Source organism: Musa acuminata, chromosome BXJ1-9 (assembly GCF_036884655.1).
Source record: "Musa acuminata AAA Group cultivar baxijiao chromosome BXJ1-9, Cavendish_Baxijiao_AAA, whole genome shotgun sequence".
Lineage (NCBI taxonomy): Eukaryota > Viridiplantae > Streptophyta > Magnoliopsida > Zingiberales > Musaceae > Musa > Musa acuminata.
Window position 1 is genome coordinate 17,421,659 of NC_088335.1, and position 70,842 is coordinate 17,492,500.

The following is a 70,842-nucleotide window of genomic DNA, read 5'->3' on the forward strand; positions in this document are numbered from 1 at the left end:
ATTTCAAGAAGCAAGAGTTGCCTTCTTGAACATCTCTAAATTGTTAGCTTGCAAGTTCTAAAATGTTGTAACATTGCTAGCTTGCATGTTCTAAAAGTGCTATCTTGTATGCTGTAAAACTTGCATATCTAAAACTTGATAGCTTGAATGTTCTAAGCATGATGTAACATTTGCTAAATTTTCTGGCTTCAAAACTGCATGATGATAAAACTTGATATTATGTTTTTTGATGTAATAAGTTAAACTAATATTCCAAACACAAGAATAGTTGCACTTCTCCTTTTTGTTGATGACAAAAGGGGAGAAGTATGATATTATGCATAAGTTTATGCATAAGTTCATGATGACGTGTTGCAAGTATTCATGATGAATATTGCAATGACTTGAATTCAGTTTGAATTCAAAATTCCATCAATATGACATATTGATAGGGAGAGTTTGTTTAAACTCCGGGAGTTAAGTTTAACTTCGTCATCAAGTGGTTGTCATCATTAAAAAGGGGGAGATTGTTGAATCTCGTATTTTGATGATGAAACTACTTGCTATATGTTTATGATTTAATCTATGTTTTGAGTGACGTAGGATGCTTCGATCAGATGAGACAATTAAAGCAGGAAAATCATGTTGTGCCAGAAGATTGGACGTCGGGCCGATGGATCGGTCGACGTATCGATAGAAGGCTTCGGGCCGTGGACTCAGGCATCGGGCCAAGAAGAGCGGGTATTGTGCCAAGGATATCGGAGTTGCGGAGTCTACTGGTCGATTGGGCAATAGGCTGCAGGAGAGGACGATGCGCCGAAGAATCGGACGAAGCGTCGAGGGACCAATGACATGCCGGACAACTTGGTTAATTGCTTAGGATTAATTGTCTCGATCAAAGTTTTGTTTTAAGTGTACAGGATTAACTACGATGGAAGAAAGACATGCAGTAGGAGTTGCTTCGGAATCAAGACAATGATCACGTTGGGAGTTCGAGAGTTCGATGGAAGTTCGGATAATCGTCGAAGGTTCTACGGGAACAAATCCGAGAAGTCCATGAGCTTGCCAAAGAAGCTCGTCGGAACTCGCCAAGTGGATCGTCGCAAGTCCAGGAGTTTGCCGGAAGTCCGCAGGAGCATCACCGAGGGTTCATCGGATGATCGACGGAAGTTCGCCGGAAGCTCGCCAGAAAAGCAATTGACGCACCGGAGCAAGTTGCAGTAAATGTCTTAGGAAATATCATAGTTAGCACAATGATTAAGTTGGAAATGGGTGGTGATCCCATTAACTTAATCTTGGGGCAATTAGGTCCCTAAAAAACCCAAATTGGGCCGAATGGATCAACCCATTCGGACCCTGATTTCTGCCAGGCGATTGAACCGCCCCAGCCAGGTGGTGGCACCACCTGGGCTCAGTCTCCGAGCGAGACTGAGCAGTGCAACCGCCCTTGACAGGAGGTGGCGCCGCCTGGGCTCAGTCTCCAAGCTCTGGCTGAGCGGTGCAACCGCCTCAGTCAGGCGGTGGCACCACCTGAGCTCGGTCTTCGAGCTCTGGCAAGAGGTGCAACTGCCCCTAACAGGAGGTGGCACCACCCAGAGGCTCAGTCTTCGAGCTCTACCAGGCGATGCAACCGCCTCAGTTAGGCAGTGCAACCGCCAGATCCCGGAATTTCAGGAATTGACAATTTTGAGCTCCAAATTCAAACTGGGTTGGGGCCTATAAATACCCCACTCTTTCAGCACTGAAAGGGCACCCAGAAACCACCAAAATTCTAATTTTACTTTGTGATTTTTAGAGCTCAAAAGTGTTGTATGAGTTGAAAGTTCTTCGTCCTCTTTTCTTCCAAGTTCTAATCTGTTAAGAGAGGAAAGGAAATTCTATAAGGGTTGTCTCCTAAGCCCGTCAAAAGGAGTGAAACTGTAAAAGGGTGGTTGGCCTTCGCCTATTGAAGGAAAGCCTCTAGTTGACGTCGGTGACCTCGTCGGTGGAGTAGGTCAAGATTGACCGAACCACTATAAATCTCGGTTTGCATTTACTTTGAGCATCTTATCTTTACTGCAAACCTCCTCGAAAGCTTACTGCCTTCTACGCATATACGATCATGTTTCAAGCTCTGCATTTTTCGAATCGGCGTTTAGACGTAAATCAGTTTTATCGTACGAACATCATATTTTAGTTTGTGCTTATATTTTAACTTTCATCATAACTGCAAACTGCCTTCATAGATTTCCTTTAACTACATCTCGCTTGATTACAAGTTAAAGAGATTTACGAATCGGTTTTTCTACCGAAATCATTTTTATCGTACGAACACTTTTTTAATCATCGAAAGTTTTCCGCTGCACTAATTCACCCCCCCCCCCCCCCCCCCCCCCTCTTAGTGGTCTTGATCCTAACATATATAGATTGCATTAAACGAAAACAAACTAAACATTAAAAAAAATACCACAATAAGTAAAGAACTCCTTAAGATTATTCATACTGATATATACTTCATATTCCTTATTTTAGTGGAGAAAGGTATTTCATCGCATTTATAGATGACCTATCCAGATATGACTATGTTTATCTAATACATGAAAAGTCTCATGTCATTGACACTCTTGAAGTGTACATAAATGAGATGAGAGACAATTAGATAAAAAAGTTAAAATTATCATATTTGATAAGGGTGGTAAATTTTATGATAGATATGATGAATCTGGTCAAAATATTGGTCCTTTTGCTAGATTCCTAGAATAACAGGATATTTATGCTCAATATGTATTACCAAGTGTGCCATAGTAGAATGATGTTGCTGAAAGGCAAAATCGTACTCTTATGGATATGGTTAGGAGCATGATTAGTTATTCCTCTGTACCTGAGTCAATGTGGGGTGAAGCTCTTAGGACAGCTATATATATCTTGAATAGGATTCCTAGTAGTTAGTTCCATCGACTCCATTTGAGTTATGGATAGGTAGGAAGGATCCAAGAACTATTTTTGGATATTTATATATTTGGAGGTGTCTTACAAAAATAAAAGTATTCAATCTACATGAAAAGAAATTGGATCCAAGAACTATTTTTGGATATTTTATTAGTTATCTAGAGAATTTCAAGGGATATAGATTTTATTACCTTAATCAAAGTACGAGGATAGTAGAATCAAAATTCTTAGAAAATGATAAAATCAATTAGAGTGAAAAATCTCAAAGGATCAATTTTGATATTAAGGAGATTCAGGTTAATTCTATTGTATCATCTCCTATTAAAGAAATTAATTGATGAGAGTGAATAATAAAATAACATCGATGAACTCTCATATGACGTTAATGTTGTCGTTGATGATCTTGTAGAACAATCACAATTGGTAGCCTTGAGATCTTAAAGAAAAAGGAAACATACCATTTTTTATGATTATGTGGTATATCTACAAGAATCAGATTATGATATATGAATACAAAGAGACCCCTTATCGTTTTCACAAGCCATAGAAAGTAACGATTCTGAAAAATCATATGATGGAATAAAAGAAGAGTTAAAATCAATAGTCCAGAATGGTGTTTGGGAACTCATTGAATTGTTCAATAATCATAAAAAAAGTCAGTTGTAAATAGGTTTTTAAGATAAAACATGACTTAGTAAGCAATATCAAATGATATAAAGTTAGACTTATGGCCAAAGATTTTTCTCATAAAGAAGGCATCAACTACAATGAGACTTTTTCTTTAATTTCTAAAAAGGACTTATTGAGAATCATCATGGTATTAATAGCTTATTATGATCTTAAGTTATATCAAATAGATGTGAAAATAACATTATGAATGGGGATCTGGATGAGAAAATCTATTTGGAACAACCTGAAGGATTCATAGAAAAGGAAAAAGAAAGTTGAGCTTGTAAACTTAAGAACACTATTTATGGCCTTAAACGAGCTTCCAAACAATGATATATAAAATATCATGATACTATTACTTCCTTCGGATTTAAGAAAAATACTATTGATCAGTGCATATATCTAAAGGTAAGTGGGAGCAAGTTTGTTACATTGGTATTATATATTGATGATATTTTACTTGCCAGTACTGATCTTGGTTTGTTGCACAAAACCAAGATATTTCTTAACAAGAACTTTAATATAGTCGAAATGAATGAGGCAGTCTATGTTATTAGCATTGAGATATTTAGAGATAAATCTCAAGGATTATTAGGACTATCTTAAAAAGATATATTAATCATATCTTAGAGAGATTTAATATGTAACTTTACTCAGCTAATGATATACATATTACTAAAGGTGAAAAATTCAACTAAAATCAATGCCCAAAAAATGACTTAGAAAAGAATCAAATGAAGAATATTCCTTATGGATGAGCAGTTAGAAATCTATTATATGCTTAAACATGTACAAGATTATATCTTGTTAGGATCATGAATCGGCACTAAGAGGGGGGTGAATTAGGGCTTATGATAAATACGATGGTTTGAAAATTCTCATTCGATGAAAATCGATATTGGAAAGAGGTTAACTTGAAAGCATATTCATAAGCGTGGTGAGAGTAATAAGCAAGTAAATCAGTTTACAATATGAGAATGAAAAGCAGAACAGAAATGCAAACCGAGTACACCAGGTTTATAGTGGTTCGGTCATCGTAACCTACGTCCACTTCTGATTCCTCCTCCATTGAGGCCACTAGCATCCACTAACGGTCTTCCTTCAATAGGCGAAGATCAACTACCCTCTTACAACTCTTTTCTCATTTTCACAGGTTTAGGAGATAACCTTTACAACCACTCAACCCTCCTTTAAACAGAAATTACACTCTTAGAGAAGAGGAGGGGAACTCTTAAGATTATAACAGTGTTTTCCCCAATTTATGTTCTTAATTCATGTGTTTACTGAGCAAGGATGAGTGGGGTTTTAATAGGCCCCAAATGGATTTAAATTTGGTGCCAAAATGATTTCATCTCAAGTTTTCAGAGTATTGGCGATGGTACCACTACCTAAGAGACTTACAACTGGCGATACCATCGCCTATCAGTCTGACACTAAGCGGTACCATCGCCTAACACAGTCTTGAAGATTATGTCTAGGCGGTACCACCATCGGTCTGGGTGGTACCACCACCTAAACAACCTGGGAGGTCGAGTCCCAAGTGGTGCCACCCCTTAAGCCTATTGAGGGTTACTACATGGGCCTCATTTGACCCAAAATAGTCTCAACTCAGACCCAATAGACTTCTAATTGAGTTTGCATTATTTCACCCCAATACTGACTCAAATAGATCTAAACTAACTCGATCTAGATAAATTATTATAAAGCATGAATCATATATTGTCTAGCATATCATTGGTTCTTTCAGCGCTTCGTTTATTCCTTCGGTGCATCGTCCTCTCCTTTGGCGTATTGCATAATCAGTATGTTGACTCCTGCAACTTCCGATCTCCTTGGTGCAATGTCTGATTCTTTGGCCCGATGCCTGAACTTATGGCATGAAGTCCTTCTACCGGCACATCGACCGATCCTCCGGCCCAACGTTCGATTCTTTCTACTTTAATCAATTTATCTTTTCTGATCAAAGTTAGTCTTACATCACTCAAAACGCAGATTAGATCATAAACTCATCAATTGATTTTATCATCAAAATCCAAGATTCAACAATCTCTCCTTTTTTACTGATGACAACCAATTGATGATATAGTTTAAACTAAACTCCTCCTATAAATATATCATATTGAGATGAATCTTGAATTCAAGTCAAAGTAATTGTAATAATGAATATTTCATCATTGCGTGCATCATTATCATAAGTTAAAGTATTGCATGCATAATACCAAATCAGCATGTATATTTTTAAAATAGAAAATTATCATTACATACATGATTCCAAATCATCATGATATTAAAATATTAAAGTATATTATATTCTACCATATATGATCATTATCATATCTTCTCCTCCTTTGTCATCAACAAAAAGGAGAAATGCAACTAGCAAGTTTTTGAGATATAATTTCTAATCATTACATTTCAAATATAATTTCAGGTTTTTGAAACTTCATTGCATATATCATCATGCAAGCTAACAAGTTTTTCATATATAAAAGTTAGCAAAATTTTTATATTTTTTGAGATGTGCAAGAGAGTATATTTTTGCATCTTTTTGAAATGTGCAAGCTAGCAAAGTTTGCTACTCTTGTGAGATGGGCATGCTAGCAAGTTTGCTTTTCTTTATGATGCATAAGCTAGCAAGTTTTACTTCCTTTTACAATGTGTAATCTAGCAAATTTAGTAAGTTTTACATCATTTTTGAACATGCAAGCTAGCAAATTTTATAATATTTTAGAACATGCAAGCTAGCAAATTTTACATTATTTTAGAATATACAAGCTAGTAATTTTGCTTTTCTTTGAGATATGCAAACTAGCAATCTTTGCTTCGCTTTTGATATTTGGGAGCTATTAATTTTACCTCCCCTTTTGTTATTGTCAAAAAGAAGGAAAGAATATAATATTATAATTTTTTTCTCTTTACATTAATTTTTATATCATGACAAAAAGATAAATTTAAATCAAGAGTGATCAGGTATACAATTCATAAATACAAGGGAGTATTATACATAAAACTCAAGTACCTTAAGAAATCAAGTGACATATCATGGTTAATTTGGATAAATATTCTCTTTAATAAACAACAAAAGAATCATAGGAGAACAAATAATAAAAGATCTTGATTCATATAAAAATCCTAAGTTATAATTTTAAGAAATCAAAAGACAAATTATGATTCATTTAGATAATTCCCTTTAATAAAATGAAAGAATCATAGTGAACAATATAAAAATCTCAAGATCATGGTTTGTTTGCATAATTTTTCTCTTTAGTAAATGGTATAAAGAAGAAATCATAGAAGATAAAAAAAAATTTAATTCCCATAAAGATACCTCAAGTCAAGAAATCAAGAGAAAGTTCATGATTCGATTTGATAAATATTCTCTTTAGTAAATAGTAAAAAAAATAGGAGATCAAATAAAAGATCTTGATTCATAAAAAAAATCTCGAGTATTAATATCGAGAAATCAAGATCAAGTTCATGATTCAATTGAAAAAATCTCATTCAAATTCAAATCATCAAATCATCAAAATCATTTTCATAGTTTAAGATATTCATAAAATAATATAAATAGATTAAAATCATTTTCATAGTTTAAGATATTCATAAAATAATATAAATAGATTCATTAATATCTTATTGAAAACTCCATAAGATTTTAGGGACAGAGACATTTTCAAGAATAATGCATTCCCCTTTTTTATATGTTTCAATTTATGTAATTTAGTTCATACAAGCATGTCTTTGTCTTTTATGCCAAACAAAAATATGCATCATCGTTTAAAACCGAAAACAAGATTTATCACAAGAGTCATCAAGATCAATAAACCATAAATCACAAAAATCATTATTACTTTAAAATATTATACATCATTAAATCATCAAGTATGATTTTATTAAATATAAAGTATTTTTAATCAAAATCATTTTGTTTGTTGTAGTAATGTATTTTTCTTGTTAAGTGAATCTAACTCTTCATACTTAATGCAAGGAGTTAATATGCAATTGTCATGCTTAATTTTTTTTTTAAAAAATCCAAAATTACTAGAAAGCGAAGTATGATCCCTCGTTTATATTTCTAAAAACAACTTATGAAATATATTTTATATTTCTTACTAACTAATTTAAAAATAACTTATAAAATGCATCAAGTAATTTCATAGTAAGGTAAAGGGGTTTTGGTTGAGTTACTTACCTCATTGTCGAAAGTCACTAAAGCACAGATCGCCACCTGTCTTTGTTGGTTTGCTACTCATTTCATCCCATGTCACCTTGAGTGTTTTCTTCTTTTTTGTGCGAGCATCTTCTTCTTTAGTTGCAGACATTTGCTTTTGAAGTGCCCTAGCCGATTGCATTCATAGTAAGTTATTTTGTTCTTTTTAAGTTCATTTTTATTCTTTGATTCTTGTTTTATAAGTTTTTTAAATTTTATTGTGAGTAGTTCAAGGTCATCATTATCATTATCATCACTTGAGTTTTCTCTCAAGTGGTTTTCTATTGTTCGAAGTGTCAAATCCTTCCTATTCTTTGGAAAGTTATTCTCATATTTATTATATTTGATACAAGTCATTTCATAGGTCATTAAAGACCTAATAAGTTCTTCAAGAGAGAACTTGTTCAAGTCCTTTATCTCTTATATTATCGTCAATTTCATATCCTAACTTTTTGGAAGGGATCTTAGTATTTTGTTAACAAATTCAAAATTAGAAAAATTTTTACTAAGTGCTTTCAAATAATTAATAATATCCGTAAAATAGGTTTATATATCTTCAATGGTTTCGCTTGGTTCCATTCGAAATAATTCAAAACTATGCATCAAAAGATTAATTTTTGATTTTTTAACCCTAATTGTGCCTTCGTGTGTGTGATTTAAGTGTGTCAAATGTCATGTGTAGTTTTACAAGTCAAAATATGAGTAAACTCATTTTTATCCAAATCACAAAATAAAGCATTCATAGCTTTTACATTTAACGAAAATAATTTTTTCTTAAAATCATTCCATTCATTCATAGGTTTAGAGGGTTGTTGAAAATTATATTCGATAATATTCCATAAATCAAAGTTTAAATAAATCAAGAAAACTCTCATTCGTATTTTTCAATACGTGTAGTTCGTCCCATTAAACAATGATAGAGTGACCCTCTTAAAAGCCCGAAAAAGTTATCTCTCTTGGGTGTTAATCCAACAGAGAAAAACGTGGCTCTGATACCAACTATTAGGATCATGAATCGGTAGTAAGAGGGGAGGAGGAATTAGTGCTTGCGATAAAAACAATGATTTAAAAATTCTCATTCGATGAAAACTGATATCGGAAAGAGTTTAACTTGAAAGCACATTCGTAAACGTAGTGAGAGTAGTAAGCAAGTAAATTAGTTTGCAATATGAGAATTAAAAGCAGAACACAAATGCAAACCGAGTACACTAGGTTTATAGTGGTTCGATCGTCGTGACGTATGTCCACTTTTGATTCCTCCTCCGTTGAGGCCATCAACATCTACTAATGGTCTTCCTTCAATGGACGAAGACTAACTACCCTCTTACAATTTTTTTCTCCTTTTCACAGGTTTAGGATATAACCTTTACAACCACTCAACCCTCCCTTAAATAGAAATTACACTCTTAGAGAAGAGGAGGGGAACTCTCAAGATTATAACAATGTTTTCCCCATTTTATGTTCTCAATTCATGTGTTTACTAAGTAGGATGAGTGTGGTTTTTATAGACCCCAAATGGATTAAAATTTAGAGCTAAAACGATCTCATCCTATGTTTTTAGGGTACTGACAGTACCACCGCCTGACTGATTGACAACTGACGGTACCATCACTTATCAGTTTGACATTGGGTGGTACCACCGCCCAGTCTGACGCTAACAATGGGTAGTACCACCACTTGACATAATCTTGAAGACTGTGTTTGGGCAATACTGTCGCTTGATAGTGGAAGACTATGTTTGGGTGGTACCACCGTCGGTGTGGGCGATATCACTGCTTAGACAATTTGGGAGGCTGAGTCCTAAACGGTGCCACCACCTAAGCCTACTAAGGGTTGCTGCATGGGCTTAGCCCAAAACAACCCCAACTCAGGCCCAATGAGCCCCTAATTGAGTTAACATTGTTTCATCTCAATACCAACTTAATTAAATCTAAACTAACTCGATCTAGACAAAATATTACAAAGCATAAATCATATGTTGTCCGGCATGTCATTAGTTCTTCCAACGCATCGTTTTCTCCTTCGGCGTATTGCCCAATCGATATGTTGACTCCTACAACTTCCGATCTCCTTGGCACAATGTCTGATCCTTCGGCCTAATGCCCGAACTCATAGCATGAAGTCCTTCTGCCGGCACGTCGACTGATCCTCTAGCCTATGTCCAATCTTTTGATATGTTCACTCCTGCCTAACATCTGATTCTTTCTACTTTAATCGATTTGTCTTTTCTGATCGAAGTTAGTCTTGCGTCACTCAAAATGTATATTAGATCGTAAACTCATCAATTAATTTCATCATCAAAATCTAAGATTCAACATATATCAGTTTTGCAATTGCAATACTCAGAAGATCCATAGCAACCCATGAATGAAACATTGGAAAGCTGTAAATAAAGTAATGAGATATCTATAGGGGACAAAATATTATATGCTCACATACATGATATCAGATCAGCTTGAAGTGATGGGATATTCATATGCTGATTTTATAAATTGCCTCAACAGTAGGAAGTTCACTTCAGGATTTGTATTCCTATTAGCTAGTGGGGTAATTTCTTAAAAAATTACAAAGCAATCGCTTATTGCATCATCAACAATTGAAGCTGAATTTGTAATATGCTTTGAAGCCATAAATCAAGTTTTATGGTTGTGAAAATTAATCTCAGGACTTGGTATGGTCGACTCAATTACTAAGCCGTTGAAGATATTTTATGATAATACCGTAATAATTTTCTTCTCTAAGAATGACAAGTACTCTTTCCAAGTATATCAAGATAATGTACTTGGTGGCTAGAGAAAGAGTCTAGAAACAACAAGTATCAATTCAGAACCTGAGCATCACTATGATGATTATTGATCCATTTACTAAAGCTTTACAATGTAAAATATTTAAAGAACATGTTCTTAGAATGGGGCTTGTGAGCAAGTCATAAAAGATATTATAATACATATGGATGCTATTATTGATATTTCTTTTACATAATTAAAGTTGTTTGCTTCTGTTATCCTGTTTACATTTATGTTTATGCATATTATAGTTAAATATAATAATATAATTATTTTGACAAGATAAATTATAAGGGTTATTATGGACTATATTAAGAAAGATTAACAATATTTTGGTATATAGAAGGAAGTATGACATTGATGATATGCAACCGCTATGACTCGCATTGATAGTTGGACTTAATGTAGTATTATTATGTTTATTAGACTTATTGGCTTGTTTCTAAAATTCATGGTCATATATAAAATATTTTTCAAAATATTTGGAATCCAATTAGATAAAATTATTTTCAAACAAATTTTATTTTATTTATTTTGATTTTGAATATATTTTATATCTTATTAATTAATGGACCAAGTGAGAGAATATTAGATTTTGTGATCTTTTATAATTAGATAAGATATATAATCAAATTAATTAGATTATATTGGTCGATAGAAAAAAAAATTCATATTATAGTATGATTCCTTAGGAGATTATAGACGCAGAGGGATTATAGTTTTTCTTTCAATCCTTCCTAAACCATCAATCTAAGTGATATTATGAAATTATAGTAAGAATAGAAAATGAGAGTCTAGTTATCCTTATTAACAATGATTTTAGATTTAAAGATAATGCTTTTATAGATTTCATAAATTCTTTTCAAATGACATCAAAAATTATACATCGTAAAACAGATTTAATGTTATTTGATTTCAATCATAATATAAAAAATTATTTTTACAAGAAAAAGGATGAAAAGCAGGAGGAGCAAAAAAGCGAACCTCGACGACAATATCGTATTAACGACGAAGAAACTGATCTGTTCAATCGGTTTCTTCTGCCACAAACCATCCCCCCAAGGTTGGCTCCGTTTCCTCTTCCCTGTTTCGTTTTCTCATCCTTTTTACCTAACAGAACTGAAGACCGTCGTTGCAACCACCTCACGGCGCTACGATGAATGTACAATACCTGTTCTGTCACCCAATCTCGAGAACCACGATCATGGTGTCTCACAATTTTTTTCTAATTTACTAGTTTACAAAGGTTTCGGGGTGGAAAACTAGTGTGGAAAGCAGCGACGCGTCGGTGTTCCGAAGCATTCTATGCCTGGAGCAAACAGTGATTGCGACTGGGAGTCTCCGTCATCGTCAAGCTGTGCAACCCTTGGGATGCTCACCCAAGGGTTCAAGGGTGTCGGTTATCTCACCCGTGAACCTTACACTTGCTACACGTGTCGTGGTTTTATCTTTGTTGGATGATTCTAATTTTTTTAGTGCCTCTTATTTGTCGTATATTGTCTTTGATGCTACTAGCTTTTAGTGAAGTATTGCTCTGGAGATAAATAATAAATAATAATAAACTTATATATATATATATAAGCACAGTTAGGTACGTACCTCAAGAAGTCGTTGAGACATCCTCATAGTTGATATACTGTTAAATTAATAAAATAAATTTTTTTCTCACAAAAGATTAGTTGGAGAGTGGTATTTATCAATCAATATTTTCAATTCAATGGAGAATCAATATGGGATTAGATAGGGCCAATATCAATCAATATTTTTTTATTTATCATATTATTTATTTTTAGTAATATCGATCCATGTAGGTTGCATGGCATGCCGCGATGAAGTCCATGAATACCACAAGAACTCATTCACGAGGGCCGCTCATATCAACATTACAGAATATGCTAATCAGGATGAAGCACCAAAAAATGGGTGCAATTTTATGAAAGTTTATTCTTGACAGCTCGGCTTGTGAACCACAAAAGGATTTTTTTTTTTTTTTTTGGTTGCAATGAGACACATAGGAGTTGCCAAAGGAGAACAGATAAATTCTTGATCAAGATCCAGCAGGATTTACTCATGCTGACTCACCAACGAATACAACCTGGTATCGCGCAAGCACCAAGGCGGGACTTCAGAAAAAATAAGTACACATATGCAAAGTCATTGGAACAACAACTATCTATATATTCAGCTTGATGCATACCATTCGGTGGTTTCCGGTCCAATCACAATTCCAATTGAAGTTCCATCAGATCTGTAGGAATTATTTCCTTTTCCTCGCACTTTCATTCTAACTTTCTCTACAAAATCAGCAGATAATTGAGATAGTTATCTTCTGATATTTTATTTCCCAAGAGCTCTATATATATATATATATATATATATATATATATATATATATATATGTATATATATATATATATATATATATGTATATATATATTTATATATGTATATATATATATATATATGTATATATATATGTACATACATATATATATATATACATACATATATACATATATATATATATATATATATATATATATATATATATGTTCATTATAGCGTTGGACTTTGTAGGATGTCAGTCGCAGTTGTTCTAGAAATAAAATGTAAATAGACAAAAACTTTTAAAAGCAAAGGAAGATGCATTGAACTTACCAGTCTCTGCGTCAATTCCCAGATTAATTTCTCTCTTTGGCGTGCAAAGTATTTCAAGGACTGCAAAGGAAAAAATTATAGAAAGTAAGAAACAAAGTCATGAAATATTACAGGATACAGATGAAAACGAATCTATAAGTAAATGCTAGTTAGTACTCCTCGACGCTGTATCTCAATAGATCTTTGTAGTGCCTCTCTTTTCGACAGTAGGTTGTTCAATGGCTTTAGTGGACGAGCATAATTCTTCCCACGGTAGATAATTATTGCATGACTTGTCCTTAATTTCTCCACTGCAACCAGTATCCCACCACTCTCAACTTCAAGTAACCTTGCAGTACCAGTAATATGGTGAAATCCCTTCTGCTTGGTAAGCACTTTCACAACTTCTCTATGTTTCCAATGCTGGTGAATACTTCCGAAAACACCATCATAAATTCCACGCCTACCTGCAGATGCCAAGATCTTATTACTCTTGATCCAAAGTACCATCTTAAAAAGTACGGTCACATACCATAGAGAAATTGAAGACAGAAAACTTCTATCTATACCATTGCAGAATGAATTTGCCAGAGTGGGAAAGGGTGCAATTTTAATAAAAGATGATATTAAGTAAGTTGTGATGGTTCATACCCAGCAATATGATTTCGTTCATTTCCAAGCCAACTTTTCGAAAAGCTTGCCTCTCCTCTTCTGTCAATATTTCCAGGTCTGCAGTTTGCTCCGAAGGGCAACATGACAGACTAAGCTTGCTCAACAGTTCCTCTGATCTCTCTATCTTCTGCTTAAGCTGGTGCATATTCAAACAAAATGTTCATTAATATGTCAGTTAAGCTTCATTAATACAACAAACTTGATGTCAGAATTTGATCGTACAATGAGAAGCTTGTGCTCGTGCTCTCTTAGTTCCTTCTTCAACTTTTCCTTTTCAGCTTCAATTCGAATTTGGCCTCTATAACTCAGGTTGTTTAGGGAAATATGATTTGCCTGTATTTCCTGAAATTCCATATAAGTTCCAACAATGCTGAAGCTGGGCAGTATGTTATCCATAGCACGTAATGAGTTTGTGAACCCCGTTCGTGCTTTTTCTTCCTCAAGCTGTTGCTCATTGAGCTCTGCTTCTCTCTCATCAATCAGATTAGTCACTCCACCAGGGAGAAAATCTTTGCCTCTATACAGAATGATAAAGAACTTGTTTCTTAATATCAGAACACCACCCGTGAGACGCTGCATTTAGAGCTTCAGAATCAAGCACATGAAGCTTCAGAGTAACTATTATCTATCAAGATAGATCCCTAAACACCCTTATCAATTACCTTCAAATTGAAGGAAACAAGAAAGCAAATGAGTTCTAGATAGGAACCATTCGGTAACCTCAGTCATAAATCCCACTACTATATCCAATGCATGCTGAACTTTATGAGGGAAAAAGAAAAAGGCAATCAAGTTCCAGAACAACCATTTTCCTCATCTACATGTATTACAACCTAGCACTGAGTTTCTGATGCAGTTGTGTCTTTGATCAGATCTAGCTATCTGTAACAATTTCCTAGAATATTATGATAAGTTGAAGTTCCTGTTATAAAATTTTAGCACCAACCTTATTCACTTGAAGAGAAATGATACACAGAAAACAAAGTCCTTGAAGATTTAGAACTCTTTAACATATAGTAAACTGATGTGTTCAAGAAACAGGTTAGGAGCAACATTTAAAAGAGTGACCAAAGTTGGTAAGATATCCTAAAGAGAACATTGCCTGCTAACAGGGAAAAATGTGTCCCACAGTACCTTGTCCATTAATAAACTATAGATGATATATTCAATTTGGATAATTTATTATCACACCAATTGTAAGGTGTTGTGAAGAAAATTTCTCAGGCAGACACAAGAAAAGCCACTATTCTCATTATTGAAAAGGCCAAAAGTCTCACTTATACACGTTTTTTTCACTTGTTTTAAACAGTGAAATATCTTCTTTTGGTTTGAAAGCCACCTTATACCAGTATATGCATTGGGATTTTTCCAAGTTGTATTTATTAGAAATAAATAATGAAAATTGCAGTCTACCATCAAAACACTCAATCACATACTATAAAGCAAAATTTTACATTTTTCGAATTCCAGTTTCAAGCATGTATTTTTATTTTAGTTTTTATTTGATTGGTAAATATGTAATTACAACATTAATATGCTTGCCTTGAGCTCCAATGACATTTGCTCATTGTTGGTATTTTGAATTCCCACTTTGACTGCAATTTTGGCTATAAGGCTCTTCTCCCAAAGCTTTATAATTGAAGCAGCCAAGCCTTGAAGTTTTCTATTTCTACCTTCCAACAGAAGACAAGCACAATGTTACATTTAAAACTCTAATATCTCTGCATCTTTATGGATATATCTTTGTCACTAAACATGTATCTATACACATAAAGCCAGATATTGTCATATATTTACAAAAAAAACACTTGTCAGAAGAAAACAGCAACTAAGAGCAAAAATGATGGTAATAACATACATAATTAAAATCTAATATAAGGAAAAAGCTCACTGCATATGGCAGTAATTACCTAGAGCAAAATGAGTGGGCAAAGGGCGTGCAAGCTTCCGTAGATACATCAATTCATCATCCGTCAGCTTTGGTCTTACTCCAGGAGGGCACATTCTTAATGGAGGCCGAAAACCAGGAACGACTTCTGGAAGTAGGTCTGCATCTACAGGTAGTGGCTTTTGCCACCACCAGTCAACAAAACGGGGACCTAAACCATCCAACAATCTGTCAGCTTCTCTCTCATATAGAGATCCTTCAATTGAAATATCACCCATTTGAATTCCAGACTCCATATTCTGTACTTCCCCATCCATCTTTACAACTGATCCTGAAACAATAGCACTGTCCTCTTCAAATATGCCAGGGTTCACTTTATTGACAGCATTAGGCGAACTAGGAGCATTTCGAAACATTTCATATTTTTGTCCTCTATAGACAACAAGAAAATCTCTCTTGCACCAAACAACCAAGCCTCCAGTCTTTGTCTGCTAATTTGTGGAGAAAAAAAAGTTCAAAACATTCATAGCAGCCAATAAAAAAAGATAAACAAGATAGAAAATGCTATGCTTCACTTTGGTTGTCTAGATGACACATAACTAAAATGCAAAGAGACTATCTATATTTAACCCAAAAAGTTCATAAGCTGCATATTAGGAAACTTGATTGATAAAACAATCTTAAATAAATATTATCAGGAATGTAGATTAATAAAAAAGGTTGGAAGCATTCAGATTCTATCTTATTTGTGAGAAAGACATTCACCAGCAAACTCCAGCTTAACACTCTAACATATAAATTCTTGGAAAGAATGAATATGAAAATAGTGATAATGAAGGTGAAACACAAAGAAAAGAGAAATAAGATACAATGCTCAGAAAAGTGAAGACATTATTACTTGAAAATTGAATTATGCATGGATAACTTAGTGATCCAGTTAATTTGCACAATAACTTATGAAGACAAACCTTATCTACTTGATCCAAAATTCTTAAGCCCATCATAAATAAAAAATTACTACATCGACATATATAACATCCAGAATCCCATTACTTCCCATTGTGACTCCTTATTCAAATTCCTGACTTTCTCATCAGTGCATGATTGCATATAGCCCAAAAACATTCTCCAAGTCTAATGTGGAAATAATCCTATGAAGAATCATAATAACACGCGCAAGATAACTTGCATCTTGTCACATGACAGACCATGCAGAGAGCACAAAAAGGACCTCTAATACCATTTGCCGCAACCTTAATCATAAAGCCATAGCAAAAATGCTTTTAATAGTCAAGCTTATGTCATTAGTGGTCAGTCACTAATTACATAATGCAAATCTGACCTCTCATTATCTCCTGATATTAGACTATGGGACGTACCAAATGGTCAACCTAGTTAATAGGCCAGAAGGTTTGTAAAACACAGGACAAACTACAAAGTAGAGGAAATATGCAAATTATGAGGGACTAAGGTAACAAGAGTCGACACAGCACAAGCTTATTAGGAGTATACTCTTCTTATTAAAGAAGCAAGAGAATAAGCAATGCTAATGAATTTATACGTCCAAGAAAGGTCTTGCAAATTTAACAACAAACATGAAATGTTGAACTTTACTCCCAAATTCATAAAGAAATGAATAAACACACAAAAAAAGTAAGCGAATAAAGTAAAAAAGGAATATGACAACAGTAGATCTACCTAAAGGTTCATCAGATACTTATCACACGCAAGATTCAATACTTGACTACTAGAATGCTACTAAATAATCAAGAAACCTAAAATTACATAATAACAAGATTAAGAGTGTAAGATCAGATGTACAGCAATCTAAGTGACATCTACTAGCCAAAATTGAACAGACTTCATCAGTTTCACACAAAAGTCAGCTAAAACTGACAGCAAATTTCCAGTCAAAATAAACATAGGTAGAAGACGAACTTCCAAATAAAATATAGAAGATAAGTTATTAAAATTAATAGCTCACTCAATTATTAGCAAGTCTTCAGTCTTCTAGATTTTGAAAATTGAAATACAGAGGATCAAAACACTTTGATTCAGGGAGCTGAACTAATCTTAGGTCTTTAATAAGCCAAAACACATTCAAAGGAAATCCCAAAAATAATTAAGATAGTAGAAATAAATGCTTTTTATCAGGGTTTGAGGTCCAACAAAAGTTGACCATCAACACCCAATGGCTCCTGCTTTAGAAGTCAGTCCAAAATCGGTCTTCACTATTTCATGCTTTTCAGCCATAAATCTTGTAGAAAAACTTGGCTTATCATTTTCCTTGAATTTCAAAATATGGTGCAGGAAAATCAAATTTTCTTCTCTCTCAAGTTCCCTTGGCTTTGCAAATTAGAAATGTGAACCAAATCTTGTGCAATTTTCCTAGATTTTTCAAGGAACATAGTAGAAATGCTCCATTATTTTACTTAAAAGGACAGGAGAATCATTTCACGGTCAGCTTGGAAGTAGAACTGTCTGACCTCCTGATGAGTCAGATACCAAGAGAAATTCTTCAAATTTTCAACCTCTTTTCTTCTCATGTTTTCCAACCTAGAACGAAGTTCAATCCAATTTTCATCGTCTTTCTATTCTTGCCCTTTTTCTCTACCCACTTTCTCTCTTCCTCCATGGTTGTTGAAATTTCCTAGTGCTGTTAAGGGCCTTTTTGTTCTCACTTTTGCTTTCTTACTCAGCTGCTGAAGGTTTCATGGCTTCTCTTGTTGAAGATTGACTGCCACCCCCACTTAGAGGGGGAAAAAAGAAGAAAAAAACAAGTGAAATCCTTTTATTCTTCAGTCCTTGTATTTAATATCCTACACCTGATATCTGGGCTTTTAATCCTAATGATGTATCTTTTATCAAAGAAGATGAAGCTAATCCTAATGATGTATCTTTTATCAAAGAAGATGAAGCTAATCCAATTACTTGCTTCAATTTGCCCCTATAACTAAATTTCAAAAGAGTAACCTTTTGGGTCAATTGAAGGGCTGTTAGGTATCAGTACTCTGTAACTTTGGTATTTCCTTGGCAAAGTTCAATAGTTTATTCATAATCTATCTTCTGGCCTAAATTTGATTTCTTTATTATCCACTGGATAACATCCAAATAGACTATTTAACTTGTGTTAATTTTTTATTGAAAAGTATAGTTGAACTTCAGTTTGTTTTTCTATCAGCTGATACCTTGAAGTAAATAAAATAAAAACAACCATTATAATTATTCAGGGGAATCAAAAAGATAAAAATAGGCATCACAAAATTGTCTCTGTATTTCTCTCAACAAAACTTCCAATCTTTTGGGTGAATACAGGTCCTCTAAGATTCAAAGATAAGAACAGAACTTTGATTGGTGACCTTTCCTTCCCTATTTAAACTCCTGATCAACCTAGCCTTCAAATGTCCACAAATATTTTGCAAAATGCAATAAACAAATGAAAAAGACAACTAAACATGATAGAATTCACACCATGAATATTGGCTTTTACAGGCTTAACCAATGCTAGGCCTAAGCAAATCCAAAATATATACTAGATTGCGTATTTCATGTGCTTCTAATTTTTCAGTTGCATACTGTGAAGAATCTATACAAATGTAACTTACATGGGAGGGACAATGGGTAAAGACCAAAGGAATAGCAAATCACAAAACATAACCTACGTTGAGACATGGATTTCTAGATTGGATAATCTTGATTTCTAGATTGAGACATAGATGTCTCTGTTGAGACATCCGGGTTGGTTAGTGTATTGTTGCACGAGTGATAGGTCTTAGATTTGAGTTCATGTGTGAGCGTCATGTATGCTATTTAATATAATCTTCCAATTTTTCAAAAAAAAGATTGGGCAATGCCTGTCTCTAGTTTTGCTAGTATATTAGCAACACTAGTGGCCAGTCCATTCACTAGAAATTTACCAAAATTAGTTGGAAATTGATCCGTGCAACATCCTATCCAATAAGAAGATGTACATGTGGAAGAAGATACACAGTAGGGGAAAGTTCAACCAAATCCCATTCTCAATTGGCTAAATAAATTGGCCCCGGCAAGGGGAAGGAAAATACTACTCTCACTAGAAATTGTGACCAAGAGTCATGAGACATCTTCTTAAAACAACATATAAAATATGTCTTCATATTACACCAGCAATGATTTTATATTAACAAATATTTTTACATAACTTATTTTAAAAAAATTAAGAATGCTTACATGACACATTTTATTAGTATTTTCACATACATGGAATTTTTATTTTTTTCATAATTATGTTTAGGTTATTATTGTCACTTGTAATTTTAATTGATTGGGATTTATTGATCCAATATAGGCATTTTCACAAACTGAATTGGAGATCATAAGATATGACCAATTCTAAATTTGTGAATATTACTCCCAAAAACCTACCACAAAATACACCATCTAAGGTTTAGAGTATGGGCCACTCTATAATAAATCAAAGGCAATATAAGGCATCGAAATTATACATCAAGAAATGTTTGTATTCTGTGCCTTGAATGTATCTCATCTTTTCCTTTTAGTTCAAATCAAAATAGATCCCATGGAAACTGATGTGAGGCTCATATGTTATCAGTGTCTCCAGAAATTTTGCTATAAAATATTAACTAAAACTAAAGAAGGATTATCCTGAATGCCCGAGTAAGAAGTTTCCTTATGAAATTTGAGCTACAAAGATTATCATTAAGATTTGAGGTTAACGATTCAAAGGCCAAAGAGTTTCTATGCAACAAATTTCAAAGGCATCAAAGATCCAAAAGACAGGTAGAAAGCAGCAAAGCATGGCGGAAGTCTTTACACAGACACATTTTCTGATCATGGTGCATCATCGATGAAAATGAATGTTCATAGAGCTCAAGATACATTCTTTATTTCTTATTAGCTTATGCTTAATCTTATTGATAGTAGAAAGAAAATTATGAGACTCCATAGAGTTTTAAAAAAAAAAAGTCATTCAACGGCCATTCTGCACAAGCAAAAACAATCTTCAAACAAGTATTCACAATAGCTTTTCTTATTTGTCTATCTCAATGTTTAGTAATGTAGTCCCTTCCAAAGCATCCAGAGAAAATCTAAACAATCTTCACAAAAAGGGTTCTTTGGTGCAAATAAATACAAACTTGGAAGGCATCTACTTCAATATTTATGCTGCTTACACCAGCAACCATGCAGTTATCTCACTTGAAAGTGTTAAATACGAAATAAAACAAATAATTGCAACAGTTTCTTTTTGTTTTCTCTTCTCCATCGGTTGTCAGCTCTTCAAAGTGTTAAATGTGAACTAATCCTTCATGCCACAAATGTACCAAATGAGAAAATATAAAAAGAAAAAGTTATGAGAGCTGGATTGGAACATAATTGCACCAGTTACCTCAACGATCTCTCGAGCTCTGTCCATGTTGCGCCGCAGTGGCTCGACGATCCTAACCATCACGAGCTCATTCTCCTTCCAACCCCTCCGAATCTCCTCCACCACCCCCTGCGTCACGCCTGCTTTCTTGGCCTTCACCCACCTCGTCATCCGCCTCGCCTCGCCCCGCAGCCTGAACAGCAATTCAGGAGCAAGTACCGATTCCGCCGATGTGACCACCTTCACCTTCTTCTCCCTCCCAAACACCAGTTTCTCCTCCGCCGTGACCCACGGCGCCCTCTGGCCACGGCCACCTTTGGCCGGCCTGAGTGGGACACCGAATTCCGCCGCTTGCCCAGCATCGGCGAAGGCAACAGCGGGAGTCTCCTCATCTGGCTCGGCGGAGTGTACCTGGCGGAGGTTTTTGATGTTCCTGATAATCCCGAGCATGGCGTGGCGGCTCCGGCCACCCCGGACCTTGTCGGTGAGGGGTCGGTCGGCAGGGCCGGGACCCTTCTTCTTGTTCCTGGTGCTTCTGCTAGGGTTCGAAAGGTCGAGGACTTGGTCGGAAGGGAGGAGGAAGGGGGATGTCATCCAGGGGGCGGTGGGCATCTTGAGCGATTCAGCGTTGTCTGGGAGCAGCCATGGGGCCGCCGGAAGCGGCGGCGGAGGGGAGGGAATTTTCTTCTCGTGGGATGGGGTAGAGATGTGGTGGGGTGGCTGTAGTTGGAACGGGGGAAGCTTGACAGGAGGTCGCAGAGGATCGTTGGGACGGGGAAGGGAGCAGCGCAGAGAGCTCGACACGATGGAAGAGGAGAAGCAGGATGAGGAGAAGGGCAGGGCGGAAGGAGGAGGCATTAGCTGCGGAGAAATGGAGGAGCGAAGAGGTTGGAGTCGTCCTTGGGGATATGTCGGCGACGGTGGTGGTGGTGGTGGTGAGGACAACATAGCAAAACATTCGACACCGCTGAATCACCGTTGAAAACTTTTCGGGTGACGTAAGTCCCGAGATAGTGGATGCGAGGACAACGAATAGGATAAGCTGTGGAAAGTGACATCAGCCGTGGCCATGTCACGGGTGACTCGGTCGGGAAGAATGCAGCGTTCAATGCCTGTGACGGGCCCTCAAACAGCACCCATGTGAAATTTTCCACTAGAAGGTTAGCTTAGGGGAGTAGCCTTATTTTCATTCTTAATAGACTGAAGAATTAGTAGGATAACATTAGAGCTGGCTACTTTTATTGTCATAAAATTTTATCTTATTATCATAAAATTAATTTGAAAAAACTTATGATAAAAGTTCTTGAAATGTTGTCCAAACTTATCATAAAATTATCTTTCTTCTCTTTTGCATCAGTATATTATTTTCACATAATGTGAAAAAGAATTTTCACATTATATTATTTCACGATATGCTTATCACTATTAGTAAAAATGATAGGTCATGTACCCACCCATCTTTCTGGAATCTTAAACTTATTTAGAGATTTAATTGGGTCTAAGTTAATAAATCTAAAATTGAAATATTTTTTCCTAAGAATTGCTTTCTTCATCCCAAACATCACACTCGTAGTACATTGGGCTCAGACAAGAGTATTGGCCTGTTCTTTATATTGAGACTTTTGTCATTCATTATTTCTTATCTATCAAGCTTCAAGGTTCAATCATGGATAATATCCATAATCGTCCAAAAATGAAACAAAAGATTCCTATGTCAAGTTGATAAACCAATAGTTGTATTATGGAAAAGATCACCAGTAGAATTTCTAGGATCACCGAGAGCTAATCTTGGGATGACACCAAATAGCACAAAATAAAAAAAATTTAAACTCATAAGTTTGAGATGATATTATTATAGCGTAGGTAGTGAAGATCTTGGGATCGTAGACATTTGCGACACCGTAGGATTAACAAGGTTCTTTTCGTTTTGAATGGATATAATAAAAAATATATAAATATCTTAATTTATTAACTATGATTATACATTATATTGAATGAATTATATGTTGGGAAACCTAATATCCACATCTCATCTCCTCCGGTTGCGGAGTAGAAAATAAAAATAAAATTAGATTTCTTAAAATTAAGTACTTGACGATTGATGCATGAGAAAAATTTTATATATATATATATATATATATATATATATATATATATATATATATATATATATATATATATATATATATATATATATATATATATATATATATATATATATATGAGAAGTGTTACGTAGAGAAATCATATATCTCTAAAATTTTCAGATTCGATAGATGATGAATGAGAACTCGCGTACTCCTCTCTAGTGAAGATCTACATGGTAGACATGACGATGACACTCAAATCGTTACGAGATCTCACTCTCCATGGGCAACACAACGCTACTAGAGTAAGGAGGAGGAGAGGAGTCTGAGGAGAATATTAGAGGCAATCACCAAAAGCTCTAGCTATGAACATTGAGGTTCCTCCTATTTATAGAGATGCATACAACTTAACACTTAATGGATCTTGTCCTTATTAGGTATTAGATCTATATTCAATTACCTAATCTAATTGAATCTTATCTATAGGATCCAAAATAAGAATGTCATGGATATCTCATATTCATACCTCTACTCATTGCAATATCTACCATATGTGTGTGACTCTCTATGCCCGATACCGAACTGGCCGTGAGTCACTCTTGTTAGAACTCCTTATGACTTAGAACTCCTTTTGATATAGTGAATTATTATCTTTATAATAAGTCACTTGACTCATCGACTATGGACATATCATGCCACTACGCTAGAGCCCCTAAACATACAAGGGATCTAATCGATCAAACATGTCTATCTGTAGTTACCGTGTATCTATAGTCTTTTATCCATCTAATATCCCAAAGATCATATATCGAGTATAGTAACGTCAAGCCCATACGAAATCTTGTCCGAGTCTCGCTCTACTTGGATTCTCTCAGAGAACTTCTTCTCTCTTAATCCGAATGACCATGGCTAGAGATTTTATCTGAACGAGCACACACGAGATACTCCTCTTATGATGCTGAGAGTGGATGATTCTTTGTTGACACTCAATTGCCTTCGTAAGGTTGGCTATCATTCCCGATAACTCGTTATACTAGATTTGAAACTTTCAAACATATAAATATGGCATCAAAGAATAAAATACTAACATTCTTGGTGTCTAAAGTTTAATTATTAAATGCACGACTATGATTACGGAATCGTTATCTAACGTACGGTATCATTAACCATTCAGCATTCTGTAAGCGGATCAATCAATGAACTCATTCTCCAATAAGCACATGCAATACATCTTTAATGTCCCCACACGAGTGCTATGAGATCAATTGGCTCCATCATATGAACGAGCATACAACGTACCGATCTATCCGATTATCTCGATGTCCATCTCGAATAACCTATGATCGGAACGATTTAAGATTTCTGTTTAAAGATGAATCGATCTCATTAGAATATTTTTTTTTAATAAATATAATAAAAAATATATTAATATTTTAATTTACTAAGTATGATTATACATATCTTTAGATCATTTCTCGCATTAGGGATTCTAAGACTTGAAAAACGTCGTGCCGAAAGAAAGAATGATACAAGTAACAATATCAATGTTTGGAACGATCCTTAGATGAATAATATACTTATTAATAAATAATTATTTTTAATAAAATATTTAATTTAATTTATCATGATTTTCGGGCTTGAAGATAAAGAGTCGTTTATCAACCTTTGCAAGGTGAGCATCATGGCGATAGCGAGGGATGGTCTCATATCATTCAACCTAAGGTTAAACAAAAGTTCAAACATTTATTGTGAAAATTGTTGTGGAAGTGGTGATTACATTCTTTGAATGATTCTTGGAACTGTGGGATATCATCAGCAAGGATCTTAATGCGACTTTCGGTGTCTTTGGACGACTAGGGTAATGGAGCTTGGCTGGAACAAGTATCTCAATGTTGCAAATTGTTGCTATATCCGATTCGCTATAGTTTATTTGGAAGAACAGGGGCAAGAACCTTCGTCGCAATCGCTTCCTCCCCGCAACATCCAGATTTAAAGCCTTAATTAATGTTTTCTTTTATCATTAACAACGATGAACCTTTTCTTTATTATTTACTCCCGAAGCAGACAAGGGGAGAGTTGCTCCAAAGACTCGACACGAGTAAGAGTGATGTGCGATGCGTCGGAGAGAGCCAAACCAGAAGTTTCTGTTACATATGGGTGTGTTGTGTTGGCCAATGCATTATCCAGATTTTGACGGAAATTTATTTATATAGCTCTTTGGAAGGAGACCAAGGTACTAAAATGATCTCATGTTCTTAGGGTTTCAAATTTCGTTGTCCACAAGCTGGCTAATATTCTTAGTGGTGGGATGTTGCCACCGATTTTTGTAGCTGGGCTAATCTTCTGAACGCATGATCTGTAATTCTCTTTCAGAAGACCCAAAAAAAAAGGTCTTGGCACGTCGACTTCCGGCCGCGGTATGGCCGGCGACGAGGAAGCGAAGCCGGAGACGCGTTGGTTTCGACGGTGCTCTCCCCAGGTGCAGCTCGACAAGCTCAGGGTATTCCCTAACTCTGTTGCTCCTTGCGTCGTGTTAATTTCTCTAATTCGTGCCAAGAATCATCCCATGACATCTCCTCGTGAAGACTTGTGTGAAATTGGAAGGATCTACTTGCTAGGCGGATCTCAAGATAGCCCTATGTTTTTAGTTCCGTCAAGACTTCAATTTTGTTCTCTGATTAGCACATGTAGTAGGAATTGCACAAGTAGCGTTTGCAACTCAAAGCACAGGCAAAGGAGAGAACAAAATTGAAAGGTACCTTTATGTTCTTTGTTGTTCCGCTGTCACAATCTGTTGATTCATGCTTTCTAAGTTCCTTCAGGGAGCACACAGATGAGTGTAAAGACATGTGAGGAGACACCTGATGTGGAGAATACAGATACTTCGGTCACTACTGTTGGAGGCAGTTCAAGTTCTCCGACATCAAAAGAAAAAAAGAAAAAGGCTTGCTTGACATGTTCTCCTATAATTTTAGAATTTCGGATTAACTCTTTCCTTCTCTTGCATTACACATTCCACCTTCTACAAAGCACATTATAGTGTAGGGTATTGCTGTTTCACTTGTTATTGCTGTTTACTTGCATTTGTATGTGGCCCAATGCCCATAAGTTTTCATTCCTTATTTGAGATGTAGGGTATTTCTCCAGTTGTCTTGTTTTATGTATTAAAGATTCCTAATTTTTTTTACAAATCTGTAATTAGACATATCTTTTTTTTTGTCTAAATGTAAAATATATTGTAAAACAGTTTAGAAGAAATCATATCTGGCAGCTCCCTTTTTAACAATGTTATGAAAACGTTGTTCCTCATAGAAATTTACAATATGATTCAAACTGCCAACTATAAATTCGACACCTTATCCTGTGGTAATTCTTTTGCGAGTCATAATGTTCTTTTTACACCTTTTATGAGGTTAAGCCTTGGTGCCATTAGGTTGAGCCAGAGTTTAAGTCAAAAGAAATAACACTTTACCTTGTTGGGTAAGATTGCATATGTTGAGCCTCAAATGACATATTGATGGAAGCCATATATAGTGGATGATTCTACTTTTAGTATTTCTTATATGATTTTTAGTTAATTTTTGGTAACCTTTGACCAGTCATGGTTTTCTCTATGACATGACAAAAGCATGATGTGGTATATGTTTTTCCCCCTTTCAAAATTTTAACTAAAAGGTAACCTTTTTATCTGTAACTTTCATAGAATCCTAAAAGAATTCTACTCTTTCTTTCTCATGCCCGAGAAAGAAAAAGTTGTCCTCTATCATCGATCCTTGTAGCACTATAATAATCATCGTGTGCTTTATACTACCTCAATAATATATTTTTAATCTCTTCTCTAATTAAATTATGCCACTCAATGTATTATTTTCGTATACTATATGACATATTATTTTTGCATTTATATCTTACTCATGTGATAAAAAGTTCTCTTTCCTTAAAGATTAATAGGTACTTAGAGTCTCTTGAAGTACTTCTTTCCAAGTTGTCATTTTGAGTACCAGAATCGTTTCGGTGATCTAGTTGGACCGACATTGTAACACTCCAATTAGTCCTACATTGAAAGTGGGCAAGATTAAGATTACTTTATAAGGGCCTGATTAGTGTATTATTATCAACTTTAGTTTGAGCATATTGACCAATGATTTGGGTCAAACGAAGTTGATAGACTAGTTAGTCCATCAGGCCCGGGTCATGACATTTAGTATCAGAGCTAACTTAGTATTTAAGCATGGTGAGAGGGCTCGCACTATGTTTGATTTGATCTAAATGATGTTGGGCCTTGACAAGGACATCAAGCCCTTGAGTGGGTAAAATTGTAATACCCCGATTAGTCCCACATCAGAAGTGGAGAAGACTAAGATTGGTTTATAAGATTTGGGTTAAATGAAATTAATGGACTAGCTAGTCTAGAGGAGGAAGAAGTTTTAGAGAGGAAGGTAGTGAAGGAACAAAAAAGGAAGAAGGAAGAACAGGAAAAAAGAAGCGAAGACAAGAAGAGGAGGAGAAGAGAAGGGCATGTATTGGAGAGATAAACGATAATGGGCGGACAAAGATGACAACGAATATAGCAACATCGTGAGAAATGAGTGCAAGCCCTAATCGTGGACGTGTCACACTTATATTTTAGGTTTATTTGTTTCTATAAAGATTTAGACTGAACCACTCGAAAATGGAAATGGTCGCCCATTTTGTACTGTTTCGGGTGATTTGACGGTCCTTGCTTTTTTTCTTTATTTTATACATCCTTGTGCTAATGCGTACTTACGGGGGGCGACATCCAACGATGGCATCATTGACAACGACGACAACGAAGATGGCAATGTCATGAGAAATGGGTGCAAGCCCTAATCGTGGGTGTGTTGCACTTATTTTAGGTTTATTTGTTTTTATAAAGATTTAGATTGAACCATCCGAAAACGGAAACGACCGGTGCGTACCGGAGGAGGAAGAAGAAGAAGTTTTAGAGAGGAAGGCAGTGGAGGAACAAAGGAGGAAGAAGGAAGAAGAGGAAAAAAGAAGCAGAGGCAAGAACAAGAGAAGAGAAGGACGTGTATCAGAGAGATAAACAACAACGTATGGGCGAGCGACATCCAATGGTGGCATCACTGACAACGACGACAACGAAGATAGCAACGTCGTGAGAAACGGGTGCAAGCCCTAATCATGGACGTGTCGCACCTATATTTTAGGTTTATTTATTTTTATAAAGATTTAGACTGAACCACCTGAAAATGGAAACGGCCGGTATGTACTGCCCATTTTGTACTGTTTCGGGTGATTTGACGGTCCTTGCTTTTTTCTTTATTTTATACATCCATGTGCTAATGCGTACTTACTATTTAGACATCATAAAACCCCTTGTTATCATTTGAATATTGGGTAACTGGGCATTCCTCAAAGGTGACGGCACAAAAAATGGAGGCTTGTGCATGAATCACACTATTGGACTATTTGTAAAGAGCTTATGCAAGGTCTAAGTGTCTACTGCAAGCAACCTTGTGTATTAAGTAGTAACAGTTTTGTGTGTGACTGTAGCAGAACTTGATGGGAACTTAGTCAAGATGTAATTCATGGGTTTTAGTTGCTGAAACTAAGTAGCTGTGATTCAGAACTGTGGATACATTTGGAAGAACCTAATTATGTGGCCAACTAACTGCAGATAAGTTGGCAAACAAATTTGAGGGTTATTTGTAGTTAGACCATAATTTGGACGATAGATTCAGAAAACACTTGGTTATATATCCGAAATCAGAGGATATGTGGACAGAAAAGACAACTAAATCTCTTCCATTCTTTTTCATAGGTGTTTTCTATATTTTGTTGAATTGTAAGAAAGAAGGAACAGAGCAACATGAGAGATACAAGAATAGAAGCTCAATGAAGCAAAGAGTTAACTTGGGAACAGTCTGACATTTATGAAATTTTAACCTCAATTTTGTGTTCTTCTAACATAGTAGATCTTTATCTTAAAAGGGGCAGCCCAATGTACAATATTCCATCAATTTAAGGTTTGTGAACGTGTAGTGTACATAACTTTGTACCAATAAGCATGGTATACAATTTCGAATGGTACCGCCTTGTAACGGACAAACTTCTAAACAAGATGTTGGATGTAATGCTTATGTCTGTCCGTTGTCTTTTGGCATGTTCATGCCTTGTACAGAATGTAAAGGGGCGGCCGAAGGCTTAATAGTCCCATTTTAGTTGGGTTGGTGGCCTCTTTAGGCTTGTAAATAAAGGTTGTGTCGTGTGGACACGTTCGAGAGCTTTTCGGTCTGTAATGGATCATTTTACCCTTTGTTGTGCAACTATTCAGAGCTTGTAAAGTCTGTTTGTAATTTGCATTGTCTATGAAGTGTTTTTCGGACATGTTTGCTTGTGGATCCCGATTGAGGCGTTCTCTTTAACCCGTTCTCTCTTTTGTTGGTCCTAAGGGACAATGGGAGGCTTCGGGGAGGCTGACCTTTGCGGACGGACGCGCGAGGGTGCCGCACGCCTTAGGCAAAACCAGCTAAGGTCGTGACATTGTGGTATCAGAGCGGGACAAGTACTCATAGAAACACTTGACATGCAAACGTGGGGGACCTAGCGGGGCTGCGTTGAGGGCAGTCAGCACACGCGCGACCGTTTGAGGGAAAACGGGCATGGAGATGTAGGGAAAAGAGTCGCTCAGAGGAGCGGGCATCTGAGATTGGCATTCAGAGGAATGGCCAACCCTTCGCGCAAGAGGCACCACGAGAACAGGCAAGCTTGGAAGAATTTGGAGCGCACAAAGGTTGGGATGGCTGAGTTTGAGCTACGGCTCAACGTTGACAACTTTACTTGATGGTGCTCAAGGCAAGCGAGGCGCTTGGCAAAGGACGAGACCATGCAAAGTGGAATGAGTTGCTCAGCGACCGAAAGAGTTGTGCAAAGCTCACAGAGGTGAGGGGAATTGCTAACTCGAAGAATTCGGTACTCATGCATGGGCTTGTATGCGGACGATGGATTGTTCGTGGCCATCCCAAGGCGGTCGAGACTCGGCGCCATGGAGCATTGAAACTTTCTCTTCGACATGCGAAGGATACGTCCGGAGGAGGCTGAAGTGTGCAACGAGTTCAGCATGTTGCTAGGCCTTGAGGGGTGCAGCGGTGGCTGTATTGACGTGGAGGCGCAATCTAGTAAGTGCGTTTGCAAGAGGCAGAACAATGCACAGTTTGTTCAGCAGATCGGAGTAGTCCAAGGGGATGGTGGTCTCCGAAACGAAGAGAGATGTTGCTCCAACGGGACAGTTATCCAGGAGGGATAAGTCTCAGCTCTCCAGAGGGAGAATCATGTGAGACGGACTTCACATGTTGAGGAGGAGTACCTCACAAACAACAACTCCACGAAGCTCGATGGACTGAGCAAGCGGCGAGGAGTCGTCGCATGATCTCGCTTGAGAGAATGCATTGGTGGATGCATTGCGAGATCAAGTGGGGGAGCGACCCAAAGCAACTCAAATGGAGGCACACTTGGAGTCGATATGGAGATCGGACTCAAGGGAGGGCTGACCCGTGGAATGGTGGGCGCGAGGGCCACCATCGACTCAATGCAGAAACGAGGAGCGGAGCAACTTGGGTGTAACTTGGCGAAGTACCCAAGCCGCATGAAGGGAGCCAGCATAGAAGTTGGAACATGGAGCAGAGGCACAGCGCTTTCCCTAGACAGAGGTCAAGGACATGAACTCTTGCAGAGGCAGGAGTAGAATCATGCTGTTCCCTGGGTCCTTCATTCTGACAGAGCGGACTCATCTTGCATGGTGCCAAAGACGAAGGGAGCTTCGGGGCACATGCACCTTATCTCGGAGGAGCATTCGATGGAGGAACTAAGGCGACTCAATTTGCGGAGGCGAAGTTGGGTACAGAAGGTCTTAGCACGGGGCAAGAGGACGCAGAGGCGGGTACTCTTGAAGAATATGCCATAGTGTTGCCATTCGAGTTGCTATGAAGGAAGCGGTGCGCAGTGGAGATTGTGCTGGTAGGGGCAGAGGCCCAGGATCCAGACAATGGTGCACAAATTACATTGAAGTCGGTGGACTTCGGGAGCTACTAGGCGACGGACTGTCCTAGAGCGGTGCTTCATCTAGGTGTGACCCAAGAGTGGGTGGATGAAGGTCGATTGCCAAAGGAGCGAACAAAATCGAAGGTGGAGGAGACCCTGCGATGTATTGGCAGAGGCCACACATGGAGGGTTCACAATTCGAGTTTATTCCACAAGGATCAGAATGCAATGGAGATGTCACCAGGAGGCGACATGGTGCAGCGGATCGTGGTGGAACAGTTTGTGGCAATGCGACACACACGACATAGTCCCGTGAGGGATGAGATCATATGGAGGTATGATCGGGAGCTACTGGGAGCTTCGCTTTGGTGAACAACACGACGGCAAGAAGGGCTATGGATTCAAGGAGTGAAGGCCATGGTACCGCAGAGGCGGGTCTTCCGGGCGTGCACCGAATTTTGCATCGGATGAAAACCTTGGTCATCAGCATATGGGGGCTGGGTTCCACCAAGGGAAAAGTTCGAATGCAAGTACCAGTGAGTCCCATGAGAGGGACTTGATCATGCAGAGGTATGATCGAAGCAGCTGGAGAGTTGGACTGCTCCAGAGCTCATATTCGCTTAAGGGAGCCCGACAAGTCAGAGGACAAGGTCGAGTAAGCGAACGTTGCTACCAAGGAAGCTAAGGAGAACAGAATCGGTGCAAACCCTACAATGTGATGGCAGAGGCCATGCATGGGAGTTGCAGTCTGTCTTTCCATCGACCAAACAGACTGCTTGGAGAACACAGAGGTGTTGAAGCAGGAGGTCGAAAGGGGCGAGGAAGCGACGACGAGTCCAGAGGGACTTAGCTACCCAAAATCAAGCATCAGTTAGAATGGAGGTGGACTCAGAGGAGTGCCACGGAGACATCTCTACTGATTGTGAAGGAAAGGGATACAGAGGCGAGGCGACGGATAGTAGGGCCATGGGCATGGCAGCGCCATGGTACCGCAGAGGCGGGACTTCCGTGCAAGTCATTGATCCCTTGCTCTCACGGAGGGAGAGCGCTTGGTCGTGAAAGGGGCCGAGGAGGTGGAGCATGCAGAGGCAATCTCCAAGTACCGAGACAAGGCTGAAGGGCAGAGGCCAAGAAACTTCGTAAGACCGGTGTCAACAAGTTTCTCATCAAGATAGCCGTAAGTGAAGGACTTCGGGTCATGCAAGAGTGCACGACCAAGGAACGAAGCAGGCAGTACGCGGTGCTGTACCTTTGCTACTCAGTGGAGTAGGCGGCAGGGTTGATGGAGAAGACGGTACAATCCCAGAGGCGACCTCATCTATCAGAGAATTACTCCAAGTTGGGGTGAAAACTTCCTGCATTCCAGAAGTTCAATGGCATTGAGAAGGTGAATCACAGTAGCTAACTCAACGCAAGGAGTGCAAACACTTCAAGTGCTTCAGAAGTGTGAGCAAAGAGCAGGCGAAGGCCAGTAACCAGCTCGATGCATGAAGTACAACCTCGAGGAGGCGGGCGAAGTCAAGTAACCTTTGCCTTCTCAACTCTTAAGAGAATGGGCGAAACCGAGTACCCCAATTCTCTTATCTATCCAGCAGAGGAGCTCTGCACAAGTTCAAAGACCCTTCGAAGAGAATGGAAGATAATAGTTGTCAAATCCTCACCAACGGTGATCAGTGCTACTGAGAGTAGATTGTCCGCCTCATTTCCCAACGAAATGCCAATCGAAAGCGGAAGTGATGCGAACCTACTTGGATGTGACAACTAAGTGAAAGAAGAGTCAATGAGCAGATTTTGTGGAGGAAGGACCCAAAACTTCAGAAGTTTGCGAGGCGATGCTCGTTAAAGCTCCAACAAGCATCCACCCAGTTCAAGCAGCATGTGGAAATTTTGAGAGACTGGCGCACTAAGGATGGTCTTTTCCTTCATTTGGTGGATCCGCAGGAATCAACGAGGATCAATACAACTCAGCCAACCCCACACCAGAGTCAGAGTCATTGGCGAGTTGAAGCAGCATGGCGGATCAAAGGTTCGACTACTCAGAAACAGCAACGGAGAGCAGCTGGGAGCCAGGAGGCGCATTGCAGCTGGAGCGGAAGATTGAAGACTCAGCAAAGGCGAATAGTTGCAGTGTTCACAAAGGCTTCGACGAGGACGTCGAAGGGATAAGTGGGGGAGAATGTAACGGACAAACTTCTAAACAAGATGTTGGATGTAATGCTTATGTCTGTCCGTTGTCTTTTGGCATGTTCATGCCTTGTACAGAATGTAAAGGGGCGGCCGAAGGCTTAATAGTCCCATTTTAGTTGGGTTGGTGGCCTCTTTAGGCTTGTAAATAAAGGTTGTGTCGTGTGGACACGTTCGAGAGCTTTTCGGTCTGTAATGGACCATTTTACCCTTTGTTGTGCAACTATTCAGAGCTTGTAAAGTCTGTTTGTAATTTGCATTGTCTATGAAGTGTTTTTCGGACATGTTTGCTTGTGGATCCCGATTGAGGCGTTCTCTTTAACCCGTTCTCTCTTTTGTTGGTCCTAAGGGACAATGGGAGGCTTCGGGGAGGCTGACCTTTGCGGACGGACGCGCGAGGGTGCCGCACGCCTTAGGCAAAACCAGCTAAGGTCGTGACAGCCTGGTACAAGCGGTACATACCGGTCCGATGATATATCGGTACGCGGACCGCTCGCTACTAGATGGAAGGTGCTACAGTGCTACACTGTAGCATTGCTATAGTGCTACAGTAAGGGGAAGAAATATTTAAAACCGCTCGGTAACAGTGATACAGTGCTCCAACGGTCAAATTGACCGTTGGAACCCTTTCTCATGGTATTTAAACCCTTCTTCTCTCCTATTTCACTTCATTACATTCTCATACTCTATTAAACTATCTCAAATTCTTTTTTTCTCATATTTGTGCACTCCTAAACTCTACAAAACAATGATTTGTGAATTGAATCGAGGCTATTTTGGGAAGATTAAGAGGAAGAACTTTCTAATTAAGATGTATGTTTACATAAGGACAATTCGTAATGGACTGAAATACGAACATTGTACAAGATATTCTTCAAAGCTCGAAAAAGTTATGTGATACTATTCTTATCTAATTTACATTGATTTTGCTAAACTTATGCTATTATTATATTTATTTCTAACTTAAAAACCCTATCCTAACTTTTTTTTTTTAGTTTCAGGTATTTTCGGAGGGTTATACACCTAAATTAGGTGTATCGCTTGGTACGCTCTGGCGTACCGCTTGGTACGCTCTGGCATACCGCTCGGTACATGGTACCGTACCATACCGAGTCAATCTCGAAACACTAGTACGATACGGTATTGCATACCTTGCCAATAAGTACATAACCTTACACCAATAAACACAGCCCTTAGGTAACCTCGTTGTGATGCCAAGTTCTGAGTGGATTCTTGCTCTCCTATTAGTTGATCTCTTGTTGTTTTCTTTCATTTTTTTTTTTCTGTCCTTTTGCTAGAAAAAGGTACAAAGATGTTAGTCCTTCATTCATTGACCCAACAACAACAATTTGAGTTCTTATCACTACGTTTTGAGAACACACCTCAAGGATTCAGGATCTACAGTTTAAAATGGTCAAAAAGACTTAGGGTGATTTTAGTGGGATATCAGAGCTATTTAGTCAAATTCATCTTGAATTTGGTTTATGGCTTGTTGTTTTGTTGATTAGAAGAGTTAGCATGTACAGCTTCTTTTGGACCAGTATTTAATCTTAACCTAATATGCAGTCAAATATATAATTAAGGATGATTAAACAGATGTTCAAACATTTTTCTGGTGGTGGCTGATTGGGGAAGATGATGATCTTTACAAACTTGACATAACATAAGTTTATGGAACTTCAAAGCCACTGAAGAACACATGATTTGGTGTAATTGATCAAAAGGTCTGAGAGTGAATGGAGATGTTGAACTCCCAACACACAATGCTTGTGCTATAGAGTGAAGTTAATTTTAAACGTGCAAATTATAATAGCCTTTGGGTCATCTTAATTGTTGCCAGGACTTGAACAGCAATAGGCAAACATCTCAAATATCATGTTCAACATTTTTTCTGCAATTGAATGTCATGATAATTTTTAAATTTATCTGCGAAAGAACATCTATGAGGCTAAATTTAAGAATTTATCATCTTTATATCAAAGATAGTATGGTTGACAACTTTCAAGCTATATTGTCTCGATCAATTTTGAGAAGTTGGGACACAAGGTTTAGACATGCATTATTTGAAAAAACTAGGTTTTGAACTTTGTTGAAAAATACTGCATATATAAGAAGTATGATGGATATAATGTGCTTCTTATATTGTTTGTAGTCATAGGAAAGTTGTTTTCCGTTTAACTTGGGTTGAATAATTTCTCTATGAAAGTTTCAGATACAAGTTTATCAATCTGGCTTCTCTGTTTTTCCATGATGTGTTTTTCATGATTAGAGCCACATTTAGTGAGCACCATCATCATTACTACGGTATCCAAGCCTTGTCCCTAAAAAAGGGGTAAAAAGTAATAATATAAGTTGGGAAGGCTAATCACGTGGCACAATAGATGATATCCCATCTACATAAAAGAATGACCAAGTAAAACAAAGACACGAGCAAGGTTCGCCTTACCATACCGTACCGGCGTTTTGACCTGGGCTCAGTACGGTACGGTACGATATACCGAGCGATACACCTGATTTCACAGATTTAACCCTCCGAAAATACCTGAAAATTAAAAAAAAAGTTAGGATAGGGTTTTCAAGTTACAAATAAATATAGTAATAGTATAAGTTTAGCAAAATCAATGTAAATTAGGTAAGAATAGTATCGCATATCTTTTTCGGGCTTTGAGGTAGTCTTGTTCGAGGTTCGTATTTCAGCCCGTTATAGATTGAAATATCTACAGAAAAATCAGTTGAATTGTTAGACTATTTTGTTACAATATAAACTCTAAAATTCAAATGAATTAAATAATCACATATGTAGATATACCTTATTGTTGATTCTACCACCAAAACGAACGACGGGTCTCCACGGATGGTGGATCGGGGTCCTCGATCCGATACATCTGCATATCAATATGATACGTTTGTTGGACCCAATCATGAAATTGATCCCATAACATAGTGTATTGATACACCGTATGTCATTGATGCATCAATGTGGTGCTGATTGTAGACTGATCGTCATGAATCATATTTGTTCGAGGCAGCTCTTGAGGCATATATTGGTGAATGTCAAAACTTCTACTTTCGCTACTGATCTGCTGTTCTGTATCATATTGTTGCTCAGAGAAGGATGACCAACTATCACCATACTGTTGTTGCTCGTATGATTTTCCATAATACGATGGTTGTGAATACGATGAGCCTCTTTCTATGTCTATATCATGTATGCTATGTCGCATTTGTTCATATTCATCCACTGCCTTCCCCTTCCCCTTCCCCTTCCGCGTATAAACTTGACCAGTACCTTGTCGAGTTCCATGATCTGAATCTTGAGTGGCATGTGTAAAATATTGCTCCTCAGTCTATTCACCACCCTGAAGTTGTGTAGACGAGACCAACGACTGCCCGACATCACCGCCATCATCTGTCGAGGCACTACTGTCCGTGTTGCTGTCATGTCTCTAGACTGAGCGAGAAAGAGAATGTGATTGTGAAGGTGTCTCGTCGCCCGACTCGATTTTTTCCAACGATGCAACTGATGCTACTGCCTTCCCCTTTGCCTTTGCACATTGGGCGGACGAGTGTGACCGTTGGGTGTCGGTAGTTCACCATGGAGTCTACCTCATGCTACTAGTTTGGCCTAACTGAGAAGGAGCAGTTGGTTGCCTCATGCTGGTTGACCTCTGGTTTCCACTACCACTGCCATGCTCCAATTGTGAGTCAGGTCGTCAATGCCTCATTGCTTCATCGACCGTATACTGATGTTCCAATGATGCACGAATCCCAGCTGTGAGATCCGGGTCGACTTGATCGTCGCAACCCTCATATTGATCATAAACTGGTTTCTGTGTAGCCCTATGATATTCTTTCTCAACTCTTGCCTTTTTTTTTAATGTATCTTCCTTTGCTTGTTTAAGCATGCTTTGAAATAATTTACGGATCTTCGTTAGAACATTCTTGCATTTTGCAATATCAGGATACCCACCAGTCAAATGCATTTTCACCCGAGTTATTCCTTCACCCTTGTCAATATAGTCACAATAAATACATTGACAATGACGACGGTTTCTATCTAGCTTTTGGGCATGAACCCATGCATCATCATGTGGATATTCCTTTAGTGCCGTGATCCTACCAAATTTAAATCAAATAAACTATAAAGTATAAACATATTAAATTGACCAAATATCAATCATAAATCATTAATCACAACATTAAATAATTTTATTAAAACATAACTAGTCATATTTTATCATCATAAATATGTTACATGCATAAAAGAAGTATTAAAATCATTAGATACACTAATTACACGATTAACATAGTTAATTTTTTACTAATTACTTCTTTTTCAACACTATAAACATGACAAACACCCTAATAGGTATTAAAGATATTGGATTGACAAAAATCGAACAAATTTCGATTAAATCATCATTAAAATGACTAATCGTAATATTAAATAACTTTAATAAAACATAATTAAACTTATTTTACCATCATATATATGTTAAACACATAAAAGAAACATTAAATATGTAATTTTAATCCAATATGATTCAAATTATGATAAAATCATCATTTATCTACACTAATTATACGATTAATATAGTTAATTTTTCACTAATTACTTCTTTTTCAACACTATAAACATGATAAACACCCTAATAGGTATTAAAGATATTGGATTGACATAAAATTGAACAAATTTCGATTAAATCATCATTAAAATGACTAATCGTAATATTAAATAACTTTAATAAAACATAATTAAACTTATTTTACCATCATATATATGTTAAACACATAAAAGAAACATTAAATATGTAATTTTAATCCAATATGATTCAAATTATGATAAAATCATCATTTATCTACACTAATTATACGATTAATATAGTTAATTTTTCACTAATTACTTCTCTTTCACAAATATAAACATTACAAATACCCTAATAGGTATTAAAGACATTGAATTGATATAAAATCGAATAAATTTCGATTAAATCATCATTAAAATGACTAATTATAGCATTAAATAACTTTAATAAAACTTAATTAAACTTATTATACTATCATAAATATTATTCAATATTTAATATGCATGAAACACACTAATCATAATCTTAAAGATCTTAATTACTTTCTAATTAAAGAAAACGAATACATACCTCTTGATTAGAAAGTTCTTCATCTTAATCTTCCCAAATTAGCCTCGATTGAATTCACAAATCGTTGTTTTATAGAGTTTAAGAGAGAAAAAAAAAGTGAGAGAGAGTTTAAGAGATTATAATGAAATAGGGGAGAGTATAACGAATACATAACTGCTACAGTGCGGTAACGGTCGATTTCGATCGTTACCGAGTGGTACCGGGCGGTAACGATCGAAATTTCGATCGTTACCGCCCGATATTACCCCGTATCGAATGATACCGCCCGATAGAATTTCGACCGTTACCGCCCGATATTACCCCGTATCGAATGATACCGCCCGATAGCGGTCGGTCCACGTATCGGTAGCCTGTCGGACCGGTACGTACCGCCCGTACCGAGTGGTACGATTCGGTATGGCAGACCTTGGACACGAGTGAAGTATGCCTTCCAAGTTAAATGGCTAGTTTCCACTTGGAAATGTCTACCTTGTCATAGTTTAAGCTTGAACTTTTAAATTCTCCATGAGAAAAATTCTAGATGATAGTCGGGAGATATCGACATGCATCTTGTGGCATCTTAAAGAATCATGAAACACCAAATTACATTATTCGTGCTGGCGTTGGTTATCTTCAGAAAAGAACATTTTCATGTATAGTTTGGATCTTCTTAGCAATTACTTTTACATTTCATAAACAGTAGCATGGATACAAATCTACCTTAGAACTTCTAAGTTTAATTTTGGCTATTTCTGCTTTTTGATAAATAATTGCTTGATTCTTTCATTTTCCTTTTGAACTGGAATTACTCAACTAAACTTGTGTCTGATATTCCCTCTTTTAAAACAGATATCTTACTTTAGCTATGGCTTTTTTATTTCTTGGTTAGTATTTAGCCTCCAATGGCAATTCTTTTATCTGCTAGGAATACATTTAAAGGCGGCTTTCCTGCTGGGAGGCTTGATGTGTGAAAATGATGAAAAAGCAAAATGGCAAACATTGATAACATTCCAAACAAGTATGACTTGTTAGCTATATTTGATGATTGGTAAATTTAAAGATCGGTTGACTGAAAAGCCATAATGATAATAAGAATAATAATAAGTCGTAGAACTTCTGGTGAGGAGCTTGAACAATAGAGTTTTGCCATAGTTGGATGGATATGTATTATTGATCTCAGAGCATCTTTTAGAAAAATAAAAAAAGGAGACTTTTTCATTTTATATGTTGACTTGTATGAACTTGCCATCGGGTTCATCAAATGCTTTCACGTCAGGTTGACAATCAGCAAGGAGACGTTTTCATCTGCGTCGAAGATATATTTTGCTTTGGATGTTCAAGGAATATGGAACCTGCTGGTCTCCCATAAAGGTGTTTGATTGCAACAAAATATAGATAATGGATGAACCATGACATGGGTTCGTTTGTTTCCTCATTCTTTGTTTTTATATGTTGCCAGTAGTCTCAGAAGGATGCAATGGTATTTTCTTTAATCATCAACGCAGAGAGAACCATGTCAATCATGATACGTTGTCATATGATGCTTAATTTTTGCTTAAACAACCTGGCTCTTCTATCTGCTTCACACACATTAAATATGTTGTTGCAGTTCAGATTCATGGGTCAGATATTATCTAAAAGATGACACTTGTGGGGTTCAATATCTGTCTCTACTTTATCCGAAAGATGCCTACTTTGTGAATTTGGGATATGCTAATCAAAGGAAGCACGAAACAACAAAATCAAAAGCAGGCACTATGCCCACTATTATGAAGTTTCTGAAGCTCTCGGTGCCGTTTAACTGTTTTTGTGTTCAAGTAAACTTGTTGATGTCTGAGAAGATGTGTGTGTGTATGTAATTGTATAGTCATTCATAGTGGGGTGCAGCTGAATTCTTGTTAGGAAACGCTAAACTCATTGTTCATCTCTGATAACCTAAATGAAAAGCTTCATGAGTTGAATTATTTTGCTTTGGGACCAAAGAGATTGATCTGAGTGACATATAATTTTATTGTGTCTTACATCATAAGAAGGTTAGCCAGAATGAGGTGGTGGGTTGTAGAGTGCAACATCATGCCAATTAGATTTAACGCACACATGATATAAGCTGCACAGCTGCACTCATCAATGTTAGGTGGAAACTGACCGATGAGTGGCATGAATCATGAAGTGTCCTCTCTTTGCATTAATTACTTCAGCAATCTGCCCAATGAAATATGTGCATTTCTTCATTTTTTTTTTTTAATATGACCAAGACACATCAGTCAATATGCATTACCTGCATGCTATTACGGCGTGCGTGCTATATATATATATATATTTTTTTTTTACAGTTGGTGGATGAAATATATTTTACAGTTGGAGTTGGTGGATGAAATGGATCATGTTTGACATGAATCATAATAATTCTCTTTCGTCATTAAGTGAGCAAGCATTAATTGTTATTTATGTGTCGAATATAACAACGACGATAGGGTATACTTTGTGATGGATCGATTGTTGATTTCCGGTAGTGGTTATAAAAGGAGAAAAAGTCAGGTGAGAGGAAAAGAAGCTTGAAATTATGGTACGCATACAAGTCAATGCTTTAAATCCAAAAGGTGGGGCCGTGGATAATTAATTTGTAATCTCATCGGCAAACACCTTTTCTGCATCAACATCGGTCGGGTGAGATTAAAAAACAAAAGCAGCGAGCGATGGTGGATTGGCAATTGCAAAAGAGCAAACTACTTTATTATTATTTTTTTTGTTCTGTCCGACACCCATAAAATAATTAAAGCGATTGTGAAGCAAGCAACATATGTAGTACAAGGTGGCATGATGATGTTCATGGAAACAAGCAGCCTTGGAAGCTGATACTGTCTGAGATGACATCTCATTTTCAGATCACACCAACACTAGTATTATTATTATTATTATTATTATTATTATTATTATTATTATTATTATTATTATTATTATTATTATTATTATTATTATTATTATTATTATTATTATTATTATTATTATTCAGTCAGCCAATCTTTCTTTCCCCGGGTGGGACCCCGTAGCCCACCTGATTTGGACATGTACAAATCCAAGAAAACAAGAAAAGGTGTGTAGTAATGCGCTCTCTTCTTCGGATTCTCTGCTGCATTGTAAACATCTTCCAAAGTGTACGAGTGGATCATCTAATCTTTAATTCCACTCGGCCATTATCGGTCGAAGACGATTGATTCAATCGGAGTCAAGATAGAATCGATTAGAATCGCATGGTTCCACAAGCGTAGGTAGGTGGATTCTGAGGCAGCAACAATTACCGACGGATGGGGGGAGTCACTACTTTGTCAGTGGCCGTATTCGGTGAATGAAAGAAATGTGGCCTTTCAGACACTCGAGTGGTGACAAGGTAACAAGGAGTTTAGAGATGAGATGATAAATGCTACAACTTCAAAACTGCAGCTACCATTGATCGATTACCTATTTCCACCACCTGATCATAATTGTCAAAAAGTCCATTATATTTTATGTTTAGGAGAGCTGTCGATGCTAAATAAAGCAGCAATCGTTTATTTATTATGAATACTTACAATCCAACCGAATGTCAAACTTATGAATCCAAATCGACTCTTGCCGTGTTTGATCCAGTGGTCAAACATACAAATAGAAACGCGAGTGTTATACCTCCCCCTGTGCAAGAAAAAGTCGGAGCAGAAAATTTTTGGGTGGAGACAGTCCAACCCTCTTTCGTGGATCACATCATTTGACTTATAAGCTGTTGTTAGTCTCCATAAGCTTATCTTCCATCCCAATACAATATTAAGTGTTGTACACATCACATTGACCCTTTCCAACTATTTAGATATTAACTTCATTAGCATCCATCCAGAAAATTCCTTCATTTTAACCATGCTTAACTATAGTTAGAATTAGCCAGTTTAATTTTAAAAGATAGATATACAGAAATTTATAAATACTTCAATTTTCTAAAGGTTATTGATGTTATTTAGAGTTTCGACCAACAGGAGATCCATCATACTTACATGTTTAGATTTTTGGGAAGATAGATATATTATATATATAATGAACTTAAATTTAAAGAGATAAATACCAAAAATCACTCGTTTCCGAATAATATATATATTATATGCTTGTAATTTTGTCTAATTCAAGATTATGATTGATCACTTTTATCAAGTTACGAATTGATCTACCTACCCTACGGTTTTGTCAGATGAGAGGGAGAAATGTACGTTTGTTGAGAAGAGGAAAAAGAAAAGTGGGCTGGTCTCCTCAACTCTCCTCCTCCATTTCTTTTTTGTGTTACCTCAGCTTTGGAACATATATATATATATATATATATATATATATATATATATATATATATATATATATATATATATATATATATATATATATGGTCTCTCTAATAGTTCCCATAAGAGACGAGGAGGAGCAAAGTCGAGTGATGACATGAACATGACCCTATTTATTTAATTGCTTCCTCTTTTTCAAAAAAAATATAAAAATTGAGTAAGACCCATCTCTCATCTCAGCCATACAAAATCCAACCAATATAAACCCACACTTAAGTGGGCATGATGATGTGATTGTCCTTTTTTCTGAGAAAAGATGCGAGACATCTTGGTAAATTTTGAATACTTACTTGTTTGGAACTCCTAGAAAGAAAGAGTCCATGACTACTGAGCTCAGATAGATTGAGACATTGTGGTCAAAGAATGTGTTTGGAGTTGAGATTTCATTGGTTCTAGAATATGAACTTATTCCAACATAGGTATCATCATCATCATCAGAGAAATAAACTTGTGGGTTAGCTTTTTCTTTTTCCTTTTTGTGAGGGTCGAAAAGAATCAAGTTCTTGGTATCGGACTATGAACATGGTGCAAACTGTGACCAACCTCCTCCATCATGCCAATCCACGCATTTCAATTTCAAACCATCGTAAGTTAATTACTTTTAAAGATTTTGAAGAATCATTTTAGTTGACAAGTGGCTTCAACATCACAAGATTATTTATTCATTGATTTTTATATTATATTTAATTAAAGAGAATATATCTTCCTTGACCTAAAAGCCACCCCACCCTTCTTGGCTCCAAAATTCAATTAAAAAAAAAATGTCTCAAAGGTCAGTATAATTAAAATTGGATTACATCATGATCTCTATCATCATCATCATCATCATCATCATCATCTTCTTCTTCTTCCTTAGTTATGCTCCTGAATCAATAATAATAGTTACTTGCATCTTAACATGAGGATCAATTTGTATTTTTTTAGGATAACAGTTGACAATAAGAGCTTTCCCAATTTGAATAATACTGAATTGCATCCACATATATAATATATATATATATATATATATAATATAATATACTCAATTTTTGAATCATACTGAAAATTTATCTATATTTTGTTCTTATTTTCTGCCACAATTTATAAAGGTTTTCAATTCAAAATGTTTGCATTAATCTAACAGATACATACAAAGCCCTCTGATTAGAGAATTTTGTGGGGCTACAAAATTAATTTTGTATTTATAACTTATAGTAAAAGCTTATTAAGTCATACTTTCTTTAGGAATGAATATTAGAAGAATAAAGACGGTTTGAAGCTCCAAAAGTATCAAATCCATTCAAAATCTAAATTATTGATTCTTCTTCATCTTTTTCTCTGGAAGAAAGAAGGTAAAAAAAAAATTTATCAATGAAATATTACCACTTTTTTTTTTGTGAATTCGAAGAACATAAAATCACCTAACCTCTTACTTTTCTCTCTCTCTTGAATAATTCTTTTCTTATCATTTGACCACTATCTTTGAAGAATAGCATATAAGTTTTCATATGCATCCAAAACAACCTAATGGAAACTTTCACCTTCAATGCTAACAAAACCCCTACCTACCTCTTTTTTACTTTTTTTTTTATCCTAGCCGTCCGATCCGATCCGATCCGATCCAGCTCGACCGCTTCCGATCAGACGGCTCTTGGCCCGATTGTAGCTAACTCCAAGGAATAATCCGGCAGAATCGTCTATTCGAAAAAGACTCACGAATCACGAGGTCGCTCTCAGTGGGTCCCGCTTCATCGTCACTGCCCACGTGGGATCCATGGACCCAGCGACCCGACCCGGGGAATAGGCGGCACTGGTGATCCACGTGTCATCTCGGTCGCGGCACGCTCCTCGCCACCCCGACGCGCGTGCCCGTTCCGTGCTCCGCCGCTCCCTTTAACGCTCTCCGCTACCGTTAAAAATCACGATGAGACTTAATGATCACGGTTCCGGCTTCCGCGCTTTCCCTCCAGGTTCCCCCAGTTTCGTTGGAGCTGTCCAATTCAATGGATTCCAATTCCATGTCCTTCGCTTCGACCGAACCGGATCTGGGAATCCCCTCCCTGGACACTTGAGCCGGCACAAAATAATGGACCGCACAGTGACTGAATCACCCTCAGAAGCTCATTAATACAATCCCCACCACATCGCGTGGCGGATTCGACGCTTCATTCAGACGATTTTGATCCGGTCGAACCGAACCAGTTCGATCACATCGACTCCCCTGTGACTCTTTAACAAAGTGGGTGATCGGCTATCCACCAACGGCGCACGGAGCCAAATTGGGTCGGCTCAGATGCGCCCGGCCGCCATCGTGCCAACGCGGGCACAACCGTCAATCTGTACAACAGTCGTGAGCATTCTCGTAAATCGACCTGAGCCGGAACCTGAACCGCTCAAGAATGAGTAGCGGAACGACCCGATTTATCTGGAAGGCGGATTGAAATGACGTAAATGCCCATGGAGTGGGCCGTAAGTGCGCGCTTACATGGCCAGTTCTCCTCGGTGGGAAACGGATAGCGGGGCAGGGGGTACACGTGCGACCGCCTCAAATGCCGACGTGGCACCTTCTTTGCACGTGCCGCTCTCCCTCTTATCAACGCCGGGCGAGGTACTCTCTCTCCCAATGGCTCGTTGAAACGCGAATAAGACATTCTAAATACCATAAAAAATCAAAGAAAATAAAAATTAGAGAGAGAGAGAGAGAGAGAGAGAGAGAGAGAGAGGGAGGAGGAAGAGGAGGAGCGATCGAAATCCTTGGAGGTCGCGGGTTTGCGGCGGGGGGGTGCAACCAAAACTCTGGGTCGAATCGGTCGAGGGCGGTTGGCATGGCGATGCCATTTGCCGGAGACGGGGTCCTCGCCCTGATGCCGCAGGAGGTGGTCAACTCGATCGACCCGGCGCCGTCCTCACCGCCGCAGCCGGCGGAGAAGCCGCTCACGGAATCGCCGGACAAGTCCCCAATCCTCGTATTCGTCTATTTCCAGAAGGCCATCCGGTCGGAGCTCGACCGGCTCCACCACGACGCCGTCGAGCTCGCCACCGCCGGCAGTGGCGACGTGAGCTCCCTCGCCGACCGCTGCATCTCCCTCTTCGACATCTACCAGCACCACTGTAACGCCGAGGACGCTGTATGGGTTTCAACCTCTCCTCTCTCTCTCTATCTATTGTTGTCCGTTCTTTCGGTCTTAAAAATCTTGCCTTTTGTGGCTTGGTTGGTGGTCCGAAGTCGCGTCGATAAGATGTTTTGGGTAAAGGGTATTGATTTCATGAGTGAACTGTCGAATTTGTCTGGACGGGGTCTCATGTTTGACTTGCACGTGGATTCACTATGACAGAGATGAAATCAGTGCAATGAACTGGAATTTGAAAAATTCGAGCGAGTGTTGATTGGTGTTGACCATCATTTTTTTTAGCAAATAGGGAAAGAGATTAATGGTTTTAATACATTTAGCTAATTATGAGGTTGTTTGATGTGTTATGAAAAATAATGGCTGTATAGGTCATTGATTCCGGACTTCCTTATATTGTTCGCTTCTGGTGCTTGCTATGGTGATAAAGCTAGTCAGAGTTATTTCTCATAAGATCGAAGATTTGTCACTTAAGTTGTTCTTTATTGGTCAAGTGAATCTTTTTTTCTCTTTTCTTTTTTCGCATGCAGATAGATCCATTTTACATTATTTGGCTTAAGCTTAGTCACGAGATATAGGCTTAAGTTGGTTTTATGCTTACTGGAAGTAAAAAAAAAAAAAATTGTCCTTTTTGGTACTGTAACATGGATAAATGGATGCTACATTAAGAGTGCTTGTCTGCTTATATGTCACTGTTATTGTATAAGTTTAAGTTTCACAATTTTTCTTGTAGGTTATGTGCTTTATATGAGAAATACCTTCACGTATTTCTACTTTGATATTTATCTGACTTTTAAAAGCCGATAGTTGCTTGAACTAGCTTTAAGTTCAGATGGCACCCCTTGTGCTGGCCAGCCACCTGTTGCTGTGCTGGTTTCATCAAAAAACAGTAGGACCAAAGAAGGAAGAAAAACCTTGAACAAAGTAAATCTATAAAAGTTATATGCTATTTAAGAGAAAAAAAAGGTAGATCTGCACAGTCTTTTCACTACCTAAAACAAAAATAAAAAAGGCAGCTTAATTTTTAATTCCCTGTCGTTGGTATTAGATAGTCAAGATTTTTATTTTTTTTTTGCTTCCATTGTTGGGTTTGTTAGTGTGGCTTGCAAAGCATGGCTAGGATGTGGGATCTCTTGTTCTTACTGAAGAGAGCAACAAAGAGTTAGATTGAACAAGAAAGGGTCATTTAAACAGGATTCACATATACAAGTTTAATGCCCTTCTTGTTCAGTCATGCATATCATTTCTTAGTCCCTAAAGATAGTTTGGAGAGTATATGACAAAATGCAGAATTTATATGTCAAATGTTATGCCTGACGTAATCATCTGATACAGGTAATTCTTTTATGTCGGGGTTGTCATCGGAATGGCATCTGTCACCTGATATGGGGTGGCATTCACCTTAATATGTAATCTTAGTTGTTACTCCTGTACATATCGTTGCAATTGGTTCAGGATCAAGGAGTTTTAAAGTAGTGGTTATTGGTTAAACCCACCTAATGTTCTAGAATTAATAAGTAAAATGGATTAGTTAATCTGATCAAAGGAATTTAACTTGGACAACCTAATATAAAATAATCTGACTTGAAGAGACAGTGGAAATGAACCCTTTGTTTTCTTCCTATATAATGCAAAACATTAAAAAGAGGGTCTATGTTACCCAGTCAGATTAGGATATTTTAACCTAGGTATATTGATCGCCAAGTGAAATGCAGACTAAAGAATATGTCATTATCTATTGTGAAAAGAGCATTATTAGTTTATTAGTTTGTTTGCAATTTTTGCATTTCAAAAGGGAAAACACCATGAGAAATCAAGAAGAAAAACGTGGTATTATATAGTACATTCATTGTGTAGACCATTTTCACTTGCATATTCTTGGTTATGGTTTGTCGAAAGCAGTATTAATATGGTATCGTATATGCCATTATAACTCGGGTTGTCTGGAAAAATGAAACCTCCCTTTGCACTATAACCTTTTGGATTCTTAATCCTCCCACATAACATGATACCAATTATATCTGTATATAATGTTTCTAATTGATCATTTGCATACACGAAGCATTTAATTTGAATGAATTATTGATAAAAGTACGTCCGTCAAACTTTTCAGCATCCAACATCAGATGTCCTTATTAGATGAGTTGATTGCAGATTGCATAATTTGGATGAATTGACAAAAGAGTTGGTGTAAGTTAGACCCTGCTGTTTATGTTGGAAACCTATTTTATAAGGAGAATTCCAGTATTTTCTAGAAAGAAATGTAAAATATAGATCCCAGATGAAATGCAGACTAAAGAATATGTTATCTTTTAAGTATATGGAATTCTTTCTCCTTTTATGTAGAATATAATTTAGAAAAAAAATTATACATCTATTAGCAATATGCATAAAACATATAATTATGAATTGCAATTTCTATGCCATTTCATATCCTTATCTGAGGTTATCTGGGTTGGTATATTCATGATTGTAATTCATAGATCTGACCTGAACATAGATGGATCTTCTTTCTCATGTTCTTTTCCAACATGTTTTGTGTTTCTAGCCTGTTGTTAGATCCTATTATATTGGTTTGCATGGTAGAGACATTTTCTAGATGCTGGTAATTGGCAAGAGCCACATAACTTAATCCTTCCCAATCACCTAAATCTTCTATCTTGTGCATGCCCAAGATTTTTTAAAGAGCATTTTTTATGTGATTCTTCTATTTAGAGAAAAAGGTAAAAAGCAAAATCATCTTAACTTGGTTTTGCATATATCTTGCATATGCTGAAGATCTTTTTTCTAGAAGTTGAAATTTATGCTATTTGGCTATTCTAGGTCTATAGCTTTTGGAGAACTTATTCATTCATTTTTTGTCCTTTTTGAGTATTGCTGGTTGGTAGTGACGGAATATATAAAGTAGTTCTTATTTGTTTAGTCTCTATTTCGACCCTTACCAAAGATATCTCAAGTTGGACACCAATTGGAATTTATGTTAGATAGCCTGGTCCTTTTTAAGAGGTTATTTGTGATTTATCAAAAATAATTCAAACAAATATTCTTTCTTAATGGTTGTGACCATGAAGGTAATTAATATGATGTCGTTAACAATGTATATTTTCTTCATGTTTTCAGGTCATCTTTCCGGCTCTTGATACACGTGTCAAGAACGTGGCTAGGACATATTCTCTCGAACATACAGGGGAGAGTCATCTTTTCTATGATGTGTTTGTTCTATTAATTTCACACATGAAAAGTGAGGATCGTCTCTGGAGAGAACTTGATCTTCGTATTGCATCAATAAAAACATCATTTAATCAACAAATGCCCAAGGAAGAAAAGCAGGAATTTGTTTCAGAGGATCATTTTCGAAGAGAATTAGCTTCCCGCACTGGAGTCATAAAAACATCACTTAGCCAGCACATGTCTAAGGAAGAAGAGCAGGTATGTATTTCTTAGATTTTTCCTTTTAATTTTCCTTGTAAGGCAATATAATTTGTTTACTGAAAAACCTGTAGTTTATTTAACTTTTAAGAATTTACTCTAAAGTCAAATAGCAAGAACTTAACAGACAAGACTCTTGATTCATCTATGATTCTTTACAACTTAGATTAGATATGATTAAATTTCATAAATTATTTTGTGATGCAAGGGGCATCATCCAAGGCCCCAAAGCAGCATCAAAGAGGCAATTTCAGTGGCAGAAGGTGGCAACAGACAGCAGAGAGGAGCAGCAACAGCTGCAGCAGAATATCCATGCTGGGCCTAATCCAAATGTAATAGGATTGTTTGGTCTTATCTGGATTGATGAAAGCCTAGACTGGCTGATTCATTGATTGACAAGGAGAATAGGAGGATTTCCCATTTAATTCATGTCTACAGTAAGGATCATTGGCACTCTTAGGACAAGACAGCCTAGTCTGAGTCCTTTTAGATTCCAACAATGGGTGTCCACCCCACTGATTTACAGCAGCAGGGGTGGTCAAGCCTAAGGTCCAGTAGGGGCCTTCAGTGAGGGTGAAAGGCAAAGAAATTTAGTAGTTTCAGCAGGAGTAATTAGTTGTCTTTCTTTTACATCATTTGTGATAAGGACTGGGTAACACTAGTGCTATAGGTAAGTCAGCTCTTTTAAGGTACCATTGAACATCTTTGCTAATATAGCTATTAGTCCAGCAGTAAACATTTTATTTTCATGTCTAATTTTGGTCCTGGGAACTACTTCTCTTCGTCAAACTAGAGAAGCACCTATGAAGGGGTGTAATACCTGAAAAATTGTTAGGGTGGTCCATTTTTGTGTTGTTCATTCTTCAATTCCCAATACCATTTGATGTTTGCTGAAAAACATAAGTCATGGCTAATTAGTTGGTAGTGCTACAGGTCTTCCCCTTGCTAATGGAGAAGTATTCATTTGAAGAGCAGGCTGATTTGGTTTGGGAGTTTTTGTGTAGTATCCCTGTGAATATGATGAAAGAGTTCCTTCCTTGGCTTTCCTCTTCTAGTTCACCTGATGAACATCAGGATATGATCAACTGCATGAGGAAGATAGTACCAAAGGAAAAGCTTCTTAAAAAGGTAATATTCCTCTTCCTGCAAGATTCCTTTTGTGAAAATCCAGATTCATTTTGACTGTCATTATTTCAAAAATAAACATAGGTCATATTCACTTGGATAAAAGACAAATGCATGGCTGACATGGGACGAAATCATGGTGATGAATTTCAGTCGAAGAGTTCTGCACCTGACAGATCTATTGATCACAATGAGAAGCATATCTGTCCATCTGATCTTTCCAGGATTGGAAAAAGAAAACATAAAGAATCAGACAGCAAAATTGTTGATCATCTTGGGTTGTATCCGATAGATGAAATATTGCATTGGCATAATGCTATTAGAAAAGAATTAAATGATATAGCAGAAGGTGCAAGAAAAATACAACTTTCTGGAGATTTTTCTGATTTGTCTGCCTTTAACAAAAGGCTTCAATTTATTGCTGATGTATGCATCTTTCACAGGTAAGAGACGTCATTGTTATTTTTTCTTGCATAGAAGCAGAAGTTCATATAATTTTGGTTAATTGCTCACCTTTTCTTTGATGTTAGCCATATGAAACACAAATAGCCAAAGAAAGCAAACAATGAATTATAGAATGATTGTATTCAAATTTTGAAGATTGCACTTAACCATATTTTTTCATATAAAGAGATGTACTGACTTTGAACAATGCCCTAATACAGAAAGAAGTACAGGAACTTTGTTTGAGATAATGAATTACAATATGTGATAAAAGGGATCAGAAATTTATACCTTCACCTTAATTTTTGAACTTAGTGGCTAGCAGCCATCTATATTTTAGTAATAGTCATTTATGCACATGCAGTTATGCTGAAGATCGAGTAATATTTCCAGCAGTATTAGATGGAATGGAGTCCCTTTTGCAGGAGCATGCAAATGAAAAAATTCAGTTTAACAAGTTTAGGTGCTTAATTGAAGAAATCCAAAGTGCAGGGGCCAATTCTACTTCTGCAGAATTCTACTCAGAATTGTGTTCACATGCTGATCAAATAATGGACACTATTCAGAAGCATTTCCATAACGAGGAAGCTGAGGTAGGCTGATCTTAGAAATGTGAACTCTATAGTTCCTTTTATGAGTATTTGAGTTTTTGCTTTTGTTCTCTGTTAGGTTCTTCCTCTTGCCAGGTTGCGTTTTTCTCCAGAGAAGCAGCGCAAGCTTATGTTCAAAAGTCTGTGTGTTATGCCCTTGAAGTTGTTGGAACGTGTTTTGCCATGGTTTGTTGCAAATCTAAGTGATGAGGAGGCAAGTTCATTTCTCCAGAATATGCACCTAGCTGGTTGGTTGTCCTCTCATGTATTTTATTCTTTATTTTTGCTGCAATTTTCTTCTGTTTTGCAATGATCCATATAAGCTTTATGTTTTGTGACACAGCCTCATCATCTGAATCTGCACTGGTTACATTGTTCTCTGGTTGGGCTTGCAAGGCTCGGAGTGAGGGTATAACCAATTCTGGCAACTTTATATGCCTGACTTCAAAGGCAATCAGTTGCTTTAGTTTCGAAGATAACGCTGAATCAGAAGAAGATTTCAGAGAAAAATTGTGTGTGTGTGCTCGTGTACTTGGTTGTAAGAAAGACTTGACTGCTCTGGGAAGTGAGAAAAATGCCAGACCTGTTAAACGAGGCCACTTTTCAGGATTTTGTGAAAATTCTGGTGAAAGCAATACTTCAAAAGATAATGACATCAATACTATCCCATGTTGCAAAAAGCCCTGCTGTGTGCCAGGTCTAGGAGTTGCTAGCAGTAACATGGGAATAAGTTCACTTGATGCAACAAAATCTTTGCTTCTTTCATCTTACAATTCTTCTGCTCCTTCCTTAAACTCCAGTCTCTTTGTTCCAGAGATGGAATTGAATTCATGTACTAGTGAGAATACTTTGAGGCCGATTGACAACATATTTAAATTTCATAAGGCAATTAGCAAAGATGTGAAGTATTTGGATGATGAATCTGGAAATCTTATACCTTACAATGAAGCCATTCTTCGGCAGTTCAGTGGGAGATTTCGCTTATTGTGGGGTCTATATAGAGCTCATAGTAATGCTGAGGATGATATTGTTTTCCCAGCTTTAGAATCAAGAGAATCTCTTCATAACGTGAGCCATTCATATACCCTTGACCACAAGCAGGAAGAGAAGGTCTTTAAAGATATTTCTGAAGTGCTTTCAGAGCTTTCACAACTGCATGATGGCTTGGTAACAAATGACAATAAGGATGCTGCAAGTGGAAGTAAGTCTGATTCTTCTCTTCATTTAATTGATCAGACAAGGAAACATAATGAGCTTGTCACTAAGCTTCAAGGAATGTGCAAATCTCTACGAGTTACACTGAATAATCATGTCTTCAGAGAAGAGCTTGAGTTATGGCCATTGTTTGACAAACATTTTTCAGTTGATGAGCAAGATAAGATTGTTGGACGAATAATAGGAACAACAGGAGCAGAGGTCCTCCAATCAATGCTACCATGGGTAACTTCTGCTCTTAGTCAAGAGGAACAAAATAAGATGATGGATACATGGAGGCAGGCAACCAAAAATACAATGTTTAATGAGTGGCTAAATGAGTGGTGGAAGGGCTCTCCTCCATTGTCTACATCTTCTGCAGAGAGTTCGAGTCTTCCAAAAGGTCTTTGATTTAATTATGTCTTTCTCTGTTTATACTCTGTGGTTCTTAAAGTCGTGGAACTTATAACTTTGTGCTGACTTTTTTTCACCATATAAATGTTCCATTTAGGTACCGATTACCAAGAAAGTCTTGAGCAATGTGACCAGATGTTCAAGCCTGGTTGGAATGATATATTTAGGATGAATCAGAATGAGCTTGAATCAGAGATACGGAAGGTTTCACGAGATCCAACACTTGATCCACGAAGAAAGGCATATCTTATACAAAACTTAATGACGAGGTTTGTGTTTGTCTGATCTTTTGCACATGATATTGTATTGCACATAAATAAGTAATTCAGATGGATATTGCAGTCGCTGGATAGCAGCTCAGCAGAAATTACCTGAGTCTAGAACTGAGGAAGCTATAGATGAGGAAGATATACCTGGATGCTCTCCATCCTTTCGGTATCCAGATACACAAATCTTTGGCTGTGAGCATTACAAGAGGAACTGCAAACTCCTTGCTGCATGTTGTAACAAGTTATTCACATGCAGATTTTGCCACGACAAAGTTAGTGACCATTCGATGGACAGGTATCATTGTTATTCTTGCTAAAATATTTTATCCATGTGTAAATTCTAATAATACCATGCTCTGCCCTTGTTCCATCATTACTAACATGTTTTGTCTGCTTTTAAAAATTTATATATCCAAGTTGATAAAATGTTAATACCACTGATTTTCAGGAATCCTTTCTTTAATGTGAAAATGAAATTGATTTGTAAGAATACATTTCTACATGTACTGTATTATTGGAGTTGGTTATGAATCACCCAAGACTGTACATTGGAACATAGATTGAGCTTTTATGGTGTTAGCTGTTCTATGGGAATTAAATTGATTTATAGCAAAAAGGCAGTGATGATGATAATCTGTTGTATTTTGACATTTGGATGTAAAATTTTGATACATTCATGTGAGCACTTAGTGTTCAGTAAGACTAAAGTGAGCTGGAACTCAAGCTAATTACTGGTTGAGGTGCATAACTGACTCATTTATTGACAGCACAGATACAACTGTCCACTTTATCTAGGCTGATTCTCATAACAAATATAACATATTGTTAGCCATTAAAAGCTTGTGTTGCCTATTCTTTAAGGAAAGTTTTGTTGTTTTCAGCTTGTTAATGCTAGAGACTATTTTCTATGTTGGATGAGATTGCAGCTTAATGTACATAGCTCGTTGTGGGCTAGTGCTTTCCCTCATTTGATGCCAAGAACCATTTATGTTGTTAGACATGCATGACCTTACTGACATGTCGTAGTTCACTTGCGAGAGCTCTTTATAGGTTGAGTTTGATGCATATTAGTGATGCCCTTACCATTTTAATGTTCCTTGCGTAGGCACACCATTTTCATGTTTATTGCATAGGCACAGTGTCCAAAGTTACTAACCTTTTGTAGTATTGAGTTGGGTTTTTAATTTCGAATGATACCGCTTGTTCTGGTCCGCCAGCAGATCGGTACGCAGACCGCCCGCTACCGGGCGGTATGGGGTTGTTTCTGCCCCGTTACCACACGAAATCGGTCGGTGACGATTGGTTTCGATCGTCGCTGCCCGCTATGGGGCGGTATTTGCCGAGGGAGAAGGAAGAAGAGGGAGAAGAAGAGAGAGAACCTGGAGATCCGGCGCCACTCTTCTTCTACGATCTTGTTCCGTCACCACCCTCCCTTGTCGGATGCCGCAGATGAGATGTCATCTCCTCCTTGTCTGAGGCGATGAGGCCTCGGCGTCGTCGACGACTTCTCCTCATCCGCACGACGAGAAGAAGCCTCAGTGACATCGTCGAGGCTTCGCGGGGAGAAGAAACGAGGCGACGTCTCCCTTTTTTTTTTAATTATATATATATATATATATATATATATATATATCGAGCGGTACGCCAGCGTGTATCGCTCGGTATACTCGAACTGTACCATACTGAGCTAAGCTCGATACTCCGGTACAGTATGAAATTACGAACCTTGGTCTGTAGTACTTGTTATTTACTTATATGGTGCATGCCAATCCACACCTTGCAAGTTTGCATTACAGTTAGCTTTACTTTTAAACTGTACCTAGTTGGTACAGTCTTACTAGCTGTCACTTCATCTTTTATTATGATGTTGGTTACAATTTGATTGGATATGGGTATGGTTGTCTTTTGTCCTGTGTGAGGTACGTCCACTTTGGCTGGTGAGCATGCTTTTGGTAGTTCATGAGGCTCATAGTTTTGTCCTTAGGAAAGATGCTTGAGAAGGAATGAACCATGTTTATGAGTGACAAGTTTGCTTGACTCAGCTGATGTGGGAATTATGGACCCGTATATCCAACTAAAGGTCATTCGGACTTCCAAACATTTGTAGCTTCATGATTTGGCCCATGGAACCTTTTGCTTTAGGACCCAAAATATTGATAAAAGGGCTCCTTTTTTTCTTGGGTGTCCTAGGTTTAATTGAGTCCTTGTTCATGTAGCTTGCATAGGGCTACTCCAATTTTTTTTTTTATATTTTTTAATTGAGTTTATTGGCGTAAGGCTTGTTGTAATTTCAAATTTTATGCACTTACCTCCTCTATGAAAATACCATGTTGTTACTCAAAGGACAAACAGTTTTCGGTCAGTTGGCTAGTGTCCTGATATTGTGATATATTAATACCAATGTTAGTTATAATTTTTACCATTATTTTCTCATCCTTCGCAGAAAAGCAACAACTGAAATGATGTGTATGCGCTGTTTAAAGGTTCAACCAGTTGGCCCAACGTGCAAGACGCCATCCTGTGGTGGTTTCTCAATTGCGAAATATTATTGCAATATCTGCAAGTTTTTTGATGATGAGAGGTTGGTGATGATAGGCTTTCTTATTATTTGACTTTGGCATTTGGAAAAGTGTTTTTATACTTTTTGTTCTATTTTTAACAGAACTTTTGTTAAGTTCTATTTGACTTCTTATACGAAGTATTAAAGTCAGGTATTAAATTTCAAGATGTATCTTTGTGCATAGATATAAATAGCCTTAAGGGAAGTCTATTAATTCAAATACTCCTAATCTACCAAATAGTGTCTACCTCAGCACATCAACATATTGTTTATATTTGAAATTTCTTAGAGATAAAATTTGTTGCATCCTGCACAACAGTTTCTTTTGCTGCCAGCAATTGATCTTCTTTTCTGTGGCAATGACTTCTGATATAGGTGAAGTTTATTTGTTTCCGTCCACTTCATTGAGTAATAGCTGTTGTTATCATTCTTGAGAAACAATTGGGTCCTTCTAGATTGACAAGAGAAGGTTTGCATCTTTCTTCTTTCTTTGGGTGCTCAAATTTTGTCTAGTCATATGAAGTTGATGTTTAAGATATATAAAAAATTGCCATATTCCTTGGGATATATAAAGAAACCCCATATTCTTTTTCCTTCTCCTTGGATTCATCTGGATTTCTAGTCATCTTACACGTAGTGTGAAAACCACATTTTACATCAACAATTCTGGTTGTATATACTAATTCAGTTATCAATTTCTTTTTGTAATTTAAGGCTGAGGAATTTCAATGTAGATACTCCTGAAGGTTCTTCACATGTGTTTTAAAAATATTTAGCAAATAAATATTCTTTCCAGCTCACTTAGCTTCAAGTTCCTTCACATTCCTACATAGATAAGTAATAATTGCATAATTGGTTGTGTCAGCCAAAAAAGTTGTTAAAAAGGAAAAGCAAGACAAATAGATAAAAGAGTTGAAGAATGAGAAGTTTCCTAATGCTGCAACAATTGCTTATGTTTCAAGTAGTTAATGCTGCAACATTTTTATTTCAGGACAGTGTACCACTGCCCATTTTGCAACTTGTGTCGTGTTGGAAAAGGACTTGGCATAGACTTCTTTCATTGTATGACATGCAATTGTTGCTTGGGAATGAGATTAAAAGAACACAAATGTCGTGAGAAAGGTCTAGAGACAAATTGCCCAATTTGTTGTGATTTTCTATTTACATCAAGTGAAGCAGTCAGAGCTTTGCCGTGTGGACATTTCATGCACTCAGCATGCTTCCAAGTATGTTCTTATTCCTGTTAAGTTTCTTTTTCTTTTGAGAATTTTTTACCAGCTATATTGTCCTCCATTTCTTTGACCGAGAGAAGTTTGGTTGATAACCAGCTTTTTTCTCTCTATTTTTGTCTAGGCCTATACTTGCAGTCATTACATATGCCCAATTTGCAGCAAATCCTTGGGAGACATGGCTGTAAGATATTGATATTTCTTCCATGACTAAGCATCGAGTTACATTTCATTTGTTTGCATAATTAATTTCGAGAGCTTCACATTATACATGTTGGATATACTATAGTCCCTTTGTTCTCAAACCCTGTAAAATAGATGAAACAATGAATATAGTTCCTATTGTGATTTCGTGTGTAAGCATGAGTGCATAAGCACATGTGTGTGCAGGCACATAGGCATCTGCTTGTATGAATCCAATCATTTGACCCCATTTTGTGGTGCTAGATACTTGAACATAATATTAAAGCTAAATTGCTGTCTGGCATGTTTTATTTTTCCCTATTATTTCCTGACATACTGCACAAAATCTTGATCCCTAATCTTTCTTAATTATGATGACTATGTTCATTGCTTCTTTAGCTGAAGTTCTGTAAACTTGAGCTTATTGATTATGAGTTCCATCTTTTTTCATTGTATATTATTATCCATACCACAATAAGTTATAATTTTGATTGCTTATAAATAATAAAACATTCTTCTCTTTTCTTTAAATTTGTGTAGACAATTAGATTATGAGATGTGACAAAATCTAGAATCATATGTTCCACTTATTTTTTTAATCTTTATACCTATTTATTATATTTAAACCTTCAACTGTGCCATGTTTCTTTTCCCATATGCTCATTTAAATCCCTTTTGATGAAAAGTTCCTCAATTGCCAATGTTCCTAAGAGGTTCTATCTCTATTTTCCTAGACACCCTGCTTGATCTGATCGCTTAGTTTTATTCAAGTATCCACATAATGTATCACTTTCACTAACATAATTTCCAAAACTAGTACTCTATTATTGGTTCATTTTGCCTTTCCAACACATGGGTTGTTCCAATCTGGTTTGGCTTCGGACTGTCTGGGGGGATCATTGAGATCAACTGTTGATCATAGAAATCCAAGATGATTCTGGTAATCCAAGTCAAAAGTTTTTAATCTTGAATTGGTACTGATACCAGTAACAGACCAGTAGGTTACTGGTACAGTTGGGAAAATTGTGTCAGCAATCAGCATGACACTTGTTGATTGGTATGGGTTTGGCTAGGGTAGGGAAAGAGATGAGGGTCGTGGTGGCGGCAGCGAAGGAGTTCCAAGAGGTGATTAAGACGAGAGGCTGCAGTGGAAACAGAAGAGAGAAAGGGAAGGAAATAGAAAAAGACTGTTGTCATCAACTATAAAAAACAGAAATTGAAGAAAACTCTACTCATAATCAGCCTGTATAGCTTGGTACCAATCAACTTGTCACTCGATAAGTTGGGTTCAGTTAGTTTACCAGGCAGTATAAGCTCTGTTTTCAATTGGACCGAGCGAAATTGCCTGGTCTTTGTATTAACTGACCATCAGAATGGTAATATACTGATTCGTAACAACTGGTTTGGTCAATTTTTTAGATCTTGATCCAATACCAACCATCAAACTAATTCTGGTTGGTGTCAGCTGGTTCTAGATGATATCCAGCCAATCACAGTTATCCCAAATTATTTTTGACTGATCATGTCAATCATGACCAAGTTTTGTTTGATTGCTGTTGTTTACTACTATTGATTCAATTGATATAACCAATCTGAACTTGTCGTCATCCTAAATCACACAATCAATCTCAAACCTAATTAGGGATCCTGCAAATCTTGCTTCAATTCTTTAGTGAAATTTATTTGTTTTCCTTTTCTTTATATCAAAGTTCATAGATGTGACTTTTAGTTTCTTTAGATTTTCCAGATACTTTTGTTGTATCATATAATTTTAACTCCTTCCTGAAAGTTTCTGATATTACAATTTTACATATTTACCGTACCAGTGCAGACATTGGAATAACCTTAATCTTCACAATGTATGGGTGACCTTTTAACCTGTTATTTTTCTTTGAAACATCCCTCCATGAAGATGCCATGCATTATTTCCGGGTGACAATCTAATCCCAACAATGTAATTACCTGAGAACAAAAATTTCAGCTGTGAGCTACCAAAGACAACTGTCCTTGCTATGTAGAGTTTCACAAATGGGTTTCACAATGAGCATTCCTAGGTAGAGTTCCTTCTAGTCATTTACATAACAACATATTTGAACCTTGTATCATAAGCATGCAAAATGACAATTGAAAACATGTGTGTTTGCTAGAGTATATTTGACAGAAGACATTATTCTGCAATGTTCTTCGGCTTTCTTCCCTTCATACTGGAAACACGATTTATTCGTGCAGGTATACTTCGGCATGCTTGATGCTTTATTGGCTGCTGAAGAGCTTCCTGAGGAGTACTGGGATCGGTGTCAGGTAACAGACAACTATCTCTATATGTCTTGCTTGACACAGAACTGATTACTTATAATACGGTAATCTTCAGGACATACTATGTAATGACTGTGGTAAAAAGGGCACATCTCACTTCCACTGGCTTTACCACAAATGTGGCTTTTGTGGTTCGTACAACACAAGGGTGATCAAGACCGATGCAATCAACTGCTCCACATCAGATCGGTGAATGAATCCCTTGTTTCTCTTTCTGGTTTTCGATTTCCCCTTTCAGGTGTGTATATATATTATGCACTTAGCAGCAACTTTTTATGCCTTTGCTGTAGCACTCGTAGTTAGTTCATAGTATGTCCATTTATTTTTCCCACAAATGCAGAAAAATGCGAGTATTCGTCTGGAAAATGTTTTAATATAAATCAAACAGGCTTTCCCCATTTATTTGTAATTTTTTTTTTTTTTTTGTCTATGCAAGCAGAAATTTGGGATCTTTTCAACTCATTGTGTTATCTGGGAATCCAAATAATTTTTGAAATGAAAATCCTTTGGATCTGCTTCTGGCAATTTTTATATTATGCGATTATCTGAATTCTCCTGTTAAATTATTAGCATCATGAAACTTTTTTTTTGTCATGCTGTCTTAACTAGAACATTGAACTGTTGAGGCCAATGTTAGTTGAAGTTGGTAGGAAACCCCTGTTTCGAATTTGTCTGCTGAACTTCCAAATGCGACATAGGAATTATCATACATATTACGTGCCATTTGACTTTGCTTCTTTAGCAAACCCCGCCTCAAGAAATCAAAGATCATGAGATCTCTATGCATCTTACAAAGGCTGCTTGCTTCATGATGCGCCTGATCTGATCGGATACGTTAATGATCATGGACAATAGAGTCGAATCACTGATCTTGCCATTTTTGTTGAAATGAATTAATTTTCTAAATCTTGTGAATATACGAAAGAGTGATTTGTTCCCATAGTGTTTTTTTGTCATATGGAACATTTATTTTAATAAATAGATAGATATGCCTTTGGTCATTTTAGTTATTGTTAGATAGAAAAGGAGGCGGAGAAGGCGGGGGAGGAGGTGACGAGGAAAAGTAGTGTTTAGGAAATTCTGAGTTAACTCAGTAACTCAAATCGTTCATTAGTCCAAATCGATCTAAAGAATTTATGAGTATAAAACTAGTATTTTTATAAGAAAAAGGATATTCTCATATTTAAGTAATCAACAATAATATACTGATAAAAGGGGATAAATTTGAAGTTTGTTCAACTTACTAAACAAAATCTCTCTTATACACAGTGATATTTAACAACCACATAAAATACAAGGATCACATGTATATTTAGTTGAAAAATTGTATACATAAAAATATGCTCAAAGGTTATTATCTATATATATGTATCAGCATGGACCCACACCTGTTCACATCCCTGCCCACCATATGATTAGGGTACTAGAGTCATTTCTTATAAAATAAGGTTCATGATGATCGATAAAACTCGGTAAATATAAGCCTCTATAGTTTTATTTAGGCAAGTGTATATCATGTCATATATAATATTTTGAAATCATATGTATAAAACTTTTCACAATAAACTCAACTTTTTATCGATTTATACATGTAACATGATAGATAAATAATAAAGAGGTAAAATTTTGATTCAAAGTAAATCAAAATACACATAGGCAAGAGTAGGTTATAATACGTGCAATAGTCAGTAATAGTATATCTATAAACTCCCACCTCACATATATATATATATATATATATATATATATATATACTTGTACTGCTATATTAAACGTCATAATATATGTATATTGTAATATATACATATATATACTATATTTTTATTAATTTATATAATTTCAAATTATACATATATATAATATATTTTTATTAAATTAACATCATGCTTATACCTAGCCTATGACGATTATATCGTTCAAAATTAATATATATAAGAAATTCATAATATAGTGGAAAACAATAATATCTATTGTGATGGAAAAAAAAATTAAGTTCTTCATTCGAGGTGAATGACTACCTAAAGGAACATTGTAAATTTCCAGAAAAGTAAGATGAATATTGTCAAGTTGTACATGTGAGTGCCGAGATGAGCATATTCAACTAATGAGTTTATGAAATGGAAGGAGACATTCATATTTCTTTCAATACTCAAGTTAGAACATGTACATCCTACCAGTACTCAAGTTACAATATATGTAAATTGGGAAGAGAATGAAGTGAGAAATAAAACATAAACAATGAAGTTTTTATAATAAAGTTAGATAATGATGTGGTAACTAAAGCAACTGAACTATGAAAAAACCTTCATGTCGATATGAAATAATAAAGTTGCATGTGTTATAAGTTTTTATATTGTTTTGGATCAATGCAAATAAAAATTTGGTTAGTAACTTTTTGGTAGGAAGAAAATCTAGAGATCTATAGGCTAGAATTTAGATTTGGCATATTGAAAAAGTTAGAGATGAAACAATATAGATAGGTATGATGGTAGATGAGGATCTTAAGGATAATATTATAGATAGAATTATAGTTTTAAATTTTATCTTAGTAGTTGAGTTTTTAAATATTATAAATATTTGATACCTCTTAGGTTGAGCTAGATGATCAAACCAAAAAGAATTCTAACAAAACTTAGATAATATCAGAATACTTATGAAAATTTTTTAGTTAAATAAGATGCCTAAGGGATTTGGTTATGGGAAGAGGGTGAACGGTGAAGGCATGATGTCAAATCTGAATATTTTATATTATCTTATAATTATTTTATATTATCTTATAAATATATGATTATAAGAGTGGCCACGGGGGCATGATTTTTTTTTTGTTTTTTCTGGTTACAATTAATAAAAAAATATAGAGAAAAGAAGAAAGATTTTTGATAAATATTTTAAATGAATGTCTCCTAGTTTAGGACATCCCCCTTGATAGGGATATAAAGAGAAATAACCTTTGTATATGAACAAATACTAGAAGACCATAATACGCAGCGGAATTAAATAGAAACATAATCAAACAGAACACCAAGATATACGTAGAAAATCCCTTCAATGTGAAGGGTAAAAACCACGGGGCAAACTAGAGATAATCCACTATGAGAATAATGAATATACAAATCTCAATCTCTTACCCTAAACCCTAGCAACAACCACAAGAGAATAACTGAGATACAAGGATCACGTCACTGCCCACAATATCTAAAACCTCCCCAAGTAATTACAGCAAGAGTCTACTGTAGATTTGATCTAACCTGAGATGAGAACACTACTAGATGATTGAGAACAGTCTCTCTGCGTTGTCCTTGTCTTCTTCCCTTTCTTTCTCTTCCTTTTCTGTCTTGTTCTCCTTCTTCTCTTTGGAATCCCGTGGCACTCAAGATCTGCCTCGTTGCTGCCTTTTTATAGCCTTTTTCTACTTCTAAAACGCAGCCACCACACCCCCCTAATCTTAATTAGGGTTAGGTTAAGAGGGGGTGTGGGCTATGGGATGCCCTAGCCCACATGGGCTATCAGCCCAACAACCGCCCCCTTCAGCCCATAAGGGAGGCTGTCCCATGACTCCTCAATGTGAAGCCATGCCGACCAGCTGTCGGCATATCTCCTGTCTTTCTTTTGGTAAGGTCTTCGTCAACATGTTTGCTCCGTTGTCATTTGTATGAATTTTCTGAAGTTGCAACTACTTCTCTTCAAATACATTTCGAATCCAGTGGTATCTGACATCTATATGCTTTGATTTGGAATGAAACATTGGGTTCTTACACAAATGGATGACACTCTGGCTGTCACAATGCACTACATAATGTTCCTGTTTCAACCCTAATTCTTATAAGAATTCATTCATCCATAACATTTCTTTGCATACCTCTGTAGCAGCAATATATTCTACTTCTGTGGTAGAGAAAGCAATACACCTTTGCAACCTGGATTGCCATGACACAGCTTCCCCTGCAAAAGTAAGTATATAACCTGAAGTAGACTTTCTCGTATCTATATCTCTTACCATATCTACATCTGTGTAACCTGTCAACACATGTGGTCCACCTCCAAAGCTTAAACAAACCTTAGAGCTCCCTCTGAGATATCTAAAAATCCACTTCACTACTGCCCACTGCTCTTTGCCTGGATTTGCAAGAAATTTGCTAGTAACACCCACTGCATATGCGATGTCCGGCCTTGTACATACCATTACATACATTAAACTTCCAACTGCTGAAGCATAAGGAACCTTTTGCATTTTCTCCTTCTTCTCATCACTTGACGGACTCTGTTCTGGGCACAACTTGAAGTGACCTGCAAGAGGAGAACCAACTGGTTTTGCGTTGCTCATACTGAATCTTTCCAATACATTCTCAATGTATTTCTCCTGTGATAACCAAATCTTCTTGTTTTTCCTGTCACAGGAAATCTGCATGCCTAGTATTTGTTTTGCTGGCCCCATGTCCTTCATTGCAAAAGACTCACTTAGTTCCTTCTTCAACCTGTCAATTTTAGACATATCTTTCTCAAGAATAAGCATGTCATCAACATAAAGTAAGAGAATAATAAAATCCTCACCAAACCATTTGATGTACACACAATGATCTGAAGCCGTTCTTTTGTATCCATTTTCTGTCATAAATGAATCAAACTTTCTGTACCACTATCTTGGAGCTTGCTTTAGCCCATACAAGCTCTTCTTCAACTTGCAGACAAAATTATCTTTACCTTTGACTTTGAAGCCTTCTGGTTGCTCCATATAAATTTCCTCCTCCAAATCACCATGAAGGAAAGCTGTCTTCACATCTAACTGCTCAACCTCCAAGTCCTGGCTAGCAGCAATACCAAGAGCAACACGAATAGAAGACATTTTAACAACAGGAGAGAAAATCTCTTCAAAGTCAATACTTTTCTTTTGACCAAAGCTTTTTACAACCAATCTAGCTTTGTACTTTGGTTGAGAACAATATTCTGGAGTCTTCAACCTAAAAACCCACTTGTTCTTCAAGGCCTTCATTCCATTTGATAGTAGCACCAAATTATAAGTGTGGTTCTTTTGAAGAGCATCCATCTCTTCCTGCATAGCAACTAACAACTTCTCTTTCTACTCACTTTCAACTGCTTCCTGGTAACTCTCTGGTTCACCTGCATCAGTAAGCATCACATACTCATCTGTAGAGTATCTTTTGGAAGGTTGACATTGTCTAGAAGATCTTCTCAACTGAGGTTCTGTTGGAACTTGCTCTCCTACTTCTTCTTGCTCAACATGTCCTGCAGGTAGATCAACATCAGGCTCTACACTATCTTCCTACACATCTCCCCCATCACCATGATATATTGGAGGAATAACTGGGTCACAATCTGCTAATCTTTCTGTAGAAGTCTTGGCCAGTGTCTTCTTCTTCAAATCTTCAAAGGTTTGATCCTCAAAGAAGACTACATCTCTGCTTCTGAATACCTTCTGCTTTTCTGGATTCCAAAGCCTGTAACCAAAATGATCATGTGAGTAACCAAGAAAAATACATTCTTTAGACTTACCATCCAGCTTGGACCTCTCATTGTCTGGAATATGTGCAAATGCGCGACAACCAAATACTCTCAAATGCTTGTAGGAAATATCTTTCTCTAACCATACATGCTCTGCAACATCACCATCTAGGGTTGTACATGGTGATAAGTTGATCACATCAACTGCAGTCCTCAAAGCCTCATCCCAAAATCTTTTGGGTAGCTTGGCTTGTGAAAGCATACATCTAATTTTTTCCATGATGGTGCGGTTCATCCTCTCTGCAATTGCATTATGCTGAGGCGTACCAGGAACTGTCATCTCATATTGGATCCCATGTAACCTGCAATAGTCATTAAATAATCATGTATACTCACCACCATTATCTGATATTATGCATTTCAATTTCCTTTCTGTCTCCCTTTCAACCCTGGCATGAAACTTTTTGAAGACATTAATAACCTGATCTTTGGTCTTCAAAGCATATGCCCAAACTTTCTTGGAAAAATCATCTATAAAAGTGACAAAATAAAGTGCACCACTTATACCAAGAACATCAACAGATCCACCAAGAGTTTTTGTCCTCAAAGGACCACATATATCTGTATAAACATGGTCTAAGGCATGCATTTTTCTAGACAAAGCAGCACTAGCAAATGAAACTCTATGTTGTTTACTAGCCAAACAATCAATACAAGGGTTCAGATGTATACCTCTATCTTGGAAAGAGCTTGCAACCCCTTCTTGCTCATGTGTCCCAATCGCCTATGCCACAACTCCATACTGAAGTCTTTCTCTATAGCATTTAACTGCTCACCATAAGCTTTAGTCTGCAACCTGTACAAAGTATGACATTTCTTTCCACTAGCTATAACAAGAGAACCCTTACTGAGCTTCCATTGCTCTATGAAATTTGCTTTCATAGTCTTCATCATCTAGTCTTCCAACTGAAATTAAATTCAGCCTCAAGTCAATCACATGCCTCACATCCTTAAGCACCAACTTGTAGCCAAGGTTGGTCTTTAGATGGATATCACCCATGCCAATTATGTCTGCTGTGCCATAGTTGCCCATCTTGACAACACCAAAGTTTCCAGACCTATATGTAGCAAAAAACTCCCTCCATGGTGTAACATGATAAGAAGCATCTGTGTCAATCACCCACTCAAGATCCTGACACACACAAGAAAAAATATCATCAGAAGGAGACAAAATCAAATAATCACCACCCTACACTATAGCTATAGTATTATCCTTTGACTCTGTAGACTCCACTTCTTTTCTCTTTTTCTTGTTCTTCTTAGGTTGCTTACATTGGTTCTTGTAATGTCCTTTCTCACCATAGTTATAGCAAACAATATCTTTTCTTGATCTTGACTTGCTCATACCCATACATGAACTGCTTCTAGACTTTGACCTTCCTTTGTTCTCTGAGATAAGTGCTTGTGAATCATTCTGAGATGTTGCTGAACTCTTTCTTCTCAACTCCTCATTCAACAAACTGCTTGTTACTTGACTCATAGTGACAATACCATCCGGCGCAGAATTACTAAGGGAAACCACCACTGTCTCCCAACTTTCTGGTAATGAACTGAGAAGTAACAATGCCTGCAACTCATTATCAAGAGACATTTTCATAGAGGATAACTGGTTAGTAATACTCTGCATTTCATTCAAATGCTCAGCAATAGAAGCACCCTCTCTATATTTTAGGTTCACAAGTTTTCTGATCAAAAAAGCTTTGTTGCCAGCTGTTTTTCTTTCATAGAGACTTTCCAATTTTTTCCAAAGAGAATATGCAGAAATTTCAGTAGAAACATGGTGAAAGACACTATCATCAAGCCACTGTCTAATAAACCCAATTGTTTTTCGATCTAACCTCTTCCACTCATCATCTGTCATAGTTGTAGGTTTTATACTATCCCCCTGCAAATGTCCATACAAATCTTTGCAATACAAGAGATCTTTCATTCTTGGTTTCCATATCATCCAATTATTTCCATTCAAACTAATCATGCGAGAAATATTACTGGCCTCCATGTTAAAATACAAAAATTAAATCACCAAAACCCCGCTCTGATACCAGTTGATGGGGATATAAAGAGAAATAACCTTTGTATATGAACAAATACTAGAAGACCATAATACGCAGTGGAATTAAATAGAAACACAATCAAACAGAACACCAAGATATACGTGGAAAACCCCTTCAATATGAAGGGTAAAAACCACGGGGCAAACTAGAGATAATCCACTATGAGAATAATGAATATACAAATCTCAATCTCTTGCCCTAAACCCTAGCAACAACCACAAGAGAATAACTGGGATACAAGGATCACGCCACTGCCCACAATATCTAAAACCTCCCCAAGTAATCACAGCAAGAGTCTACTATAGATTTGATCTAACCTGAGATGAGAACAGATGATTGAGAACAGTCTCTCTGTGTTATCCTTATCTTCTTCCCTTTCTTTCTCTTCCTTTTCTACCTTGTTCTCCTTCTTCTCTTTGGAATCCCGTGACACTCAAGATCTGCCTCGTTGTTGTCTTTTTATAACCTTTTTCTGCTTCTAAAACGCAGCCACCATACCCCCCCTAATCTTAATTAGGGTTAGGTTAAGAGGGGGTGTGGGCTACCCTAGCCCACATGGGCTGAATATGGGCTATCAGACCAACACCCCTAACTCTAGCGAAAAGCTCGATGTCTTCCGTTCTTCCCCCTTCCCTTTCTTCTCTCTCATCAGCATTCTTCTTTCGCCTTCTTCATCTCTTAGACTCTTGACTTCCTTTGCCTTGTGATGGTCAAGTTTCTTCTCCAATGTTCTCTTCAAGGGGACATGCTATTGTTAATAGAAGTGATGACTCAATCCTCAGGGCTTTGCAAAACAGGCCTCCAAAAGTGAGTCCGATAGTGCTAAAGATTCATCCATCCTGTTCATGGGCCAATCTCTTATGTGATTGATGTGCATGGTGTGGAGAATTGGCAACTAATCGTTACTATAGAGATGACATGGAGAAAAATCCAAGGCTAAACCCACCTTTGTATGGATTTAGACCATAAGGCTATCAACGTGGTCAGTGCAAACTAGCAGTGCAGCCTTTTCTACTTCAAGTTTCTAGGGAATCCAATCCTCCTCCGCTTGAGATTATTAAGCATATTTTTATCAAAAATTTAAGATTTAGAATGTGGATGCCAGATTATTGATCTTGTAACAAGTTTCTTTTGTTTTTCTTTCACCTTAGAGAGAAAGTGTTAGTAGGAGGGCCTTGGTTTATTAGAGGACATGTCACTCATCTCAACCTCTCAAAGAGAGGATTAAAATAGCCCCAATTTGGATTTACTTCCTATCGAACTCATGCAACTCGATATAGTGGGGACCCTTTGCCTTAAGTGTGGGTAAACCTCTCAAGATTGATCAGTCCACCTTATCTAGGTCAAGTGTAAAGTTTTGCTTGTCTATGTGTCCTTGTAGATGTCTCTAAACCTCTTCTTCCTCAAGGGGTAGGGGTGTGAGTTAGAGTCAGGAAGCAACTAGTTTTTTCAATCCATAGCATTTGAAAACATTCTCAATATATATTTCAACTAACTATAGGAGAATCATGGGGCATAGGATAAACAATTGCATGTCTAAGAAGGAAGAGAAGGGAAAGCAAACAAAAACAAAAGAATCCCATAGGGTTTCTGAGGTGCTATGGGAGGTTGAAGATAATTCCTCACATGAGCCATGAATCAAAGGCCCAGAGGAGGTCTAAAGGGCAAAATGCCAGTTGAACCCAATCTTGCCAAATCGAGTGAACTTAAGTTTCACTTGAGCACTGACTTGGAGGAGGCTATGATGCCAATCAATCTGGTTCAACTCAATGTTTTGCCATCTTCTTTGTTTGATAGTGAATATTTATTTAAATGAGGACACGGGTCAAAGCTAAACATCATTCTCTGACACTACCCGACCACTGCGTACCCTTGTTTCTCTTCCCCATGCCCCTTTGCTTGAGGTGGTTGAGGACACAACTAATGTGTTTAATAAGCTTAATGTAACTAGTATTAATTCTTTGTCCTCTTCAACCCACCCTTTCTGTATCCAATCCATTCACTATATTTATATCGGGTGGAGAAGGAAGGGAGGCTTCCCAATCCATGAACTTCACCTTTATTTCTACGAGCACAAAAGAGATTTTGCTTTCTAAGTCTATGAAGTTTGGTGTGGGTGTACCATCCCCTTTTAGGAAGTTGGCAAAAAAGCAAATCTTTAGAGGAGGACGCATGAGTAATAGCAACCTCATGCAAACTTGTCTGACTCCTTGTGAAGGAAGCTTCACCAAGGAGTTCCTCATCTTCTTCTTTAATTCCATGAAATAAAAACATAAGAGAAAGAAGCTTGATCTTGTTAGTAGGATTATAGTTTTTAAGAAGAAATTGGTTGTCCAAGAGGGGATACAAATTCTTATTTGACTTAATGAATAGTTTAATATGGAATTGTAGGGAGGTGATTAAGAGAGAGCGTAAGAAAGTATTATTTAGCTTCATCGAGTTATATAATTTGGACCTTATTGTTTTACTGGAAACACGCTTACAAGAGGAGAGGAGTTTGGCCTTCTTGAAGTGATTAGGTCGCCAATGGCAAGGGAGGAGGTTAGAAGGTATCCTGGTTGCATGGAATAGTATGTCCATCAAAAATTACTGTTTTGTAAAATGCTCCAATCTCTGAATCTACTTATTGAAAGTGAAGTTTAGTATTCTTCGATGTTTTGTATAATCTATGCTAGTAATTTTTCTAGATTTAATCAGAATTTATGGAGACTTTATTTTTCCATCAAATTTTTTTTTTTGGATTTAGTGATTAGTTTGTGGAGATATAAACATAATTTCCTCTAAGAGACCACATTTCTCTCCAACTAAATTAGTTATAGGATCTCAAGCATTTATTTTTGACAATGACCTCATCGATTCGAATTTGATCGAAAATAGATACACTTGGTGCAATAATTAAGTACCGATAGAATAGTTAATAGATCGGATCAGATTTTTTATAATTCATAATGAATGCTTTTTTTTTTTTCTTATGATTTTATTTTTGAGACATCTTGTTGAATTTGTTTCTGATCACTCCCTTATTTTACTCAAATTGAGCCATTTTAAAAGGGGTATTATTAAGAAGAAGACTCTATAGATTTAAACAATTTTGATTGGATGATAATGACATAAAGAATGTTTATTCTGAATTAGATAAGGAATTACAAGGTCCTAACCCCGTGACTTCTATCTATGGATGCCTATCGAGCATTCAATTTAAATTAACCCAGTGGCATACCAACAAAGGTAGTTAGTTGGAGTCTTAGATTAAGGATACTCGGGATAGATTCTCTCTTTTGGAGTTCAAAGATTTTGGTAAAAATTGTTCTCAAGTGGATTGTTTATCCCTTTGCACCTTGTCTAATGAATTAATTACTCTTAATAAATAATTACATTTCAAATGATGGATACGAGCCAAAACTCATTGGATTGATGATGGAGATAAGAATTTTTAATTTTTTCATAAGGTTGTCGGTGGTTGTAGGTCTAGAAAAAATCAAATCCAC

General features: G+C 36.9%; 2 protein-coding genes and 2 long non-coding RNA genes across 6 annotated transcripts; 3 read left to right on the plus strand and 1 right to left on the minus strand.

Annotated features, from left to right (window-relative positions):
- Nucleotides 1-12,474: 12,474 nt before the first annotated feature.
- On the minus strand, nucleotides 12,475-22,076 carry LOC135593398 (chloroplastic group IIA intron splicing facilitator CRS1, chloroplastic-like). 3 transcript variants are annotated; one of them, XR_010479569.1, is made up of 9 exons: nucleotides 21,156-22,076; nucleotides 15,792-16,260; nucleotides 15,424-15,554; nucleotides 14,104-14,454; nucleotides 13,861-14,017; nucleotides 13,387-13,676; nucleotides 13,231-13,290; nucleotides 12,770-12,866; nucleotides 12,475-12,667 (listed from the first exon to the last, which is right to left on the minus strand). XR_010479569.1 is itself a non-coding variant. In XM_065083390.1 (8 exons), the coding sequence occupies exons 1-8, from the start codon at nucleotides 21,990-21,992 to the stop codon at nucleotides 12,852-12,854; spliced, it is 2,310 nt and encodes a 769-aa protein (XP_064939462.1). In that variant the 5' UTR covers nucleotides 21,993-22,076; the 3' UTR covers nucleotides 12,475-12,851. The 3 variants fall into 3 exon arrangements, 2 of the variants coding, with proteins under 2 accessions (XP_064939462.1, XP_064939463.1); XM_065083390.1 differs by having other exon boundaries at nucleotides 12,475-12,866; XM_065083391.1 differs by having other exon boundaries at nucleotides 12,475-12,866; nucleotides 15,792-16,257; nucleotides 21,156-22,071.
- Nucleotides 22,077-25,466: 3,390 nt separating this feature from the next.
- LOC135593399 (uncharacterized) lies at nucleotides 25,467-26,419 on the plus strand. Its single transcript, XR_010479570.1, has 2 exons — nucleotides 25,467-25,976; nucleotides 26,044-26,419. It is a non-coding gene; the product is annotated as an uncharacterized LOC135593399 (long non-coding RNA).
- Nucleotides 26,420-29,876: 3,457 nt separating this feature from the next.
- LOC135593400 (uncharacterized) lies at nucleotides 29,877-40,529 on the plus strand. The gene is made up of 2 exons (XR_010479571.1): nucleotides 29,877-39,936; nucleotides 40,175-40,529. It is a non-coding gene; the product is annotated as an uncharacterized LOC135593400 (long non-coding RNA).
- A 5,028-nt stretch (nucleotides 40,530-45,557) lies between these two features.
- LOC135593401 (zinc finger protein BRUTUS-like) lies at nucleotides 45,558-60,178 on the plus strand. Its single transcript, XM_065083392.1, has 14 exons — nucleotides 45,558-46,027; nucleotides 49,148-49,456; nucleotides 50,390-50,584; nucleotides 50,666-51,024; nucleotides 51,390-51,618; nucleotides 51,695-51,863; nucleotides 51,959-53,212; nucleotides 53,321-53,492; nucleotides 53,566-53,787; nucleotides 55,936-56,073; nucleotides 57,044-57,278; nucleotides 57,406-57,465; nucleotides 59,694-59,765; nucleotides 59,836-60,178. Exons 1-14 carry the CDS (start codon nucleotides 45,725-45,727, stop codon nucleotides 59,971-59,973), a joined length of 3,855 nt encoding a protein of 1,284 aa, XP_064939464.1. The 5' UTR covers nucleotides 45,558-45,724; the 3' UTR covers nucleotides 59,974-60,178.
- The last annotated feature ends 10,664 nt before the right edge of the window (nucleotides 60,179-70,842 follow it).

Bases quoted from the DNA above. Each gene is read 5' to 3' on its own strand.
- LOC135593398 (XM_065083390.1), bottom strand. From the start codon at position 21,992: ATGCCTCCTCCTTCCGCCCTGCCCTTCTCCTCATCCTGCTTCTCCTCT. The intron at 14,455-15,423 runs GCAAGCATATTA...CTCTAAATGCAG, and splicing joins AAATGTCATTGGAGCTCAAG to CGTCTCACGGGTGGTGTTCT. The intron at 13,677-13,860 runs GTATGAACCATC...TGGCATCTGCAG, and splicing joins GAACGAAATCATATTGCTGG to GTAGGCGTGGAATTTATGAT.
- LOC135593401 (XM_065083392.1), top strand. From the start codon at position 45,725: ATGGCGATGCCATTTGCCGGAGACGGGGTCCTCGCCCTGATGCCGCAG. The intron at 51,025-51,389 runs GTAAGAGACGTC...ATGCACATGCAG, and splicing joins GATGTATGCATCTTTCACAG to TTATGCTGAAGATCGAGTAA. The intron at 56,074-57,043 runs GTTGGTGATGAT...TTTTTATTTCAG, and splicing joins AAGTTTTTTGATGATGAGAG to GACAGTGTACCACTGCCCAT.